This window comes from Triticum aestivum, chromosome 7B, assembly GCF_018294505.1.
Source record: "Triticum aestivum cultivar Chinese Spring chromosome 7B, IWGSC CS RefSeq v2.1, whole genome shotgun sequence".
Taxonomy (NCBI): Eukaryota; Viridiplantae; Streptophyta; class Magnoliopsida; order Poales; family Poaceae; genus Triticum; species Triticum aestivum.
The window spans coordinates 238,548,113-238,620,201 of NC_057813.1; positions in this window are offsets into that span (position 1 = coordinate 238,548,113).

The window sequence follows — 72,089 nt, forward strand, 5'->3', positions numbered from 1 at the left end:
GGAAGTTTACATGCGTCAGCCCCCGGGGTTTGTTGATCCTCCTCGCCCTCATCATCTGTGTCGCCTGGTCAAGGCGCTCTATGGGCTGAAGCAGGCTCCTCGTGCCTGGCATGCCAGATTGGGTTCTGTGCTTTGGTCACTTGGTTTTGTTCCTTCCACTGCTGACACGTCACTCTTCCATCTGCATCGCCCTAAGGTGACGTGTATTTGCTGGTGTATGATGATTATATTATCCTCATTAGCTCCTCTGAGGTTGCTGCTGATCGTCTGATCTCTTCCTTGAGTGGTGACTTTGCGGTGAAGGATTTAGGAATGTTGCATTACTTCCTCGTTTGGAAGTCTCTCGTTCTCCTACTGGCTTGACACTCACACAACATAAGTACTCGATGGACTTGTTGCGAAGGGCGGGTATGCTGAAGTGCAAACATGCCATGACTCCTATGTCTGCTACTGATCATTTGTCTGCTTTTGATGGAGATCCTCTCACTTCTGATGACTCTACTGAGTATCACTATCATTGGTGGTCTGCAGTACCCGACTATCACTCGACCTGACATCTCCTATGCAGTCAATCGTGTTTGTCAGTTTCTTCATGCTCCTTGGACTTCTCATTGGACAGCGTTGAAGTGCATTCTTCGCTATGTTTCTCTGACTGCCTCATATGGTTTACTTCTTCAGCCAGCACCGTCTTTTACGCTTTCTGCTTTTTCAGATGCATACTGGGCTGGTAATCCAGATGACAGGCGATCCACGGGGGGACATGCTGTCTTCTTTGGTCCTAATTTGATTGCCTGGGCTCCTCGTGAACAAGCTACAGTGTCGAGGATTAGCATTGAAGCTGAATACAAAGCAGTTGCAAATTCTACAACCGAGATCATACGGGTACAGTCCTTATTGAGAGAGTTGGGAGTTCCTCAACCTCGGCCACCTGTCCTTTGGTGTGTCAACATTGGTGCTACATATCTGTCATCTAATCCAGTGTTTCATGCTCGGACTAAACGCGTCGAAGTTGACTATCACTTTGTGCGGGAACGTGTTGCACAGAAGCTACTCTATATCAAGTTCATCTCTTCAAAGGATCAACTTGCTGACATCTTCACGAAGCCTCTACCACAACCTCAGTTTGTAGGCTTCAGGCGCAATCTTAATGTACTTTGTACTTCAGGGCATAGTTAAGATTGAGGGAGGGTGTTAGACTATATTCATACGTAGCCTCTGTATAGATCTTGTATATTGTACCGTACACCTTTGTGCACCCATTTATATATATGAGATAGGCACACCTACCAAGGGTGTCGTGCAGTTTCCCAAACCCTAAGTCTTACACCCCATGCCGTTGCCGCTGGCCGCTGCTGCTTGATGTATTACTGTTGCCGCTGCTACTTGTGTGCTGCTGCTGCCGAGTAATGCCGTGGCTCGCGTGCCACACGCGCGCCGCCCTACACCAGTGCTGCCCTCCGACAGCGCCGCCCGTTGCTGGCCCCTCGCGCCGCCTACCTCCGCCGCGGGCCACCGCTGCCACTCACCCTCGCTACCTAGCGCCCCGCCGCTCCTCCCGAATGGCCGTATCCATCCGCCCCTACCCGCTAGCTCGAGCTCATGCGAGGCCTCGCGCCAACAGCCGTCGGCGCCTCGTGCTCGTGGCCTCTGTTCACCGGGCGCGTACAGCCGGCTGGGCTGCTGCATAATGGTGAAGGGGCTAATCCCCCTTTAATACTAACCCCCCTCCTAATTAAAATATGACTGTTGGACCCCACCCTGTTAAATTAAACCTAGTTAAAGAGATTACAATTAAAATAACACATGTGTCACTAACATGCGGGTCCCACCCACACGATTCACCCTGTTGACTGGGTCAACTAGACCACCTGACCCCACCTGTCAGCCTCGGAGGTCCACTGTGGGTGCAATGCAGCTGGTGCACCTAGTGTTTCTACTGTGATTTCTAATTAAACTTAAATCCAGAAATTCTAGAATATTATTAGAACTTTGAAAAATCTTATAAAATAATCCGTAAGTTGGATGAAAATACTTTATACATGAAAGTTGCTTAGAACAATGAGATGAATCCGAATACGCAGTCCGTTCATCCGCCACACGTCCCTAGCATAGTGGACATGCAACCGTTCCCCTGCGGTTTGTTTGTCCGAAAATGCCGGACACTAGGAGGCACGTAGTACTGCGTTAGGAGACACGTAGCACCGTCTATTGGCTTGTTATATTTTGTGTTGCTTTTTTGCCGCATATTTACTATTTCTTCCCCCCTCTTCTTCTCTGGTAGACCCCGAGATCGGCGTTGATGCCACCGAGTACAACTATGTCACCGACAACCCTTTTCCTGTGCAACAGAGCTTCTAGGATCAACCCGATATCGCCTATTCCTTCTCTCGACTGCTTGCATTAGAGTAGTGTAGCATGTTACTGCTTTCGGTTAATCCTATTGTGATGCATAGCCTGTCTTTGCTACTACTGTTGTTACCTTTACCTGCAATCCCAAATGCTTAGTATAGGATGCTAGTATTCCATCAGTGGCCCTACATTCTTGTCCGTCTTCCATGCTATACTACCGGGCCATGATCACTCGAGAGGTGATCATGGGTATATACTTACATACATATTATATATGATACATGTGGTGACTAAAGTCGGGTCGGCTCGTAGAATACCCGTGAGTGATTCATGGATTGGGGGTTGAAAGGACATTTGTCCCGACGGCCCTCTGGGTGGATCTTAATGGCGGAGCGACAGGGCAGGTTGAGACCACCAAGGTGAGAGGTGGGCCTGGCCCCTGGTCGGCATCCGCAGTTACTTAAAAATAACACGCTTAAGAAGATCTTGGTATTGGATCTGAGTCTAGCCACTGACCTATACACACTAACCAACTACACAGGAACAGTTATGGGCACTCGATGTCGTGGTATTAGTCAAAGCCTTCTTGACTTCAGCGGTTGAGAGGCGCGCGCCGAATTGGACTGGAACGCCTGCTCTTGTGTTATGGAGGCTAGGTCTGCTTTCGTCCGCCCTCGCAACATGCAGGTGTGCAATGGGCGATGGGCCCAGACCCCTGCGCGCTTAGGATTTAGACAGGCGTGTTGACCTCTCTGTTGTGCCTAGGTAGGGTTGCGACGTGTCAATCTTTTGAGGCCGGGCATGACCCAGGAAAGTGTGTCCGGCCAGAGGGATCGAGCGTGTTGGGTAATGTGGTGCACCCCTATAGGGAAGTTTATCTATTCGAATAGCCATGTCCCTCGGTAAAAGGACGACCTGAAGTTGTACCTTGACCTTATGACAATTAGAACCGGATACTTAATAAAACACACCCTTTCAAGTGCATGATACAACCCTGTGATCGCTCTCTCACAGGGTGATGAGGAGAGGCTCGCAGGGTAGGATTATGCTATATGATGATACTTGGTGAACTTACTAGCTACTCTCTTCTATATGCTTCAAGATAGAGGCTGCTAGAAGCGTAGTTTTCGATAGGACTAGCTATCCCCCTCTTATTCTAGCATTCTGCAGTTCAGTCCACAAATACTACCCATTTCATTGACACCAGTGCATATGTAGTGTAGATCCTTGCTTGCGAGTACTTTGGATGATTACTCATGGTTGCTTTGCTCCCTCTTTTCCCCCTTTCCATTCTTCTCGGATGCCACAACCAGATGTTGGAGCCCACTGCTATGTCTTGAGCTTGCGTTGGTTTTCCTTGAAGAGGAAAGGGTGATGCAGCAATAGTAGCGTAAGTATTTCCCTCAGTTTTTGAGAACCAAGGTATAAATCCAGTAGCAGGCTCCTCAAAAGTCCCACGCACCTACACAAACAAACAAAGAACTAGCAACCAACGCAATAAAGGGGTTGTCAATCCCTTCACGGCCACTTACGAAAGTGAGATCTAATAAAGACAATATGATAAGATAAATATATTTTTGGTATTTTATAATATAGATGCAAAAAGTAAAGATGCAAATAAAAGTAGATTGGAAGCAAATATGATAAGAGATAGACCCGGGGGCCATAGGTTTCACTAGTGGCTTCTCTCAAGATAGCATAAGTATTACGAGGGGTGAACAAATTACTGTCGAGCAATTAATAGAAAAGCTAATAATTATGAGATTATCTAGGCATGATGATGTATATAGGCATCACGTCCGCAACAAGTAGACCGACTCCTACCTGCATCTACTACTATTACTCCAAACATTGACCGACTCCTGCCTGCATCTAGAGTATTAAGTTCATAAGAACAGAGTAACGCCTTAAGCAAGATAACATGAGGTAGAGGGATAAACTCAAGCAATATGATATAAACCCCATCTTGTTATCCTCGATGGCAACAATACAAGATGTGCCTTGCAACCCTTTCTGTCACTGGGTAAGGACACCGCAAGATTGAACCCAAAGCTAAGCACTTCTTCGATGGCAAGAACGATCAATCTAGTAGGCCAAACCAAACTGATAATTCGAAGAGACTTGCAAAGATAACTCAATCATACATAAAAGAATTCAGAGAAGATTCAAATATTATTCATAGATAAACTTGATCACAAACCCACAATTCATCGGATCTCGACAAACACACCGCAAAAAGAGTTTACATCGAATAGATCTCCACAAGAGAGGGGGAGAACATTATATTGAGATCCAAAAAGAGAGAAGAAGCCATCTAACTAATAACTATGGACCCGTAGGTCTGTGGTAAACTACTCACAACTCATCGGAGGGGCAAGGATGTTGATGTAGAAGCCCTCCGTGGTCAATTCCCCCACCGGCGGAGTGCCGGTGAAGGCTCCAAGATGGGATCTCGCGGATACAGAAGGTTACGGCGGTGGAAATTGTGTTTCGTTGGATCTCTGGATGTTTTCGGGGTACGTAGGCTTATATAGGAGGAAGAAGTACGTTGGTGGACGCCCGAGGGGCCCACGAGACAGGGGGGCGCGCCCTATAGGGGGGCACCCTCCTATCTCGTGGAGGCCTCGGTTGCTTCTTGACTTGCACTCCAAGTCCTCTGGATCACGTTCGTTCGAAAAATCACGCTCCCGAAGGTTTCATTCCGTTTGGACTCCGTTTGATATTCCTTTTCTTCGAAATACTGAAATAGGCTAAAAAACAGCAATACGGGCTGGGCCTCCGGTTAGTAGGTTAGTCCCAAAAATGATATAAATGTGTAAAATAAAGCCCATAAACATCCAAAAAGGTTAATATAATAGCATGGAACAATAAAAAAATTATAGATACGTTGGAGACGTATTAAGCATCCCCAAGCTTAATTCCTGCTCGTCCTCGTGTAGGTAAATGATAAAAAGAGAATTTTTGATGTGGAATGCTACCTAGCATAATTCTCAATGTAATTTTCTTTATTGTGGCATAAATGTTCAGATCCAAATGATACAAAATAAAAGTTCATCTTAACATGAAAATGGTGATACTTCAAGCATACTAATCAAAGTAATCATGTCTTCTCAAAATATCATGGCTAAAGAAAGTTATCCCTACAAAATCATATAGTCTGACTGTTGCTCTATCTTCATCACACAAAGTATTTAATCAAGAACAACTCCGATGACAAGCCAAGAAATTGTTTCATACTTTAATAATCTCAAACTCTTTCAACTTTCACGCAATACATGAGCGTGAGCCATGGACATAGCACTATATGTGGAATAGAATGGTGGTTGTGGAGAAGACAAAAAAGGAGAAGATAGTCTCACATCAACTAGGCGTATCAACGGGCTATGGAGATGCCCATTAATAGATATCAATGTGAGTGAGTAGGGATTGCCATGCAACGGATGCACTAGAGCTATAAATATATGAAAGCTCAACAAAAGAAACTAAGTGGGTGTGCATCCAACTTGCTTGCTCACGAGACCTAGGGCACTTTGAGGAAGCCCATCATTGGAATATACAAACCAAGTTCTATAATGAAAAATTCCCACTAGTATATGAAAGTGACAACATATGAGACTCTCTATCATGAAGATCATGGTGCTATTTTTAAAGCACAAGTGTGGAAAAAGAGATAGTAGCATTGTCCCTTCCCTCTTTTTCTCTCATTTTATTTTTTTCCTTTTTATTTTTTTTCTTTCTCTTTTTTTTCTTTGGCCTTTCCTTTTTTTTTCTTTTTGGCCTTTCCTTTTTTTCCTTCTTTTTTTTCTTTTTGTAAAGTCCAAAGTCTCATCCCGACTTGTGGGGGAATCATAGTCTTCATCATCCTTTCCTCACTAGGACAATGCTCTAATAATGGAAATCATCACACTTTATGGATTTACAACTCAAGAATTACAACTCAAAGCTAGAACAAGATATGACTCTATATGAATGCCTCCGGCGATGTACTGGGATATGCAATGAATCAAGAGCGACATGTATGAAAATTATGAAGGTGGCCTTGCCACAAATACGATGTCAACTACATGATCATGCAAAAGCAATATGACAAAAGTAACGCGTGTCATATGAACGGAACGATGGAAAGTTGCATGGCAACATATCTCAGAATGGCTATGGAAATGCCATAATAGGTAGGTATGGTGGCTGTTTTGAGGAAGGTAATGGTGGGTGTATGGCATCGGCGAAAGTTGCGTGACACAAGAGAAGCTAGCAATGATGGAAGGGTGAAAGGGTGCGTATAATCCATGGTCTCAACATTAGTCAAAATAACTCATGTACTTGTTGCAAAAATCTAGAAGTCATCAAAAACAAAAGCACTACGCGCATGCTCCTAGGGGGATAGATTGGTAGGAAATGACCATCGCTCCTCCCCGACCGCCACTTATAAGGAAGACAATCAATAAATAAAATTGTGCTCCAACTTCATCACAAAGCGGTTCACCATACGTGCATGCTACGGGAATCACAACCCTTAACACAAGTATTTTTCATAATCACCTCAACTAGCATGACTCTAATATCACTGCCTCCATATCTCAAAACAATTATCAAGCATCATATTGACCATAACATCCAATTCTTTTCTATGATAGTTTTTATTATACCCAACTTGGATGCTCATCATTCTAGGACCAAATTTGTAACCATAGCAAATACCATGCTGTTCTAAAAGACTCTCAAAATAATATAAGTGAAGCATGAGAGACTAGCAATTTCTTCAGAGCAAAAACTATCACGCTCAAAAGATATAAGTGAAGCACATAGAGTATTCTAGCAAATTCTAATCAAATAGGATTCTCCCAAAAGGTGTGTACAGCAAGGATGATTGTGGTAAACTAACAAGAAAAGACTAATATAATACACAACGCTCCAAGCAAAACACATATCATGTGGCGAATAAAAATATAGCTCCAAGTAAAGTTACCAATGAATGAAGACGAAAGAGGGGATGCCTTCCCGGGGCATCCCCAAGCTTAGGCTTTTGGCTATTCTTGAATATCTTGGGGTGCCTTGGGCATCCCCAAGCTTAGGCTCTTGCCACCCTTTATTCCATAGTCCATAAAAGCTTTACCCAAAACTTGAAAACTTCACAACACAAAACTCAACAGGAAATCTTATAAGCTCTGTTAGTGAAAGAAAACAAAACCACCACATAAGGTACTGTAATGAACTCATTCTTTATTTTTTTGGTGTTAAACCTACTGTAATACAACATCTCTATGGTTTATAAACTATTTTACTAGCCATAGATGTATCGAAATAAGCTAACAACACACGAAAAACATAATCTGTCAAAAACAGAACAGTCTGTAGCAATCTGTAGCTAACGCAAACTTCTGGAACTCCACAAATCCTACAAAAATAGGAAGTCCTGTAAAATTTGTTTATTGATCAGCAGCAAAAAGAATCAATGCAAAAGCACGTTTCTGTGATTTAACAAAATTATTTTCATGCGCGCAAAGTTTCTGTTTTTCAGCAGAATCAAATAACCTATCATCATAGGTTATCCTATAGGTTCTACTTGGCACAAACACTAATTAAAAGATAAAAACACATCTAAACAGAAGGTACATGCAAGATTTATTACTAAACAGGAACAAAAACAAAAAACACAAAGAAAATTGGGTTGCCTCCCAACTAGCGCTATCGTTTAACGCCCCTAGCTAGGCATAAAAGCGAAGATAGATCTAACGGGTGCCATCTTTGGCACTAAATTCATAAGTAGCCCGCATGATAGATTCATAAGGTAATTTGACTTTCTTTCTTGGAAAGTGCTCCATGCCTTTCTTTAATGGAAATTGGAATCTAATATTCCCTTCCTTCATATCAATAATCGCGCCAATTGTTCTAAGGAAAGGTCTACCAAGAATAATAGGGCAAGAAAGATTGCATTCTATATCAAGAACGATAAAATCTACGGGCATCAAATTTCTATTAGCAACAATGAGAACATCATTGATCCTTCCCATTGGCTTTTTAATGGTGGAATCCACAAGGTGCAAATTTAAAGAGCAATCATCAAGATCATGGAAACCTAGAATATCACATAAAGTTTTCGGAATCGTGGAAACACTAGCACCCAAATCACACAAAGCAAAACACTCATGATCTTTAATTCTAATCTTTATAGTAGGTTCCCACTCATCATTAAGTTTTCTAGGTATAGAAACTTCCAAATTAAGTTTTTCATCATAAGATTGCATCAAGGCATCAACAATATGTTTGGTAAAATCTTTATTTTGACTATAAGCATGAGGAGAATTAACAACGGATTGCAACAAGGAAATACAACCTTCTAAAGAACAATTATCATAATCAAATTCCTTGAAATTCGAGATAACGGGTTCAATAGTATTTAAAGTTGTGACCTCTCTAATCTCACTTTTACCAAATTTAGCATCAAGATCTAAAAATTCCGAATTCTTGGGACGCCTTCTAGGTAAAGTTGACTCATCATCAGTCCCATAATTATCAAGATTCATATTGCAAAACATAGATCTAATAGGAGATGCATCAATAACTTTAAGATCCTCATCATTATTTTCATGGAAACTAGAAGAACACGCTTTTATAAAGCAATCTTTCTTTGCAGGCAATCTAGCGGTTCTTTCCTTGCACTCATCAATGGAAATTCTCATTGCTTTGAGAGACTCATTGATATCATGCTTAGGAGGAGAAGATCTAAGTTTAAGAGAATCAACATCAAGCGAAAGTCTATCAACGTTCCTAGCCAAATCATCAACTTTGAGCAATTTTTCTTCAAGGAAAGCATTAAAATTCTTTTGAGAAATCATAAATTATTTCACACTATTCTCAAAATCAGAGGGCATCTTATTAAAATTACCATAAGAATTATTGTAGGAATTTCCATAATTATTGTAGGAATTACTAGGGAACGGTCTAGCATTAAAGTTTCCTCTATAAGCATTGTTTCCAAAACTATTCCTACCAACAAAATTCACATCCATAGATTCATTACTATTCTCAATCAAAGAGACAAAGGCATATCATTGGGATCAAGAGGAGTATTTTTAGTAGCAAACAACTTCATAAGTTCATCCATCTTTCCACTCAAAACATTGATTTCTTCTATAGCATGCACTTTTTTACTAGAAGACCTTTCGGTGTGCCATTGAGAATAATTAGCCATAATATTATCAAGAAGTTTTGTAGCATCTCCTAACGTGATTTCCATAAACGTGCCTCCCGCGGCCGAATCTAAGAGATTTCTAGAAGCAAAGTTCAAACCGGCATACAAATTTTGTATGATCATCCATAAATTCAAACCATGAGTAGGGAAATTGCGAAGCATCAATTTCATTCTTTCCCAAGATTGGGCAACATGCTCATGATCAAGTTGTTTAAAATTCATAATATCGTTCCTAAGAGTGATAATCTTAGTGGGAGGGAAATACTTAGAGATAAAAGCATCTTTGCACTGATAAAAGCATCTTTGCACTTGTTCCAAGAATCAATACTATTTTTAGGCAAAGACGAAAACCAAACTTTAGCACGATCTCTAAGTGAAAACAGAAATAACTTCAATTTAACAATATTGTTATCCGTATCTTTCTTCTTTTGCATATCACACAAATCAACAAAGTTGTTTAGATGAGTAGCGGCATCTTCACTAGGAAGGCCGGCAAATTGATCTTTTATATCATGATTTAGCAAAGCAGTATTGATTTCACAAGACTCAACATCATTAAGAGGGGCAATCAGAGTACTAAGGAAATCGTTATTATTGGTATTCGAGAAATCACACAATTTGGTATTATCTTGCGCCATGGCAACAAGTAATCCAACACACAAGCAAACAGAAAAGGCAAGCGAAAATAGAGAGGAGATTGGGAAGGAGAGGGCGAATAAAACGGCAAGGGTGAAGTGGGGGAGAGGAAAACGAGAGGCCAATAGCAAAAAATGTAAATGCGAGGGAGATGGGTTTGTGATGGGTACTTGGTATGTCTTGACTTGAGCGAAGACCTCCTCGACAACGGCGCCATAAATCCTTCTTTCTACGTCTTGAGCTTGCGTTGGTTTTCCTTGAAGAGGAAAGGGTGATGCAGCAATAGTAGCGTAAGCATTTCCCTCAGTTTTTGAGAACCAAGGTATCAATCCAGTAGGAGGCTCCTCAAAAGTTCCATGCACCTACACAAACAAACAAAGAACTCGCAACCAACGCAATAAAGGGGTTGTCAATCCCTTCACGGACACTTGCGAAAGTGAGATCTAATAAAGATAGTATGATAAAATAAATATATTTTTGGTATTTTATAATATAGATGCAAAAAGTAAAGATGCAAATAAAAGTAGATTGGAAGCAAATATGATAAGAGATAGACCCGGGGGCCATAGGTTTCACTAGTGGCTTATCTCAAGATAGCATAAGTATTACGGTGGGTGAACAAATTACTGTCGAGCAATTGATAGAAAAACGAATAATTATGAGATTATATAGGCATGATCATGTATATAGGCATCACGTCCGCAACAAGTAGACCGACTCCTGCCTGCATCTACTACTATTACTCCACACATCGACCGACTCCTGCCTGCATCTAGAGTATTAAGTTCATAAGAACAGAGTAACGCCTTAAGCAAGATGACATGAGGTAGAGGGATAAACTCAAGCAATATGATATAAACCCCATCTTGTTATCCTCGATGGCAACCATACAATACGTGCCTTGCAACCCTTTCTGGCACTGGGTAAGGACACCGCAAGATTGAACCCAAAGCTAAGCACTTCTCCCATGGCAAGAAAAATCAATCTAGTAGGCCAAACCCAAAGCTAAGCACTTCTCACAAGACTCAATCGTACATAAAAGAATTCAGAGAAGATTCAAATATTATTCATAGATAAACTTGATCATAAACCCACAATTCATCGGATCTCGACAAACACACTGTAAAAAGAGTTTACATCGAATAGATCTCCACAAGAGAGGGGGAGAACATTGTATTGAGATCCAAAAAGAGAGAAGAAGCCATCTAGATAATAACTATGGACCCGTAGGTCTGTGGTAAACTACTCACAACTCATCGGGGGGGGGCAAGGATGTTGATGTAGAAGCCCTCCGTGATCGATTCCCCCTCCGACAGAGTGCCGACAAAGGCTCCAAGATGGGATCTCGTGGATACAGAAGGTTACGGTGGTGGAAATTGTGTTTCATTGGCTCCCTGGATATTTTCGGGGTATGTAGGCTTATATAGGAGGAAGAAGTACGTCGGTGGACGCCCGAGGGGCCCACGAGATAGGGGGCGCGCCCTATAGGGGGGAGGCGCACCCTCCTATCTCGTGGAGGCCTCGGTTGCTTCTTGACTTGAACTCCAAGTCCTCTGGATCACGTTCGTTCCAAAAATCATGCTCCCGAAGGTTTCATTCCGGTTGGACTCTGTTTGATATTCCTTTTCTTCGAAATACTGAAATAGGCAAAAAACAACAATAGGGCTGGGCCTCCGGTTAGTAGGTTAGTCCCAAAAATGATATAAATGTGTAAAATAAAGCCCATAAACATCCAAAAGGGGTAATATAATAGTATGGAACCATCAAAAATTATAGATACGTTGGAGACGTATCACCCAGGAGCCAGGCGCCACCGTCGACGATGACTCCTACTACACCGTGGGTGTCTACTACTACGTTCAGGACGCCGACGACGAGCAGTAATTTAGGAGGATCCCAGGTAGGAGGCCTGCGCCTCTTTCGATCTGTATCCCAGTTTGTTCTAGCCATCTTATGGCAACTTACTTAACTTATGTCTATACTCAGATATTGTTGCTTTCGCTGACGCTTGTGTCTCGAGCTTTTGTATTCGAGCCCTCGAGTCCCCTGGCTTGTAATATAAAGTTTGTATTATTTTGATTTCTGTCTAGAGTTGTGTTGTGATATCTTCCCGTGAGTCCCTGATATTGATCGTACACATTTGCGTGTATGATTAGTGTACAGTCGAATCGGGGGCATCACAAGTTTGTATCAGAGCCGACTGCCTGTAGGAATCCCCCATCCAACTCCTTGGCCGAAGTTGAGTCTAGTCATTGCTAAAATTTACTAACATGGCTGTGTGGCTTACGGGCCCATGTCGCCATTGGGTGGTATTAGAATCTTTTATTCTCGTCTATACTCTGGGATTCCTATCTCTCTTCTAATCAGGTTAAATGATTTTACTAACTTTGACTCTAGGTTCTCGTAATTACTTCCTCCCGGAGAGCCCCTCACTCAAGATGATTACTTAGTGCACTAGAAGATTCCGAAGATACTCTCCGATGTTCTCTCGAGGCTTTGTGACCACCGCTTTTGCTATTCCTGACCACCGATAAATCCTTAAGGATAACTACTTACACTTGTCGTTCATACCTTTGTACCCAGTTGCTCTTGTTACTACTTGATACCCTGAAAAATTCTCCAATATTTCGAGAATCCTTTGTGTCTACTGCTTTGTAGCTCTTTTCCGCATTAATACCCCTACGAATAATTCCTCACCCTTACTGAGTGTTTGCTCATTCCCAGTTGTTTATGTGTTTCACAAAAGTCTTTGAAATACCATTCGATCTTCCAAAAATCCTGAGTAGCCTATTGCACTTAAAATTCTTGCTTGGTTGCATCAAGGTTAATCCCATAAGTCTCGTAATCATTATTGGCATCCCTTGTCATTATCATTTTGAGTCCGTTGATTCAATATGTCGCGAATGCTCGCAATCCTCAATCAAATCCTAGGATTCATCCTTCCAGTGCAGACGTTATTTTAAACATGAGCTGGTTCTCGACCAATCAATTGCCATTGATTGTACCCCTAAGCCTAGTCCACTTATCCATCCTTGATGAGAGCGTTTGCTTCTGATCTCTTGATTTGGAAAACATAATTCCTTTGCATTTGATTGAATTAGTTAGTTGTTTATATAATCTGATCTCCTTGCATTCTTTCTTCCTCTGGTTGAGTACTGATGCTCACGTCAGACCCCTTGAGGACCACCAGATCCTTTGTTGGATTTTATCCGTCAGCGTCCTTCATATTCAATCACTTTGGAAGTTCTTTCCCTGATACATAATGCTATTAGTAAATCCTATTCTCCAGTTTGGCCAACCATGCTCTGCTTTCAAGATGGTGACTTTTACTCTAGAAGCTTGTGGTATCTGTTTCTAAGATACCCCGATGGGTTGAATCTATGCCTTCCTTAATCTGTGTGAACCCGAAAGGTTTTCACGGGCCATATTTATCTGGTATTGCACCAGGTAAAACTTTCAACAACTAATGTCATTTTAGAAAAAAACGAGAAGTGAATGGAAGGTTATTCATCGAAGAAGTGGGAGTCGACCTTGAACTTTGTGTTCATGCCCACGGACACGATGTAGATCTTATCATGGAATCTTCCTGTAAAATTAATTATCCCCTTGGTGTAAGTTCATCTTATATCTGGGAATTGGTCCTTTGCAATCGTGGTTCCAACCATAATGTTCCTATTTGATCCCATTTCTCAGACAAGTTGAAGTACTTGTCTTCTGTAGATCAATACACCTATCCAACCTCTATTCTACCCTGCCTTTGGGTATTACCCTCTGGTATCTCGAGAAAATATCACGGAACTACATAACTTCTTATGAGTTCTTCATCAACTACTATTCTTGCCGATTCCAATTTTCCACGGGTTCTCAGTGGTTAAACACTCAAGGACACCGATAACTGAATCATTTCCGTACTACAATTCAACAACTCTTAGTAATCTTCTTTACTTACGAGTTTGTACCCGATCACGCCATTCCTTGCCTGTTTGGCTATGATTTTAACTGTACTACCTGGTCCTTCTTCACGGAGCATAATTTTCTACGATGAGCTAACCTTACGTCGATCTTCCTCATCATATCATTTTGCCTTGAACAACAAGCTTGATTTCGAGTATGTGACCTATCCTTGGTTCCAATAACCTTTCCCTTCATCATTCCTTTGACTTGATGTCATCTTCGATCGATTACATCTTCATGAAACCTCTCGAGAAATGAGTCGTGATCATCATCAAAATTTTGAGTCCTTCCTGGATATCAATTGTATTCATGATGAGAAATACCATCCTTGCCCCTCGACGATTTGTGTTATCATCGACAACATCCTTACCTTCCTTTCAACAGAAACTTGTTCATGTTATGGATGCAACTTGCTATCCAGCTTGTATTATGTTCTACCTTGAAGTGTTACTGTCTCATATGTAAGGATGTTGGAGGATGGCTCCACCTCTTAAGAATTCTTGGAGTAGTGATACTTCTCACCATCACCATTATTTCTTGGTTCCTGTGTTGATTCTAACTGGGATACCGACAAGTGAACTATGCTGCTTGGATTCTGTACTTCTAGCAACCCTATTGCTTTGAATTTAATGGTTGATAGTTCATTCTTAGACTATTGGTTATTGAATCACCATTCTAACCTTGATCATGCTACCTAAGCCCATATTTCGGGTGCACCTTTCAACCAATGTTTAATTGTGTATGTTTTCCTCGAGCATACATCATTATATCCTTTGATCTGAAAAATTATCTCCTTGTTCACATAATTGTGGAAATCCATCTTGTTGGAAATCTCAATGAATTGCCGCTGAGTCCATCAGCCTCCTCCTTACCCTCTCTTTGATTAAACATTGAACTCTTGTTTCGGAACTTGCTTCTATAGTTCATTTCCCGAGAATCTTACAAAGTCATCTCGTCAATTTGTGTTGCACCTTTTCTTCTTAGGAATCCTGGGTCTGAGGTATCCTGACAGTAATCAGATCTGAATCTCCATCAGATATAATGGTTGGGACATATTTCCAAGAGTTATAACATTCGTCTTTATATGAACCAATAAGGTGATGTCATGTAACGTCCCCAGCATCACACTACAGTAATCCCTTATGATCAATGCCAAGTCATCTTGATTTACAAAGCTTAATCATATTGGATTAACATCTCATTTCAAATTCCTTCTCTGAATTCTATCCAAATTCAAAGTGAAATTTGAAGTTGCAAAAACTTGCTGGAAAAATGTTCATTATTTAGCAAATATTCCAAAACAATTGATGCTAAGAAAAAGAACATCACTATGTTGCTAAAATGAGCAGTAGCAATTAATCCAGTGCAATTCTAGCATTTTAAAATGCTACTCCAATTATGAAAATTCCAAATGGATTCAAATAAATCCCAAGCTTATGGTGGCAGTGCACCACTGCCCCTAGTATTTGTTTTCACCAGTGGCATGTTTTTGCAAAAGATAATTAGTGCAAAAGAAAATGCAAAAGGCTACTGTTAAATGAAATCAGAAAAGTTATAAAAGAAAAAGAAAAGAGGAAAGGAAGCCCCTGCCTCCCTGGGCCTTGGCCCATCTGGACCAGCCGGCCCAACCTAGACAGCCCACCTCCCCGGTCGCTCTCCCCTACCCCTGTTCAACCGACCGAGGGCGCGCGCCCGCGCTTCGCCGCCGGACCATCTCGCCGTCGACGAGGAGGATAAGGCCGCCAGCGCCCCGACGCCTCAGGCCTCCTCCCCACCTACCTCCATCCACTTGCCCGCTCCCTGCCTCACTCGCTCGCCTCTCCCTCTCCTCTCGTCCCGATCTGGACCTCCCGCGCGCCGTCGTCGCCGCTGTCTACCACCACCGCGGCCACCGCCCATCCCGCGCCTTGCCAACACGTCCACGAGACGCATCGTCGACCTCTACCTCGACTACGCCTCGCCATCGAGCTTGGGAATGACCGCACGGTCGGGATCGAGCTCGTCCCCATCTTCTCTGTCGCCGGTGACCGCCGTCGTCTCCGGCCACCTCTTCGCTTCTAAGCTGTCGCAGGCTTTTCGTAGCCGCTCGGTGAGCTCCTCCCTCCCCCATTCTTCTCCTCGCACCGCGTGGTTCTCCCTAGCTAGCTCGTCGCCGTTGCCGTGAGGTCACCGCCGAAGATCACCTCACCGTCGTGGCCACCGAGGCTCGAGCTCACGTCCGAGCTCATAGCCGAGCTCCTGGGGTTCCTAGGAGCCCAACGCACACACGCACGATCTCTCCTGTGCCTCCTAGCGTCATCCCCGATGAGTGCCCGAACGCATCTCCGCGGAGCTCGCCGCCGGCAAGACTCCGATGACCAAATGGTCACGGGCCAGTGCCTAGCCCACTCACCGCACTGCGTAGGCCTCGTCTAGCCGCGTGGTTATGCCCGCAAACGCACCCCACCCCCGATCCCGACGATGACCGAAGTCCGGCGTCCGCCTCGCTCGACGTCGTCGTCGTTGCAGCCCGCCCCTGCCCGAGCTAAGGTCACAGTTGGATGCGTCGCTCCTCCCGCGTCCGAACGAGCCCGGCCGCACTCGAAACGGCCCCCTATGGCGTTTTTCCGGCGAAGTCCGGCGAGCCCCGCCGCTGTTTTGGTCGCCGGCGGCGAAACCCCGACGCCGCCGACATGGCACACCTGGGGCCCACCTCTGGGTCACTGCCCGTGGGCCCCCTGGCCCCAGTTGACCACGTTGACCGTGGTCAACTGTGCTGACTGGGCACACAGTGTCACTGACATGCGGGCCCCACTGCATATTTTGTTAAATAAACATTTTTACAAATAAAAATAATTAGTTAAGCTAAATAGTCACTGACATGTGGGGCCTAGCAGCTAATTAACCATGTTCAATTAAAATAACCCGCTGTTAGCCCTCTGTGTATGACAGGTAGGACCCACTAGTCAGTTTGACCAGTCAGCCAATCTGTTGACCTATTGATGTCATGTTCACACTCTGCTGACGTCATAATTCATTTTCTGTTAATTTAAATAATTCCAGAAAATGGTTTAATCTTTGAATAATAATAGAAAATAAACCGTAACTCGGATGGAAATGTTTTCTACATGAAAGTTGCTCAGAAAAACGTGACGAATCCGAATACGCGGTCCGTTCATCTGTCACATGCCTCTAGCATGCTGAACATGGAACCTTCCCCCTCCGGTCATCTGTCTGACACAGGTCCGGGACCGGGAAAACATTCCCGGTTGACTTTCCCCCTCGCTGGTATCGTGTAGCACCGCGTTAGAACACTTCTAGCTCTGCCTGTTGTCCTGTTATGCTATGTTTGCTTTATATTTACTATTCCTTCCCCTTCTTCTCTCCGGTAGACCCCGAGACCGATGCCGCCCCTGTGATCGACTACGTCAACGACGACCCCTCCTTGCCAGAGCAACCAGGCAAGCCCCCCCCCCTTTGATCATCCCGATATCGCCCATTCCATTCTCTCATGCTTGCATTAGATTTTGCTATTGTTATTGTTTGCTCCTATTCTGATGCATAGCCTGCTTTTGTAACCTGCTTATTGTTACCTTACCGGCTTATCCTAAACTGCTTAGTATAGGTTGGTTAGTGATCCATCAGTGACCCCCACCTTGTCCTTGTTGCCCCTGCTTCATCATCGAAGACCCGATCAACGGGATCGAAGACCAGGCCCCGGCACCGCACATCACTTTCCCTTTAGTTGCTCGACACTGCTGGGTTACTATCGAGTGCCGAGGGTGAGACCTCTACAGCACTTCTGATGTTAACCCTGTAGTGTAGCTATTCGGTTGTGGTCATCGAGGGTGATTCCGCCTTAACCACTTTCGATACGACTCTGTCGTGCAACCCCTCAAGTGTGAACCTCGGGGGTGATTCCTCTTACGTTCACCTTGATGATTACATTGAGTGGAGTTCACCGGGGGTGATTCCTCGGGTTTTCCCCTTGATGTTTAGACACACAGTTACCATGATTACTATGACTTTACACTGAACCATGTTACTAAAGATGGGTCCACCCTGAGGGGTACCTGCGCGAGCATAATTGCGAGTGATGTGGAGTCGGGTTGACCTGGAAGGTGCCCGAGAGATAATTACGAGGCGTGGCTGGGCATTCTTAGCCCTTGCCGCAAGTCCTCGAGACGGGGCAACGGGGTCACATCTTTCATGAGTCTCTGCTTGTTACCGCGTGTTCCTAATCCACTACGATTTGGATATTTGATCCGACGGGCCTCTAGCCTGATAGGACTAACCATCACGTGGGCATAGTATGGGCGTTCTGCGTTGTATGCATCAGCCGAAGCTTATTAGACGTCAGCAACTGAGCGGCGCGCGCCGGGTTGGACTGGTAAGCTCCTACCTTTTTTAAGGAGGTAGCTAGGTTTGCTCACCGGCCGCCCATGCAACGTGCAGGAGTTCCCGGGGAGATGGCCCATGACCCCTGGGGGCATAGGTTTAGTCCGGCGTGCTGGCCTCTCTATTAAGCCTAGGTCGGGTTGCGGCGTATTGTTTGGCCGAGGCCGGGCATGACCCAGGAAAGTGTGTCTGGCCGGAGTTAATCGAGCGTGGTGGGTAAGTTGGTGCACCCCTGCAGGGAAGAACTAATCTATGCATAGCCTGTCCTACGGTAACAGACACTTGGAGTTGTATCCCGATCGATACAACTAGAACTGGATACTTGTGATGAGAATTGAATTGTGATGAGGTGATAACTGGATAGTATGGCTCTGGGATTGCTTTCTCGCAGGGAGTCGAGAAAGGATCTCCGGCCGAGGTTGATAACACTACTACTACTTTACTTTATGCTATTCTACTCCCTCCTTTTTGCTGCAAGATGATGGTTTCCAGAAGATGCTAGTCTTCGATAGGACTAGGCTTTCTCTCTATTCTGGCATTTCTACAGCCCAGTCCACATATACACCCCCTCTTTGATAATGTTGCATATGTAGTGTAGATCCTTGCTTGCGAGTACTTTGGATGAGTAGTCACGGTTGCTTTGCTTCCCCCCTTCCCCCTTTTCTTCTTCTTTCTGGTTGATGTAACCAGATGTCGGAGCCCAGGATCCAGACGCCACCTTTGACGACGGCTGCTACTACCACGAGGGCGCCTACTACTACGTGAAAACCGCCGACGACCAGGAGTAGTTAGGAGGTCCCAGGCAGGAGGCCTTGCCTCTTCGATCGTGTTGCTTTTGTGCTAGCCTTCTTAAGGCAAAACTTGTTCAACTTATGTCTGTACTCTGATATTGTTGTTTCCGCTGACTCTTGTGTATCGAGCTTGTATTCGAGCCCTCGAGGCCCCTGGCTTGTAATATAAAGCTTGTATTATTTTAATTTGTGTCTAGAGTTGTGTTGTGATATCTTCCCGTGAGTCCCTGATCTTGATCGGTCACATTTGCCTGTATGATCAGTGTATGGCCGAATTGGGGACGTCACATGTCATGCCTAGCACACCTGGCCGGAGGACCTCTTGTTATAGTTTCATTTTTAAACAAGGTTATCCATTCTTCCATGAGGAAATTCTAAGACTTATTCTATAAGTTGTTCCTGATGGATCCCTTTGTGTATCCAACGTCTAACCTTTACTTGATGACCATGTCAATGCTATCTCGAAGCATGTCTGTGGTACTCCAATTTTCAATAAGAACATTTGAAGCACAATGCTAAATTTTCTTTATCAAGTATCCAAACATCATTGTATGGGTAATGTCATGAAATTCCTTTTCCCCATACCTAAGTGGTTTTCTACTTTCTATCCTGTCATGGATATCATGCTCTGCTTTTCTTTGGGAAAGATATACCCTTGAGACTCGGTTATAAACGCATTTTCCTTTCCATTGATTTGATTACTATACCAATCACATTTTCCTTTCCATTGTTTTGTTTAACCTTCCTTGTACACCTCAGCATGTAATTATTAACAAAGGGATGGTGGGGTTTAACTACAGCAAGCCAGCTTTGACTCGGTGGCTATCCTAAACTACGACTGCAAGTAACTCTTTTGAGGTGGCGCACATGAGTCCACATATTCACCATATCAATACACCACTATCGATCCGCTCCCGTCTCCCTACGAGAACGCCATCCATAGCAGTCACGCTTATTTTGCGCATTTTACAGTATCCACTTTCAATTGTCTATGAACTGTATAGGCAACCTAGAAGTCCTTTACCGCGGACACGGCTATTCGAATAGATCATATTAACCCTGCAGGGGTGTATTTCTTCACACACGCTCTCACCAATTATCGCCGTTTACATGAGATGTACTCGACAACCTTCAAGCGGAAGCCCAGCGAGGGTCTCGGCCACGACCTGACTAACCACACAACTCTCTCGTCCAGGTTTATCGCCTATTCGGGTTCCATCCGCAAGGAGACCCGACTGGGGTGTCGCTCACGGCCCCAAACAATGTGAGTAGGGTTCCCAAGCCCACCATCCGGGTGCCACTTGGTACACCGTGCCACTGTGCCTAGTCTGTCCCATGTCCACCTGTACCGGGTGCCACTTGGTAGACTACTAACACTACCTACAAACACCAGAAACTAGTTGCAACTCATGGAAAGAGATCGAGTTGATTAATAATTCGAGAGGGGCACTTAAGCATTCCAATGTGTGGTAGTAGCGGTTCATGGATCACAAACACAGAACTCAGTTCCTGAGGACGGTTTCAATGAGACAACCAACCATGTACTCCTACATGGCCTCTCACCGCTACCTTTACCAAATCGTGTTCACACACTTAGCTCACACACAGTAGGACATGTTCATCACCATTCCAATTCATCCTCGATGAATCAGACCTGACTCAACTCTAAGCAGTAGCAGGCATGACAAACAAGCATAAATGAGTAGGCACATCAGGGCTCAAACAACTCCTACTCATGCTAGTGGGTTTCATCTATTTATTGTGGCAATGACAGGTCATGCAGAGGAAAGGGGTTCAGCTACCGCAGCAAGTAACAATTATGTCGTTGTTGTCCTAATGCAGTAAAAGAGAGCAGGAGCGAGAGAGTGTGATTGTATCGGAATGAACAAGGGGGTTTTGCTTGCCTGGCACTTTTGAAAATAGTATAGCTCTTCATCAGTGTCATCAATCACATCGTCGGAACACGTCTAATGAGAGGGGACAAACACCGGCAACAGAGAAGGAACACAATCAATGCAATGCAACAATATGATGCATGAGTGTGACATGGCAATATGCTGTGGTTTGAGCTAATGCAACTAGAAACCAGATTAAATGAAGTTGGTTTGAATCGAAGATTTAAATTCAAACTCCATATGTGGATATTTAAATGCCATTTATATGATTGGTGCTAAACAACAGCTATAAGTTGTTCTAACATGCATGAAAATGCTATATATGGATACATTGGATTTTTCTGATCATTTTTCATATATAAATTATTTCATTCTGAGTTGCCGTTGAATTTATAAGAATTTTTGAAGTTTTGGATATTTTCTGGAATTTCCTAAATTAAAATTAATCCAGAAAATGAGTTATGGCGCCAGCACTACGTCACTGTGACGTCAGCAGGTCAACTGACCCTGTCCAGGTCAAACATGACCAGTGGGGTCGACACGTCAGTGACACAATTAACTAACAGGGTTAATTAAATCTACCTAATCAAATTAACAGCCACTGGGCCCACTGTCAGTGTTAGCAGGGGTATTAGTCCTAAACTAATCTAGTGAGGGGCGGGGCCCACGTGTGTTGACCCCAGGGAGGTAAAACCCTGGGTCGAACAGGTCAAACCTGCCGGCGACTCGACGCCGGCGAGGCCAGACACGGTGGCAAGGCTCGGACATCTTCCTCCGGCGACCAAATCAATGGCGAAGCCCATCTACGAGTAGCTGGAGCTCGCGCGCGTTGAGTGGTGCTCTCAGCTTCGCCAGAAATGACCCAGAACAACGGCAGCGATGGCAAGCACGGCGGCCGGCATTCGAGCATCGAACGGATCGATGGTGCAGGGCATGGCAGGAGCCGCGGGTGGGCACGTTAGACCCGTGGGGGTGCAGTGAGTTCAGCGGTGGGCTCGGACGCGTGCTTGTAGGGCCGTAGCCGCGGTGGCCACATGGCCGGCGGCGAGGACCTGTCGGCTCCGATGGCCACGATGGTTTATAGGGCACGGACGAGCACGGGGAGAGAGGGGAAAGGTAAAGGGGCTCACAGCGACTCCAGCAGAGGCGACGGCAAGGCCGGGGAGAGGCTGGAGCTCGCGAATCACCAACGAGTCTGCCGGTGGTTAGAGGTTGAAGACGAGGTTGGGGACGATGCTGCAGGGCTTCCGGAGGGGCGTGGCTCGGTGGGGAGGAAGAGATGGTCGAGGCAGAGCTCCTGAGCTCAGCAGAAGGGCGAGGGGTGGCCGGTGGCTGCAGGAACGGTGAGCGACGGCGACGGGCTCCGTTCGGGAAGAGAGCAGAGGAGGGGGAAAGCACTTGAGAGAGTGAGAGGGCCTGGGGGGGGGGTTGCATGGCATCAAGGAGGGAGTCCAGGGCGACGAGGGGGCAGCCAGGCAGGCAGCTGCCAGCGTGGCACGCCGTGGCGCCGTGGCTGTCTTCTCCTCTGCCTTCTAGCAGGAGGAAGAAGACGCCCCTGCCCTCGGTGGGTCGGCCAGGTGGCTGGGCTGCCAGGTGGGCTGGGACTCTGCTACACGAGCAGGCCACGTGAGGTAAGCCCAGGTTAGTTTCATTTCTCTCTGTTTTATATTTTCTGTTTTGTTTTCTTTGTTTATTTCTTTTGCCACTGTTTTCAAATAGAACAAATTCAAACGAGTGACAAAATTCCTCTGAATATTTTTATGTTGCTTAATGGACTTTTCCAAAAGCAAATAAAATGTTTCAGGGTATTTGGAAATATATTCTATACAAGTTATGAATATAATTCCAAATGCAAATAAAATAATGATTTAAATTCAGTGCCCAAAAATTCCTCAAAAATGCTCATTATTTTTGGTTTGGTGCAAAAACCTTTGCCAAATATAACCAACATTATTTAAGGCCATTTTGGAAACACTGAATGCAATTTCCAGGGTTCTTTGCCCTGCTTTTAATTAAAGTTTTGAGGCTTCAACAATCCTCGATTCAAGTTTCAGAAATTTAAATATGATGCCTGGATGAAGATGCAACTATTTACAAACAATATTCTAGGGATGTGACAACTCACCCCCACTAAACAAGAATCTCATCCCGAGATTCAAGACGTGAGGTAAGAAGAAGATAGGTCACAAAACTATTAGAATCTTCATGATCCAATTGCCCTTCTTGAAGATGTTGACTCATTGCTTCAAATTGATCTTGACGTCTTTGCTTTCGAGATCTTCATCCAACTCAATGAAGTCAGAAGGAAACTCTATCGGAAAGGACCATTGAAACTCTCCATACCAGGCTAAGGCAATTCTCAAACGATCGTTTGGCAGAGTGCGAATGAATGGCATACCCAGACTAGAATGGATGATGTGGATTACCTTGTTGAAGACAACACAAGGGATGATTTTGCTTGCGCGTGATCTCAAGAACTTGAGCATTTCCATATTCATCAAGGTTTTACCAATATCCGAGCCAAGGATCATGGCAACACATCCTACTACCATGATGAACAGTGGTGGAGGATGTAGATGCAAAGGAAGATAACACCTTCTCATATGTCACCTTAGCAATGCCAAGGAAACAAAATCTGGATGATCGACCAAGAAACATTTAGCACTCGCTTCTGATGTTCTCCTTGATGTTCTAGGTACCATGATCATGCTTGAAAGCATCAACATGGCCATCAAGTAAAGGTCGGACTTCGGAATACAAAGGATCCATAAGGAACAACTTTTATAATAAGCCACTCAAAATCCTCATGGAGAAGATGGTCGACTTGCTTAATCAAGACACTACAATGATAGATCTTTTGGCTAGGTGTGTAGGACCAGAACATCAACCTTGTCGGGACCTACATCATAGATCTTGGAAAGGTTCCAACCATCCTATCTGCCTGAGATTCAGATCTTGTTGCTATCTGAATATTTTAGACAACATGTCTGGAAAAGAAAGTTTTCAACACAAACCGACGAGATGACGTTGCGAGATTCTCGGGATAAGAACTACGATAGAAAGCTCCAAAACATGAGTTGGTTCTGCTACATACATGTGAACATGCTGTCCTAGACAAGCATGACCACGTAGTAGTCTTATAGTAAAACACTACTGAGTTCAGGTTGGGAACCATCATTGAAGATAATGATGTCATGTGCATCACCTAGGAATAGCACATGAGACTCCCTTTTCTTGAACAAATCAATCAGTGGCTTGGTGTTCTAGGGCATACAATGGAGTGGAGGTAATTAATCTACCAAACCATAGAATACATTCACACATGCATGACTGACTTGCAATGATTCCAGAGGAAACAAAACAATCTTTCTCGAACTCACGGCGGCAACTTGCACCAAATGCACATGAATTCGAGGAAGTCACTTCTTCCACCCAAGCATAAGCTTCATGAACAGAACACAAAGGCATTGCTTACAAAGTTTTCAACACTAGGTTGATGTTCAATATGAATCATGGGGAAGACAAAATACTGCTGATGGGCTCAACAGCAACTCATCGGAATTTCCATATCATTGGACTTCCACCATCATATGAACATGGTGATAGCATTGGTCAGACCAAGAGATGTAATGGTGTATGCTCGAGGGATCAACCACGAGTAAGACAACATTATGAACATCGTTGGTTCTGATTTGACTTGATGATAGCCCATACTCAAGACAAAGTTTTAACAAGGCAATAGATCCAACAACTGATCATGAGGACCAATCGATGGAGATATCATCTCTCTTCAACACACACACACAAAAAGACATCCCTTAACATGAACTAAGTGAGACAAGCTTTTATCTTCCAACTCTCCAAGTTGTTGTTTGGCTTAACCAACTAGCTCAAGGGTATCCCACACGGATTCCTGGAGAAGGGGTGGTTACAGAAAACCAACTTTCTCACAAACTCAACATAGCGGTCAGGTGACGACCTGGTGATACTTCTGAGAAGGTATTCAGAGAATCACGAACCACCGATATGCTACTATGCTTGAGGAAAATCTTGCTTTTCAGAGCAAGACGATATGATCAAATAAGCAAGGGATTGAATAATCCTAACTCATTGATCGAAGAGTGCACCGAATTAAGGACTAGGTAGCACAATCTATCTTAGAATGATGATTCAATAACCAACATGCTAAGAATGAGAATTATTGTCCATTTACTACCAAGCAACAAGTTGCTCGGAGTATTGATTTCACACATCACAATTCACTTGTCGGCATTCCGGTTACAATAATACGAGGATAGAGGAATGAATGATGATGGTGAGAAGTATCACTGCATCAAGAATTCATAAAAGATGGTGCAATTCCTATGATATTCTTGACATAAAGATGGTAACACTCCAAGGTAGAGCCGAGCAGAAGCTGGATTGGCATTTTGATCTGCGAGGTACAACTACTTTGACCCAATCCTGGATATGAATGATGTACTGGAGTTTGTTTCTCCTAGTCATTCCGAATAGAATGGCTTGACGAACCACAAGAGTAATAGGCATCGATGAACGAATGCATACATACTCTTGACTATCAATTGATAGATGAGGGTCGGAATACAACTAAGGAGGGACCACCCAAGAGGACATATGATTTTCTGAGTTGTGGATGCATGGACTAGCATGTCGAACGAGTTCAACATATTTCTTCCGGATAACCCATGCAGAAAGGTTGAACTGGAAGAGTCACAATATAGAGAGAAGAACTCATCAAGAGAACTCTGGTTGTGATCTTTTGGTTCAACGAGGAACTGCTGCCATAAGTAGTTCATGGTACTTGGAAGAACGATATACCACGAACCTCGAGGCTATCACAAGGTTACTAATATCCTGAAGGGACTAGCAAACACTATCAACATGGAGTAGGTGGAGTGAATCTCGGGTTCAAGAACCCAGGAGTAGAATACCTACTAATTAAATTGCATCACGGGATGCTTTCGGGAATGATGGCCAGAATCATCACACTGGGAACACTAAGCATGGCTAACTTACTAGGTGATACTCTAGACACCTAGGGTCATAATAATAGCTCCAACATAAATGTTGAGGCAATGAAATACCTCAACACACTGGTTAGTGTGGTTGACCTGGCACAAAGGATCTTCAGAATGGTAAGAAGGAATTTGCAAATGCATCAGACTATTTAGAAACTTGGGATGACTCGGACAGCATGACGGCTGTAAATGCTCAAAAGAATTTGAGACATGCTACAAAAATAGTGGTATAACCACTCAGAAGCACAATATCAAGGTTTCGAGACCAATTGTCAACACATGGAGATATTGGGAATGGAACTGATACTTAAATCCGTCAATCCTATAAGCCTATGGATTAGTAACACGTGATCCTGATAGAAAGAAGAGAAAGCCTAGTTCCTTAACCCCATAGAAAAAATAAGATGACTCGGATCAGAAGGCATAAGGTATAAGGAGTAAAAAGAGCCTTACATTCCATCCCACAATCAATTCCCTTATATAACTAAAGAATTTGTAGACTCAACTTCGAGCAGTTTGGCTTGGTAACCTACAGGCAGTCAGGCTCTAATACCAAAGCTGTCAGGACACCGATCCTAAGCCACACCGATCTAGCATGTAACACCTCATATCACTTTGTGGCCTCACGCACGGTATTCCCACGGGTGTCGCCTTACCAGGCCCGGGACCGTTTGCGCCTTTTGGTTCACGTATATGATAGTGTTGCTAGCATCCATATGACAAAGAATCCGGGCTGACATGGCTAGTCGTGAACCCAAAGTGGCGCTAACTTACAGGGACGGGCATACATGACCCAACAACGAATGTGTCGGTCATCAGCAAGTGAATCCGGGTTGTAGCAGCTGGGCTAGCAGGACTTCGGTAGACACCGCGTGACATTTCCCCAAAGGGACAGACACAAGAACGAAGAAGGACACATGCCGACCAGCCTAAGTGTTCCGGAGCAGTAGCAAGCTACCAAGGCTCAGTGGAAGCACTAGGAGACATTTCCCAGTAAGAGAGGCTACCAAGGATAAACAACTAGATAGTCAGATCCCACACATACCAAGCATTTCAATAACATACACACAATATGCTCGATATGTGCAAATACAACATGGCATCACAACATGACTCTACAACTCAAGTATTTTGTTCAATAGGCTCTGAGGAGCGAGATATTACAAACATGGGTCTCATGACCCAACACTCAAAGCATACAAGTCAAAGCACAAGAGGAAGCTTAAGATGTCTGAGTACAGACATCTACAAGTGAAAAAGGCTGAGAAGCCTGACTAACTACCAGATCCTGCCAAGGCACAAGATCGTAACTGAGGTAACAAGCTAAATGTCGAAGTCCACGCGGAACTACTAGCGAGACGGAAGTCTCTGCAAAAACGTAAAATAGGCAAACGTGAGTACAAATGTACCCAGCAAGACCTACATCAGAACTAACTACATACGCATCATTATTAACAGAGGGATGGTGGGGTTTAACTGCAGCAAGCCAGCTTTGACTCGGTGGCTATCCTAAACTACGACTACAAGTAACTCTTTTGAGGTGGCGCACACGAGTACACATATTCACCATATCAATACAACACTATGGATCCGCTCCCGTCTCCCTACGAGAACGCCATCCATAGCACTCACGCTTATCTTGTGCATTTTAGAGTATCCACTTTCACTTGTCTATGAACTGTATAGCCAACCCAGAAGTCCTTTACCGCGGACATGGCTATTCGAATAAATCATATTAACCCTACAGGGGTGTACTTCTTCACACACGCTCTCACCACTTATCGCCATTTACACGACATGTACTCGGCAACCTTCAAGCGGAAGCCCAGCGAGGGTGTTGGCCACGACCTAACTAACCACACAAGTCTCTCTTCCAGGTTTATCGCCTATTCGGTTTCCATCCGCAAGGAGATCTGGCCGGGGTGTCGCTCACGGCCCCAAATGATGTGAGAAGGGTTCCCAAGCCCACCATCCGGGTGCCACTTGGTACACCGTGCCACTGTGCCTAGTCTGTCCCAATGCCACCTTTACCGGGTGCCACTTGGTAGACTACTAACACTACCTACAAACACCAGAAACTAGTTGCAACTCCTGGACTGAGATCGAGTTGATTAATAAGTCGAGAGGGGCACTTAAGCATTCCAATGTGTGGTAGTAGCTGCTCATGGATCACAAACACAGAACTCAGTTCCTGAGGACAGTTTCAATGAGACAACCCACTATGTACTCCTACATGGCCTCTCACCGCTACCTTTACCAAATCGTGTTCACACACTTCGCTCACACACAGTAGGACATGTTCATCACCATTCCAATTCATCCCCGATGAATCAGACCTGACTCAACTCTAAGCAGTAGCAGGCATGACAAACAAGCATAAATGAGTAGGCACATTAGGGCTCAAACAACTCCTACTCATGCTATTGGGTTTCATCTATTTACTGTGGCAATGACAGGTCATGTAGAGGAAAGGGGTTCAGCTACCGCAGCAAGTAACAAATATGTCATTGTTGTCCTAATGCAGTAAAAGAGAGCAGGAGCGAGAGAGTGGGATTGTATCGGAATGAACAAGGGGGTTTTGCTTGCCTGGCACTTCTGAAAATAGTATAGCTCTTCATCGGTGTAATCGATCACATCGTCGGAACACGTCTACTGAGAGGGGACAAACACCGGCAACAAAGAAGGAACACAATCTATGCAATGCAACAATATGATGCATGAGTGTGACATGGCAATATGTTGTGGTTTGAGGTAATGCAACTAGCAACCAGATTAAATGAAGTTGGTTTGAATCCAAGATTCAAATTCAAACTCCATATGTGGATATTTAAATGCCATTTATATGATTGGAGCTAAACAGCAGCTATAAGTTGTTCTAACATGCATGAAAATGGTATAGATGGATAGATTGGATTTTTCTGATCATTTTTCATATATAAATTATTTCATTCTGAGTTACCGTTGAATTTAGATGAATTTTTGAAGTTTTGGATATTTTTTGGAATTTCCTGAATTAAAATTAATCCAGAAAATGAGTTATGGCGTCAACACTACGTCTCTGTGATGTCAACAGGTCAACTGACACTGTCGAGGTCAAACCTGACCAGTGGAGTCGACACGTCAGGGACACAATTAAGTAACAAGGTTAATTAAATCTAACTAATCAAATTAACAGCCACTGGGCCAACTATCAGTGTCAGCAGGGGTAATTAGTTCTAAACTAATCTAGTCAGGGGCGGGGCCCACGTGTGTTGACCGCAGGGAGGTCAAACCCCGGGTCGAACAGGTGAAACCTGCCAGCGACTCGACACCGACGAGGCCAGACACGGCGGCGAGGCTCAGAAATCTTCCTTCGGCGACCAAATCAACGGCGGAGCCCATCTACGAGTAGCTGGAGCTCGCGCGCGTCGAGTGGTGCTCTCAGCTTCGCTGGAGATGGCCAAGAACAACGGCGGTGATGGCAAGCGTGGCGGTCGGCGTTGGAGCGTCGAACGGATCGACGGTGCAGGGCATGGCAGGAGCCGCGGGTGGGCGCGTTAGACCCGTGGGGGTGCAGTGATTTCAGCGGTGGGCTCGGACGTGTGCTTGTAGGGCTATAGCCGCGGTGGCGACATGGCCAGTGGCGAGGAGCTGTCGGCTCCGATAGCAATGATGGTTTAGAGGGCGTGGACGAGCACGAGGAGAGAGGGGAAAGGGAAAGGGGCTCACGGCGAATCCAGCAGAGGCGACGGCAAGGCCGAGGAGAGGCTGGACCTCGCGAATGCCCGACGAGTCCGCCGGTGGTCAGAGGTTGAAGTGGAGGTTGGGGACGATGTTGCAGGGCTTCCGAAGGGGCGTGGCTCGGTGGGGAGGAAGAGGGGGTCGAGGCAGAGCTCCTGAGCTCAGCGGCATGGCGAGGGGTGGCCGGTGGCCGCAGGAACGGCGAGCGGCGATGACGGGCTCCGTTCGGCTAGAGAGCAAAGGAGGGGGGGAAAGCGCTTGAGGGAGTGAGAGGGCCTGGGGGGGGTGCGTGGCATCGCGGAGGGAGTCCAGGGCGACGAGGGGGCAGCCAGGCAGGCAGCTGCCGGCGTGGTACGTCGCGGCGCCGTGGCTGTCTTCTCCTCTGCCTTCTCGCAGGAGGAAGAAGACGCCCCTGCCCTCAGTGGGCCGGCTAGGTGGCTGGGCTGCCAGGTGGGCTGGGCCTCTGCTACAGGAGCAGGCCACGTGAAGTAAGCCCAGGTTAGTTTCATTTCTCTCTGTTTTATATTTCCTGTTTTGTTTTCTTTGTTCATTTCCTTTGCCACTGTTTTCAAATAGAACAAATCCAAACCAGTGACAAAATTCCTCTGAATATTTTTATGTTGCTTAATGGACTTTTCCAAAAGCACATAAAATGTTTCAGGGTATTTGTAAATATATTCTATACAAGTTATGAATATAATTCCAAATGCAAATAAAATAATGATTTAAATTCAGTGCACAAAATATTCCTCAAAAATGCTCATTATTTTTGGTTTGGTGCAAAAACCTTTGCCAAATATAACCAACATTATTTAAGGCCATTTTGGAAACACTGAATGCAATTTCCAAGGTTCTTTACCCGACTTTTAATTAATGTTTTGAGGCTTCAACAATCCTCAATTGAAGTTTCAGATATTTCAATATGATGCCTGGATGAAGATGCAACTATTTACAAGCAATATTCTAGGGATGTGACATTGGGAGTCCAGCGACTCTCTCGAGCTCTTTGTGACTCCGGAGACGAGCGACGACAGCTACGTGCCCCCGAGCTCGCGTCGTGCCCGGAGCAAGGTGGCTGCGTCAGGCCGCCGGCGCAGCTGACCTGGATGGGGTTGGCGCCGGCCTCTCGTGGCCCACTATTGATGATGGTGTTGGCCATGGAGGCGCGTGTAGTTAGGCCTCCTTAAGATTTGTCTCTTTTGTTCCCTGCGAGGAATCGAGAAAACACCTCGTGGGGGCATGCAAAGGGTCCGCAATTTCTTTTGTTGATACTATCCTTATTATGAAGTGGTGCAGATGCTTGTCCTGTCCCGGCTTGGTTCCCGCTTTCTAATCTCACGACGACTTCGTGCTCTACGCTGACAGGTCCCGATCCGCAGGCAGGCTTCAGCCATCGCTGGTATGCCAGGTCGCGATGCCATGGTCAAGGCCAGGAGGTGAGCGGCCCGAGGTCCAGTAAGAGCCCCTGAGGCGCGATGCTCAGGAGGCCCCCCTTAGCGCATAAGCAGCCGCCGAAAGGTGAGAAAGGAAAGCAACGCCTCTGTTACAGAGCCACGTTAAGTGGAGATTCAGGGCCGTGTCGATTAGCTGTTCCAGGCGCGGAACTTATCTCGAAAGCATGGAGTCACTCCTTCGTGAGGCGCCGGACTTCCACATCGGCAGCTGGGATGTAGCTGGGTTAGGCCCTCGCGAGGTCCCCCCCCCTCTTCCCCACACTCTCCTTAGTGCTCTATGGCCCCAGGTCCCGGCCCTCGAGCGAGCTCAGCCGCCGCTGGAATGCCAGGTTGCGATGTCGTGGACAAGGCCAGGAGGTGAGGGCTGGAGAGCCAGTAAGAGCTCCTGAGTCGTGATGCTCAGGAGCCCCCTTTTAACGTGCAAGCATATCATGCAGGAAAGAAAGAGAGAGCTCGTGGTGCCACCCATTGTAGACCTCAGGAGGTTCCTGCAATCCAACACGAGAAGAGCAGGGGTTGCCATTATGATTGCCGGTCGGCCATTGGTTGCTCCAATAGAGAGTGGTGAGGGCACTGAGGGCCTGGTGACGTGACGCTTGCGTGGCTGTTGTGGGTCAGAGCTCGGACACTCAGATTTGTTGACGTTGCAGGGACAGACCCATGCGCAAGCGCCGTGCCAGCGCGAGCGGCTCCAAAGGTAGGTGTCAATCAAGAAGGCGATTATCACAGGTGGTTTAAGCATGAAGGGCAAATCAACTTAGGTAAATGCAGGAGGGATACATGCCACTAGGTCTGGCCCGAGCGGCTTGGGGACGATGCAGCCCGAGGGGCGCCCCCAACAAGGTGAACTAAAGACATAAGCAAAAGGGATACACGCCGCAGGAACGGACCCGTGCGGCCTGGGAATGAAGCAGCCCTGAGGGCACTCCCAGCTGAAATGAACTTCGAAAGATGTCACCTGGTACCATTCTAGAGGGCGTGTTGGAGTAGCTGAAGGTGCACAGTGAAGAGGCCGATCCTCACGAGCTACCGGAGCCCTAAGCCTCGGGAGGCTCTAGGGTCCCAGGCGGTTCCTCGAGGACCATCTCCATGTTCGACAGGACTGCGTGATGCCTGGCCTCCTGAGCCGCCAGAATGCTCTGCAGATGGCGCTGGTGAGTAGCAGCCGCGTTCGGCAGGCCGAAAGGCATGCAAACATAGATGTGCGGTGGACCCTCGCAACGTCCCACGCGCTAAGACCAGAGGCGCTCCTGAGACGCGGCTCAACTGAGCCCTTGGTAGTCGATGCAGACGCGCATCCCGCCATCCTCGCCTAGATAGGGGGCTACGCCAGGCAGGCAGCGGCCGCCGCATATGACTCTTGATTCCTAAAGCTCCTGAGTAGCCTTGGTGATGAACTCCTGAGGGTTGGGCCTTCCTTGCCCCATGCCTTCCTAAGGGAAACGTGCTGAGAAGCACGCCTTCATGTGGTGCCCGAGCGCCTCCCTCGTGATCTTGGCAAAGTCTGAGGCCCTCCAGAAGAGAGCCCCCGAGCCCTGCCCGAGGAGGGCGCCTGGCGCGCCTTCCTCTGTTAAGGAGGGAGGCGCCCCTTGCGCGAGCACGGATCCTGATGCGACACCTCCTGAGATGCCAACCTCCTGAGGCCTTGAGCTGGGCGATGTCTTCTTCTTCTTGGGAAGTGCCTCAGGAGGGTTCTCGCTCTTGCTGTCTGGGTCCTCGATTGATGCAGCTTGGAAGGCATGCTCGAGGGAGCACACCGCATCCTTCTCTTCACAGGGTACTGTGATGATTCTGCCGCTTCTTGGCATATTGAGGACGTTGTAACCATGCTGGGTCACTGCCATGAACTTGGCCAGGGCTGGATACCCGAGGATGGCATTGTATGGCAGGCGAATGTGGGCGACGTCGAAGTCGATGAGCTTGGTACGGTAGTTGTTGCGCTGCCCGAAAGTGACAGGGAGGCGGACCTACCCTATCGGGGTAGTGGAGCCGTCAGTGACTCCTGAGAAAGGCTTGGTAGGCTGAAGTTGATCATATGGCACTTGAAGGTTGTTGAACGTCTCAATGGACAGAACGTTGAGCCCTGCGCCACCATCGACGAGGGTCTTGGTAACTTGCACGTTGCTGATGACTAGGAAACAAAGCATTGGGAGGACACTAGCTGTAGCTACACAGTTGAGTTGATCTGCTGAGGTGAAAGTTATGGCGCACGTGGACCATCTAAGCAGGCGCATGGCCTCGAGCTTGGGGAGGACTGTATTCACCTCGCGAGCAAACTGTTTGAAGATGCGCTGAGAGGCTGGGGCCTAGGCGCCGCCCAAGATGCAAGCGATAGCATGCGGCTCCTGGAAGCCCCCAGCCCCCTCGTCCTGGTGGTGGTCATCATTCCTCCTTCATGGCGGCGGCAGAGGAGGAAGGCCTGCGTTGCTGTCGGCTTTCTGGGAACGGGGGTCCCCAGACTTGCCTGCCTGCGGCGTGGCTCAAAGGAGGCCCAGCACAGCCCATCTTCATCGACACCAAGCTCAAGACCCCCGCGAGGGGACAAGCCTCACGGGGAGGACGACAAGGAGCTTCCTCAGGCACGGCCTCGTCAAGCTGGCTCACGAGGAGGCGGAGAGTTCAAGGCAGGGTACCTCGCGAGGTGCCCATGACGCAAGCCATGACGACCAAGGGTGCCAGTCGGGCGCCGGCCCGCGCAGTGTCCTCCTTTCCTCTTTGGTGCAAAGGGAGCAAGCGCAGGCGAGAGCATCAAGCAAATGCGTCCATTTCGGTGCAACAAGACAAAGACCAGCCCAACGGCCGGAAGGAAGTCATTGTGGAGCCCAAGCCGGCGTCATCACCAGAGCCTTTGACAGGCGAGGACCAACTTTAGTCAGGATAAGTGTACCCGCTGTTCCCCTTCAAAATGGCCAATTGTTGGCGCCCTTCCCGCTTAATATTTGGGAAGAGGCCTAGGGCCTTTGCCTATAAATCGGACTAGCCACCCGCAAGGTAGAGGCATCGAGAAAACAAGGATAGAGAGACACGGAAAGAGAGAGAGAGGCGACTGAACTCCCCCTAGCAGTTGATCGCGCCAGCCAAGAACAGACCCTCGCGAGGCTATTCTCCCTTTGTATTGTTCATCGTCGAGCCCAAGAGGCAATCCACCACACCACACACTGGAGTAGGGTATTACACCACAATGGTGGCCTGAACCAGTATAAATCTTGTGTCTCTTGTGCTGTTCAGTTTGGTAGTTTAGGTCCTAGCGATTCGGCGAGGAGAGAGCCGGTAGAGGGTTGAATCTCTGCGCGCACCCCAGTGTTCGAACCTCAAGGGTCTGCCGAACCCGAAATCCGACATCTTGCGCGCCAGGTAGGGGTGTGCCGGAATCTGCCTTTTGCCGCCTCGCGCCCCGTCACATCGTCATCACCATGTCCGGCGACCAGGCGGGCAACCCAGATCCTTGGGCGGCTTGGCCTGCCAGCGCAGAGCCGCTCGCCCCAGGCGACCCCATTCCTCAGGCAGCTCACGGTCCGCAGGGCGCTGCGGGCCGTGGGCGACGCGGACAGACCTCGACGGCTCTAACACCGTGGTAGACGCGGTCGGCAGCGAGGGCCTCCAACCACGCCACGGCAACGACGCCGTACACCCACCGGGAGCAGGCGAACTCAAGGGCCGCGCTCACGGTGGCCCGAGAGCTGCTGCAGTGCAGACTGATGGAAGGCGGCCACGACGTGCTGCTAGAGTGGGTGGTGGAGCTCCTAGGCTTCGCTGCCTCGGGGGCCCCTTCTGCACCTTGCTCCCGCCTCAGGCCCAGGGCGGCCCGCGCGGGGGCCCCACGTACAACCGCGGGCTCCAAAGCTACTCCAACACCAGCGAAGCCGTCAGCACAGGGCCGGCGGCGGCACCGGCTCTACTCCCTGTCAGTGAAGAAGGACTCGTCGCGACCCACGGCCCCCGTGGGCCACCGTGCTGCCATCACCAGGCCGACACGTCAAGCAGAGCTGCATGGCACGCGGAGCCCTACGGCGCAGCCTTCGGGGTGACAGCCGCGGAAGAGTACGTGCCCCACATGATGGATCAAGGGCGCCCGCGCGAGGGCGAACAAGGCTCGCTCCTTAGCCCAAGTTGGGGGGACGAGGCACCAGAAGCTGAGCTCTTCCAGGAACCCCGGGACGGCCCCGCGCGGCCATGCTAGGAGCGACGATTATCGGGTACCACTAATCCCTCAGGAGCAGGCATACACTAATCATGAGTCACAGGAGGTGCAGGTTGCCACAGCGAGCAGCTGCCCTGCTCCAGCAGTCTCTTACCCCTCAGGAGGAGGGCGTCGGGGGCTGTAGGAGAGGGGCCAAGATCCGACATCACCACCACGGCGTTCGGAGCAAGGCGATCCCAGGAGGTAGGCCCTCCGCTGGGGAGGTGCCTCAGGGCCTGCCCCTGGCGGAGGACCCGTGGTCGTCGGGGGAACCGCTGGCGACCGCTCTACCCCATCGGCAGCGTCCTTGTTTCCGGTCGTCGTTGATGGAACTAGAGTGTGGCGCAAGGCGGGGCCCTCGTCTGGAGATATGAAGCATGGCCGGTACCTGTGAAGAAGGCCCAGTGCCTGTGAAGCTCGCCGCCCCGTGACACTCTCACGTAATAATGAGTGGGGCTGTACATGCCCCGGAGTCTCAGGGGTGCCGGCCTCAGGCCCTGGGGCTCCCTCCCATGCCCATTGGCAGCACTTAGCTCTGCGCTGGTGAGAAGACATCCAAGACTAGACTAGGTGCCGGACGCGGCCTTTTGTTTGCTTTCATTGCTTTTCCCTTGGTTGCTGCTTTCCCCCGCTGGATTTAAGTTGAACTCGAATTTGAAATTTGTGTGTGTTGGGGATGGGGTGCTTAGTCTCGTTCGAGCAATCTATCGCGTTTCGGTTACGACCTCACCTCAACTGCCTCCCCTCGCGAGCCCCTCGCGAGCCGGGTCTGGCCTAGCTTGCGTGCAGCCCAGACTGCCGCTGACATACCCTCTCAGGAGGTTTTTTCACTGCAGATCCTACGGATTCAATCAGGAGGCGTTCGAGGCACCACATCCTCCCACAAATTATCTCCGGACCCGCGCAGGACGAAGGTAAAGTAACCAGCCGGCTCGTCACCTAGCGAACCACTTGGCACGGGCCTATGAGCAACGTAGCATTGACTAGTGCACTTAAACATTGGCTTTACATGAGGGGCACCCCCTCCCAAAATGCTCTCACAACCATCGGGACAAAAGCCTGAGTTCTATTCATGCAGGATAAGGAAACAGGAACGGCGTGCCATCAGTCAGATAAATCCCCCAATGCATCCTCAGGAGCGCCGCCCGAGCTGTCGCTGGCGTCGCTGGCCTCGCCATCGCCCTCCGCATTGCCGCCAGCGGCGTCAGGGCCGTTCACCACGCCGCCCTCGTCGGCGGCCGCAATCACGCCGTCGTTGTTTGAAACGAAGGCCCTGACGAGGGCGTCCACGTTGTCTTCCACCCAATACGCCAGGTCGTCTCGGACGGCCTAGGGGCCTGGGGCGATGGCAGCGTCAAAATCAAAGTGAGGATCCATGTTCCGGAGATGGCTGAAGATGCGGGAGAAGGCGCGCCCGAGCAATGCTCGACTCCTCTCCTCCACCAACCTGTTGGCACGAACCGACCGTGCCTCCAGCTGCATCACGATGTCGGTGAAAAACTGAAGGTTGCCGGCGTAGTTAATAGCACGCGGCTCGCCAACGGCCGCCTCGGAGATGTTAACCAAGGCCGTGTTGGCCCTCTCTCGAAGCGTGGAGAGCATGGGGGCGTGCTCATGCTCCAAGAGGCGACGCTGAGGCATCTCATCCGCGTTTTGGCGAGCGACAGCCTCAGCCTCAACCACCTGTTGGCGAAGAAGAAGCACCTCGGCATGGGAAGTAGCTGACTCCCCCTGCGCTGCCTCAAGTGAGACCCGCAAGGCATCGGCCTACCGCGTTGCTTCCTCTAATTTGGCCCTGAGGGCGTTGGTCCTACCCTCGGCCTCAGTCCGGACCAACTCCAGCCTCTCCTTGAACTCGCGCTCGAGGTTGAGGCGCGCCGTCGCCACCCGACGTGAGACCTCCTCCGAGACACGGGCTTCCCGCGCAGCTATGTCGTCCTCCGCCCGTGTCACCCAGTGCTCCCTCATCTCCAGGCGCTCGTGCTCGCGCGCGCGATCGGCGTCTTCCAGCGTCAACGCCTCCTCACGCTTCCGGAGCTCCGCTGGGTCGCCGGAGGCCACCTTCATTGATGCAAGGGCCGCCTCGCGCAGCTCCACCTGCTCCTCTAGTGAGTAGCACCAGGTCAAGAGCTCCTGTGCTCGCTCCTCCGTGGCCTCTCGCCGCCGGTCAGCTTCCCGGGCTTCTTTGACGGCCTGGGCACGGGCCTCCCGAGAGGCCGCCAGCGACACCTTGGCCTCCTCATCATCAAGATCGCGCCGACGGTGCGCAAGGGCGGCAGCCGCCTCCAGCTCGCGCCTCTCCGCAATCAGCCGAAGGCCCTCGGCCTCAAGGCACGCGTCCTCATCAGCAAGTTCCTCACCAAGCAGGCTCACCGCGTCAGCCGCCCTCCGGAGGAACCCTTCGCGAAGAGCGCGACGCTCCCGGGCGTGCTCGAGTACATCCTCCACACCATCATCCGCCCCAAGCAAGCGCCGTGGGGCGCGGATCAGCACTCCCCTCTCGGGCAGGGGGCTGGGGGCTGGCACCCTCGAGATGACCGGGCGCGCCCTGCCGAAGGCCCGAGCTAAAGCCAACCCATCTCCAAGTAAAGAGCGCCGGGAGTACCCCAGCCAATCGCGGTCCACAACCAGACGATAAGCCCACGGCAGGCTGGCTATGCCACGGGAAGGTCCGTGAAGGAAGACCGCGGGGAGCGCAGGGCCAAGTTGCGTTTCAAGATGACTCGTCTCGCCAACCGGCCTCACCACGAGGGCCCGACTGCTCGGGATGGTCAAAGACGACGGAAGAGGTGGAGGCGAAGTGGATGGCTCCTCATCCACCCCTGTGAGCTCGGAAGGAAGGGCCCTGCAGAGCAAAGATCAGAACAAGCAACGAAGGAGTCAGGAGCAGGAAAGGGGGAAGGCTTACTCGTCGATGGCATAGTACTTCCTACGCTTTAGCAGGCGGCAAGGGTAGTCGTCGCCCAGGGCCTCCCTCCTCTTCTGTAGGGCCTCAAAGTCCACGCAGAAGCGACCCAAGAGTTGATCGCAGGGGTCCGCTTGCGACAAGGAGGAAGCATCGAGGCGACTCGCGTCGGGGGCGTCCGCCTGATGCGCGCTGCTGGTCGCCTCACCAAGAAGAGCGGCTGGGGCCTCGGGAGCCTCAGCCTCAGGCACTGCGAGCGGCCTCTCGCCACCTTCAACTGCGGCAACATGGGCCTCAGGAGCCGCTCCCTCATGAGCGCCGCCCAGTGTTGTCGCCTTGGCGAGGGCACCCTCGGCCTCCGGAGGCTCATGCCTCCCTGCACCACCACTTGAGGAAGAGTCGCCCCGGGCGGCTGCGAGGGCAACCACCAACACTGGGTTCTCGTGAGGCCCCTGGAGGCCAGCGGGGCGCGGCCCCCATTCGTCGAAGATGGGCATCTGGCTCACAAAGTCGCCTCTGTTCGAGCAGAGGTACAGCAGGGCCCCCCCTTGACGAATGTCGCCGGGGGAAGGATCCCTAGTCAAGACCAAGAGCACCTTCCTCAGAGCTTCAGGTGTCAGGTCCCCTTCCTGGAGCCGCATACGGTCCCTGCGACTGCTGTAGGCCCACATTCGATGAGAGTGGCGCTGGAGAGGGGCGACACGATGTAGCAAGAACTCCTTCACCACCTTGGGCGCCGTCACGCCAAGCTTTCTCAGGAAATCGAAGCGGTGCCAGACGAAGGCGAGTCGGGGGCTCGCGAGTGTCACTTGGCCCCAGCCTGAGTTGGGGACAGCAGGCAAAGATGGCTCCCTCAGCAGGGGGCTGGGCACCCCTACGTCCACATATAGCCATCGCTCGCGAAACCCAGGCGCGGGCGGAGGAAGACTGAAGTCAATCCCAGGAGGCGCTGTCTCAGGCACAGCATTGAAGCTCACACACCCCGAGCATTGGGTGGGGTCGACAAGGCGCAGAGAGAAGAAGTGGCGCAGCAAGGCAACCGAAGGAAGGATGCTTGTCATTGCCTCGCAAACGAAGGCAAATACCGCGAGAAGGGTGATGGATTCAGGACCCAGATGCATCATATGGATCTGATAATGGGAAAGAACGGCATTGAAAAAGTCAGAGAAGGGGGGAACTAGTCCCGCCCACAGGGCGTCGGCGAAATACCGGACCTCGGTGGGAATCCTGTCAACGGAGAAGCGAGACACGGGCCAGGCCTTCGTCCTTCCGCACTCATTGAAGTGTTGGAGAACGTAGCAGAAATTCAAAATTTTCCTACGTGTCACCAAGATCTATCTATGGAGAGACTAGCAACGAGGGGAAGGAGAGTGCATCTACATACCCTTGTAGATCGCTAAGCGGAAGCGTTCAAGTGAACGGGGTTGATGGAGTCGTACTCGTCATGATTCAGATCACCGATGATCCTAGTGCCGAACGGACGGCACCTCCGCGTTCAACACACGTACAACTCGACGATGTCTCCCACGCCTTGATCCAGCAAGGAGAGAGGGAGAGGTTGAGGAAGACTCCATCCAGCAGCAGCACAACGGCGTGGTGGTGATGGAGGAGCGTGGCAATCCTGCAGTGCTTCGCCAAGCACCTACGGGAGAGGAGGAGGTGTCACGGGAGGGAGGGAGGCGCCAAGGGCTCAGGTATGGATGCCCTCCCTCCCCTCCACTATATATAGGGGCAGGGGAGAGGGGGAAGGCGCAGCCTTGCCCCTTCCTCCAAGGAAGGGGTGCGGCTAAGAGGGGGGGAGGAGTCCATCCTCCCCAAGGCACCTCGGAGGTGCCTTCCCCCTTTAGGACTCTCCCCCTTTTCCTATATCTTGGCGCATGGGCCTCTAGGGGCTGGTGCCCTTGGCCCATGTAGGCCAAGGCGCACCCCCTACAGCCCATGTGGCCCCCGGGGCAGGTGGCCCCACCCGGTGGGCCCCCGGGACCCTTCCGGTGGTCCCGGTACAATACCGATGACCCCGAAACTTGTCCCGATGGCCGAAACAGGACTTCCTATATATAAATCTTTACCTCCGGACCATTCCGGAACTCCTCGTGACGTCCGGGATCTCATCCGGGACTCCGAACAACATTCGGTAACCACATACAAACTTCCTTTATAACCCTAGTGTCATCGAACCTTAAGTGTGTAGACCCTACGGGTTCGGGAGACATGTAGTCATGACCGAGATGTTCTCCGGTCAATAACCAACAGCGGGATCTGGATACCCATGTTGGCTCCCACATGTTCCACGATGATCTCATCGGATGAACCACGATGTCAAGGACTCAATCAATCCCGTATACAATTCCCTTTGTCTAGCGGTATGGTACTTGCCTGAGATTCGATCGTCGGTATACCGATACCTTGTTCAATCTCGTTACCGGCAAGTCTCTTTACTCGTTCCGTAACACATCATCCCGTGATCAACCCCTTGGTCACATTGTGCACATTATGATGATGTCCTACCGAGTGGGCCCAGAGATACCTCTCCGTTTACACGGAGTGACAAAATCCCAATCTCGATTCGTGCCAACCCAACAGACACCTTCAGAGATACCCGTAGTGTACCTTTATAGCCACCCAGTTACGTTGTGACGTTTGGCACACCCAAAGCACTCCTACGGTATCCGGGAGTTGCACAATCTCATGGTCTAAGGAAATGATACTTGACATTAGAAAAGCTTTAGCATACGAACTACATGATCTTGTGCTAGGCTTAGGATTGGGTCTTGTCCATCACATCATTCTCCTAATGATGTGATCCCGTTATCAACGACATCCAATGTCCATGGTCAGGAAACCGTAACCATCTATTGATTAACGAGCTAGTCAACTAGAGGCTTACTAGGGACATGGTGTTGTCTATGTATCCACACATGTATCTGAGTTTCCTATCAATACAATTCTAGCATGGATAATAAACGATTATCATGAACAAGGAAATATAATAATAATCAATTTATTATTGCCTCTAGAGCATATTTCCAACAGTCTCCCACTTGCACTAGAGTCAATAATCTAGTTCACATCGATATGTGATTAACACTCAAGGTCACATCCCCATGTGACTAACACCCAAAGAGTTAACTAGAGTCAATAATCTAGTTCACATTTACCATGTGATTAACACTCGATGAGTTCTGGGTTTGATCATGTTATGCTTGTGAGAGAGGTTATAGTCAACGGGTCTGAACCTTTCAGATCCATGTGTGCTTTACAAATCTCTATGTCATCTCCTAGATGCAGCTACCACGTTCTATTTGGAGCTATTCCAAATAACTGTTCTACTTGGAGCTATTCTAAATTGTTGCTCCATTATACGTATCCAGTATCTCTACTCAGAGTTATCCGGATAGGTGTTAAGCTTGCATCGACGTAACCCTTTACGACGAACTCTTTTACCACCTCCATAATTGAGAAAATTCCTTAGTCCACTAGTTACTAAGGATAACTTTGACCGCTGTCCTGTGATCCATTCTTGGATCACTCTTGTACCCCTTGACTGACTCATGGTAAAGCACACTTCAGGTGCGGTACACAGCATAGCATACTATAGAGCCTATGTCTTAAGCATAGGGGACGACCTTCGTTCCTTTCTCTCTATTCTGCCATGGTCGAGCTTTAAGTCTTAACTTCATACCTTACAACTCAGGCAAGAACTCCTTCTTTGACTGATCCATCTTGAACACCTTCAAGATCATGTCAAGGCATGTGCTCATTTGAAAGTACTATTAAGCGTTTTGATCTATCCTTATAGATCTTGATGCTCAATGTTCAAGTAGCTTAATCCCGGTTTTCCATTGAAAACACTTTCCAAATAACCCTATATGCTTTCCAGAAATTCTACGTCATTTCTGATCATTAATATGTCAACAACATATACTCATCAGAAATTCTATAGTGCTCCCACTCACTTCTTTGGAAATACAAGTTTCTCATAAACTTTGTATACACCCAAAATCTTTGATCATCATCAAAGCATACATTCCAACTCCGAGATGCTCACTCCAGTCCTCAGAAGGATTGCTGGAGCTTTGCATACTTATTAGCATATTTCAGGATAGACAAAACCTTCCGGTTGTATCACATAAAACCTTTCCTCAAGAATCGTCGAGGAAACAATGTTTTGACATCCTATCTGCAAGATTTCATAAATAATGCAGTAATTCCTAATATAATTCCAACAGACTCTTAGCATCGCTACGAGTGAGAAAGTCTCATCGTAGTCAACTCCTTGAACTTGTCGAAAAACATCTTAACGACAAGTCGAGCTTTCTCAATGGTGACACTTACCATCATTGTCTGTCTTCCTTTCAAAATCCATATGTACCTAACAGCCTTACGACCATCAAGTAGTTCTTCCAAAGTCTACACTTTGTTTTCATACATGGATCCTCTCTCGGGTTTTATGGCCTTGAGCCATTTATCGGAATCCGGGCCCACCGTCGCTTCTCCATAGCTCGTAGGTTCATTGTTGTCTAGCAACATGACTTCCAAGACAGGATTACGTACCACTCTGAAGTAGTACGCATCCTTGTCATCCCACGAGGTTTGGTAGTGACTTGATCTGAAGTTTCATGATCACTATCATAAGCTTCCACTTCAATTGGTGTAGGCGCCACAGGAACAACTTCCTGTGCCCTGCCACACACTAGTTGAAGAGACGGTTCAATAACCTCATCAAGTCTCCACCATCCTCCCACTCAATTCTTTCGAGAGAAACTTTTCCTCGAGAAAGGACCCGATTCTAGAAACAATCCATATTGCTTTCGGATCTGAATTAGGAGGTATACCCAACTGTTTTGGGTTTCCTATGAAGATGCATTTTATCCGCTTTGGGTTCGAGCTTATCAACCTGAAACTTTTTCATATAAGCGTCGCAGCCCCAAACTTTTAAGAAATGACAACTTAGGTTTCTCTAAACCATAATTCATACGGTGTCATCTCATCGGAATTACGTGGTGCCCTATTTAAATTGAATGTGGTTGTCTCTAATGCCTAACCCATGAACGATAGTGGTAATTCGATAAGAGACATCATGGTATGCATCATATCCAATAGGGTGCAACTATGATGTTCGGACACACCATCACACTATGGTGTTCCAGGCTGTATTAGTTGTGAAACAATTTCCACAATGTCTTAATTCCGTGCCAAACTTGTAATTCAGATATTCATCTCTATGATCATATCATAGATCTTTTATCCTCTTGTCACGATGATCTTTCAACTTCATACTGAAATTACTTGAACCTTTCAATAATTCAGACTCGTGATTCATCAAGTAAATATACTCAACATCTACTCGAATCATCTGTGAAGTAAGAACATAACGATATTCACTGCATGCCTCAGCACTCATTGGACTGCACACATCAAAATGTGTTACTTCCAACAAGTTGCTATCTTGTTCCATTTTACTGAAACCGAGGCTTTTCAGTCATCTTGCCTATGTGGTATGATTTGCATATCTCAAGTGATCCAAAATCAAGTGAGTCCAAACGATCCATCTGCATGGAGTTTCTTCATGCGTATACACCAATAGACATGGTTCGCATGTCTCAAACTTTTCAAAAATGAGTGAGTCCAAAGATCCATCAACATGGAGCTTCTTCATGCGTTTTAAACCAATATGACTTACATGGCAGTGCCACCAGTAAGTGGTACTATCGTTACTATCTTTTGGCATGAAAATGTGTATCACTACGATCGAGATTCAATAAACCATTCAGGTTTAATACTAATCTCTTTGGTAGAGGGAGCGTGCGATGCTTGATCATATCAAGCTTGGAAAAACTTCCAACACATATCGTCGGCTCACCTTTAGCTAGTCTCCGTTTATTCCGTAGCCTTTTGTTTCAAGTTACTAACACTTAGCAACCGAACCGGTATCTAATACCCTGGTGCTACTAGGAGTACTAGTAAAGTACACATCAACACAATGTATATGCAATATACTTCTATTCACCTTGCCAGCCTTCTTATCTACCAAGTATCTAGGGTAATTCTGCTCTAGTGGTTGTTCCCCTTATTACAGAAGCACTTAGTCTCGGGTTTGGGTTTTACCTTGGGTTTCTTCACTAGAGCAGCAGCTGATTTGCCGTTTCATGAAGTATTCCTTCTTGCCCTTGCCCTTCTTGAAACTAGTGGTTTCACCAACCATCAACAATTGATGCTCCTTCTTGATTTCTACTTTCGCGGTGTCAAACATCGCGAATACCTCAAGGATCATCATATCTATCCCTGATATGTTATAGTTCATCACGAAGCTCTAACAGCTTGGTGGCAATGACTTTGGAGAACCATCACTGTCTTATCTGGAAGATCAACTCCCACTCGATTCAAATGATTGTTGTACTCAGACAATCTGAGCACAAGCTCAACAATTGAGCTTTTCTCCTTAGTTTGCAGGTTAAGAAAGTCATCGGAGGTCTTATACCTCTTGACATGGGCACGAGCCTGAAATCCCAATTTCAGCCCTCAAAACATCTCATATGTTTCGCGATGTTTCAAAAATGTCTTTGGTGCCTCAACTCTAAACCGTTTAACTGAACTATCACGTAGTTATCAAAACGTGTATGTCAGATGTTCGCAACAACCACAGACAACGTTCGAGGTTCAGCACACTGAGCGGTGCATTAAGGACATAAGCCTTCTATGAAGCAATGAGTACAATCCTTAGTTTACGGACCTAGTCCGCATAATTGCTACTATCAACTTTCAACTAATTTTTCTCTAGGAACATATCTAAACAGTAGAACTATAGCGTGAGCTACGACATAATTTGCAAAAACCTTTTGACTATGTTCAGGATAATTAAGTTCATCTTATGAACTCCCACTCAGATAGACATCCCTCTAGTCATCTAAGTGATTACATGATCCGAGTCAAACTAGGCCGTGTCCGATCATCACGTGAGACGGACTAGTCATCATCGGTGAACATCTTCATGTTGATCGTATCTTCTATACGACTCATGTTCGACCTTTCGGTCTCCGTGTTCCGAGGCCATGTCTGTACATGCTAGGCTCGTCAAGTTAACCCTAAGTGTTTCGCGTGTGTAAATCTGTCTTACACCCGTTGTATGTGAACGTTAGAATCTAACACCCGATCATCACGTGGTGCTTCGAAAACACGAACTGTCGCAACGGTGCACAGTTAGGGGAGAACACTTCTTGAAATTGTTGTAAGGGATCATCTTATTTACTACCGTCGTTCTAAGCAAATAAGATGTATAAACATGATAAACATCACATGCAATCAAATAGTGACATGATATGGCCATCATCACTTTGCTCCTTTTGATCTCCATCTTCGGGGCTCCATGATCATCATCGTCACCGGCATGACACCATGATCTCCATCATCATGATCTCCATCATCGTGTCTTCATGAAGTTGCCTCGCCAACTATTACTTCTACTACTATGGCTAACGGTTAGCAATAAAGTAAAGTAATTACATGACGTTTAAGTTGACACGCAGGTCACAAATAAATAAAGACAACTCCTATGGCTCCTGCCGGTTGTCATACTCATCGACATGCAAGTCGTGATTCCTATTACAAGAACATGATCAGTCTCATACATCACATATATCATTCATCACATCCTTTTTGGCCATATCACATCACATAGCATACCCTGCAAAAACAAGTTAGACGTCCTCTAATTGTTGTTTGCATGTTTTACGTGGCTGCTATGGGTTTCTAGCAAGAACGTTTCTTACCTACGCATGAACCACAACGTGATATGCCAATTGCTATTTACCCTTCATAAGGACCCTTTTCATCGAATCCGATCCGACTAAAGTGGGAGAGACAGACACCCGCCAGCCACCTTATGCAACTAGTGCATGTTTGTCGGTGGAACCGGTCTCACGTAAGCGTACGTGTAAGGTTGGTCCGGACCGCTTCATCCCACGATGCCGCCAAATCAAGATAAGACTAGTAACGGCAAGCATATTTAACAATATCGACGCCCACAACTACTTTGTGTTCTACTCGTGCAAAGAATCTACGCAATAGACCTAGCTCATGATGCCACTGTTGGAGAACGTAGCAGAAATTCAAAATTTTCCTACGTGTCACCAAGATCTATCTATGGAGAGACTAGCAACGAGGGGAAGGAGAGTGCATCTACATACCCTTGTAGATCGCTAAGCGGAAGCGTTCAAGTGAACGGGGTTGATGGAGTCGTACTCGTCGTGATTCAGATCACCGATGATCCTAGTGCCGAACGGACGGCACCTCCGCGTTCAACACACGTACAGCTCGACGATGTCTCCCACGCCTTGATCCAGCAAGGAGAGAGGGAGAGGTTGAGGAAGACTCCATCCAGCAGCAGCACAACGGCGTGGTGGTGATGGAGGAGCGTGGCAATCCTGCAGTGCTTCGCCAAGCACCTACGGGAGAGGAGGAGGTGTCACGGGAGGGAGGGAGGCGCCAAGGGCTCAGGTATGGATGCCCTCCCTCCCCTCCACTATATATAGGGGCAGGGGAGAGGGGGAAGGCGCAGCCTTGCCCCTTCCTCCAAGGAAGGGGTGCGGCTAAGAGGGGGGGGAGGAGTCCATCCTCCCCAAGGCACCTCGGAGGTGCCTTCCCCCTTTAGGACTCTCCCCCTTTTCCTATATCTTGGCGCATGGGCCTCTAGGGGCTGGTGCCTTTGTACCATGTAGGCCAAGGCGCACCCCCTACAGCCCATGTGGCCCCCGGGGCAGGTGGCCCCACCCGGTGGGCCCCCGGGACCCTTCCGGTGATCCCGGTACAATACCGATGACCCCGAAACTTGTCCCGATGGCTGAAACAGGACTTCCTATATATAAATCTTTACCTCCGGACCATTCCGGAACTCCTCGTGACGTCCGGGATCTCATCCGGGACTCCGAACAACATTCGGTAACCACATACAAACTTCCTTTATAACCCTAGCGTCATCGAACCTTAAGTGTGTAGACCCTACGGGTTCGGGAGACATGTAGTCATGACCGAGATGTTCTCCAGTCAATAACCAACAGCGGGATCTGGATACCCATGTTGGCTCCCACATGTTCCACGATGATCTCATCGGATGAACCACGATGTCAAGGACTCAATCAATCCCGTATACAATTCCCTTTGTCTAGCGGTATGGTACTTGCCCGAGATTCGATCGTCGGTATACCGATACCTTGTTCAATCTCGTTACCGGCAAGTCTCTTTACTCGTTCCGTAACACATCATCCCGTGATCAACCCCTTGGTCACATTGTGCACATTATGATGATGTCCTACCGAGTGGGCCCAGAGATACCTCTCTGTTTACACGGAGTGACAAAATCCCAATCTCGATTCGTGCCAACCCAACAGACACTTTCAGAGATACCCGTAGTGTACCTTTATAGCCACCCAGTTACGTTGTGACGTTTGGCACACCCAAAGCACTCCTACGGTATCCGGGAGTTGCACAATCTCATGGTCTAAGGAAATGATACTTGACATTAGAAAAGCTTTAGCATACAAACTACATGATCTTGTGCTAGGCTTAGGATTGGGTCTTGTCCATCACATCATTCTCCTAATGATGTGATCCCGTTATCAACGACATCCAATGTCCATGGTCAGGAAACGTAACCATCTATTGATTAACGAGCTAGTCAACTAGAGGCTTACTAGGGACATGGTGTTGACTATGTATCCACACATGTATCTGAGTTTCCTATCAATACAATTCTAGCATGGATAATAAACGATTATCATGAACAAGGAAATATAATAATAATCAATTTATTATTGCCTCTAGAGCATATTTCCAACATGAAGATGGTGGCCAGGGCCGAGCGGACCTCGCCCAGGCCTTCTTGATTGATTATGACCGGCCAATCCACGGCGTGGGCCGCCGCCGACGATGAGCGAGGCAGCGGCACAGGATTCTTCCCTTTTCCCTTTCTCGGCGGGGCCATGACGACAGGAAGGGGATGGGGGAAGGTTCGAGGTTGGATTGGATGCGGGAGCTGGAGTTCGAGAGAAGGAAGGACAGGGAGCGCTCAAGCAGTGGAAAGGGGAACAACTGTGTGCAGCAGCGAGTCCGCCTAGCAAGGCACGAAATAAGGAGGCGTGGGGGAATAGTGCCGCCCACGTCCAATCAACCGCCACGCGGCGCCCAAGGCCGCAGGCTGTTAGGGCCCGCGATGCTTCGCACTTGCCCTTTCGCCTCTCTGCTCGGCCAAGTTCGGGAGCGCCGTGGGCCCGGGGGCTACTGTCGGCGTTCTGGGAACAGGGGTCCCCAGACTTGCCTGCCTGCGACCTGCGGCGTGGCTCAAAGGAGGCCCAGCACAGCCCATCTTCATCGACACAAGCTCAAGACCCCTGCGAGGGGCCAAGCCTCACAGGGCGGACGATAAGGAGCTTCCTCAGGCACAGCCTCGTCAGGCTGGCTCACGAGGAGGCGGAGAGTTCAAGGCAGGGTACCTCGCGAGGTGCCCATGACACAAGCCATGACGACCAAGGGTGCCAGTCGGGCGCCAGCTCGCGCAGTGTCCTCCTTTCCTCTTTGGTGCAAAGGGAGCAAGCGCAGGCGAGAGCATCAAGCAAAGGCGTCCATTTCGGTGCAACAAGACCAAGACCAGCCCAACGGCCGGAAGGAAGTCATTGTGGAGCCCAAGCCGGCGTCATCACCAGAGCCTTTGACAGGCGAGGACCAACTTTAGTCAGGATAAGTGTACCCGCTGTTCCCCTTCAAAATTGCCAATTGTTGGCGCCCTTCCCTCTCAATATTTGGGAAGAGGCCCAGGGCCTTTGCCTATAAATAGGACTAGCCACCCGCAAGGTAGAGGCATCGAGAAAACAAGGATAGAGAGACACGGAAAGAGAGAGAGGCGACTGAACTCCCCCTAGCAGTGGATCGCGCCAGCCAAGAACAGACCCTCGCGAGGCTGTTCTCCCTTTGTATTGTTCATCGTCAAGCCCAAGAGGCAATCCACCACACCACACATTGGAGTAGGGTATTACACCACAATGGTGGCCTGAACTAGTATAAATCTTGTGTCTCTTGTGCTATTCAGTTTGGTAGTTTAGGTCCTAGCGATTCAGCAAGGAGCGAGCCGGTAGAGGGTTGAATCTTCGCGCGCACCCCAGTGTTCGAACCTCAAGGGTCTGCCGGAACCCGAAATCCGACAGTTGCCCTGCGGGCGATCCTCGCGAGGCTGATCCCTCCAGGCTCCCTCGCGAGGCTGGTCCTACCAGCGATCCTTGCGAGGTCGGTCACACCACCCTTGGCGAGGGCCTCGGTCATCCCATCGTCCTCCACCTCTTCCTCCTCCTCGGTTGTAGCCCCGGTCGTTGCGCTCGGGGCATCGACCGAAGCATCCTTCTCGAACGGCTCTGAGCTCCCGGCATTCGTTGGTGTTGTGGGTGTAGAGGTTGTGGTAGGTGCAGAATCGGCTACCCTTGGACGACTCTGGCTGGTCCCTGCCGTGCTTCGTGTTCGGTTCTACTGCGAGCATGGCTGCTCCTTTACGCGTCACGTCCTTGGCCTTGGTCTTCTTTTCTTCTGGGTCAGCAGCTGGAAGCTCGAGGAGGGAGAGGCGTCCTTCCTCAGCTCTTGCACACTTGGTCGCCAGGTTGAACAACTCCAGAGATGTGCAGATCCTCGTGGATGGCGAGCTCCTCCTTCATCTTGACGTCACGGACGCCATCAGAGAACGCTGAGATGATGGCCTCCTCAGTCACCTTGGGAATCTTGAGGCGAGCGCTGTTGAACCGCTGGATGTCCTTCTATAGGGTCTCTCCAAGCTGCTGCTAGATGTGGCGCAGGTCACCCACGGCCGGAGGGCGGTCGCGAGTGCCCTGGAAGTTGGCGATGAAATGGTTGTGCATCTCGTCCCAAGAGGAGGTCGAGCCGAGAGGCAGGTTCAGGAGCCAGGTGCGGGCACCGTCCTTGAGCGCCATGGGAAACCAGCTTGCCATGACCTTTTCGTCTCCATTGGCTGCCTCGATGCCCAGCTCGTAGAGCTGCAGGAACTCCGCGGGGTCGACGGTGCCGTTGTAGCGAGGAGGCAGATCCGGCTTGAACTTGCCGGGCCAGGCGACGCTACGCAGCTCGGTGGTGAAGGCACGGCAACCTGCCGTGGCCACCGGAGCTTTTTGCAAATGTGGGGCTTGCTCTTGATGGTTTCCACGTGCCGCTGCCAGGGGCAGCGCGGGGTCTTGGCGTGCTGGCACAGGGATGCGGTCTTGACATGCTGGAGCGGGGAGCACGTGTGCGCCTTCTTGAGGCCGAGGGATTTCTTGGCAGCTTCTTTCTTGCCGCACGGGCACCCGACATCATGGGTCACGTCCAGGGGACGCGCACCTTGGAGCCAGGGCGCCTTCTTGGGGAGGAGGTGGGGGAGGCGCTCCCTGAGCCGCGTCGCCGATGCAGGACAGAGGGCGAGGTGACAAGAGGGACGACGCATGAGAGCCCCCAACGGTGCTGACCAGCTCGGTGATGCGAGCGAGCCACTCCTCGTAGAGGTCGTCGACAGGGCGGTAGTGTAGGAGGTCACATGGCAGGAGTAATGTGGCCTGCGCATCCGTGGGGGCGCGACGAGCATGAGACGACGAAAAAGCTGGAGTCAGCGATGGAGTGGTGGTGCGGCCTTCCCGCTGCCCCGAGGGGTGCAACGAAGATGCTTGCTGCTCGTTCCCCACTGGGCCGGTGCCAGCGTTGGCGGCAGGCAATGGAAAACAACGAGGAGGCCCATCGATGGGAGCCGTCTGGGCGACGCGGGCGGCGAGAGGAGCCCGATGCTCAGCGCGAGCTTGGCGAGCGTCTGCCATGGATGCGACAAAGCGACGGAACGCAGAACATCAGAAGGGGATTCTGGCGCACACCTACCAGGCGCGCCAAATTTCGGATATCAGGTTCCGGCAAAACCCTTAAGGTTCGAACTCTGGGGTGCGCACGAAGATCTTCTCCCTACCGATACAGGCCCCGAAACCTCGCCGCGAATCTAAGCTAACACGATGAACAACACATGAGGCACAAGATTTATACAGGTTCGGGCCACCATTGTGGTGTAATACCCTACTCCTGTGTGTGGTGTGGTGGATTGCCTCTTGGGCTGATGATGAACAGTACAGAGGAAGAAGAGCCTCGTGAGAGGTGTTCTTGTGGTGGTGCGATGCTCTGCTTAGGAAGGGTTCGATCAGCTCTGGATCAGATGGCCTCCTACTGTGGTGGCTATCTCTATTTATAAGGCCCTGGTCCTCTTCCCAAATATCGAGTGGGAAGGGAGCCAACAACGACCTTTTTGAAAGGGGACAGCTAGTACAAGCTATCCTGACTAAAGTTGGTCTTCGACTGCCAAAGGCACTGGTGATGACGCCGTCTTGGGCTCCACGGTGACCTCCGCCCTGCCGCTCTGTTGGTCTTGGTGTCATTGCCCCGATATGGAAAGCTTTGCTTGATGCCTCAGTACTCCGCGTCTGCGCTTGCCCCCTTTGCACCAAAGAGGAAACAAGGACACTACACAGGCTGGCGCCTGCCTGGCGCCCGCCTGGTCTTGATCGTCATGGCTTGCGTCATGAGCACCTCGCGAGGTACCACTTGCCTTGATCTCTCCGCCTCCTCGTGAGCCTGCCTAGTGAGGCCGCCCCTGAGGAGGCCTTGTGTCGTCCGCCTCGCGAGGGTTGGCCCCTCGCGAGGGTCTTGACCTTGGGTTGATGAAGACGGGCCGTACTGGGCCACTAGCTGAGCCACGCTGCAAGTCGCGGGCAGGCAAGTCTGGGGACCCCCGTTCCCAGAACGCCGACAGAGAAAATTCCAAAATGGGGAAAAATGCCAATGACAAATCCCGGAAGAAAACAGCGAATGGAAACCAAGGCGAATAAAAAGTTCCAACATAATTATACATAGTCCCAACATGAAAGTAACATCACAGCGGGTCTACTACCCTTGTACATGAAACTAAACATCATGACAAGTGCGATTACAACAATACATCATGCTCATGACTACAGCGATACTCTAACGGTCTACTGCTCAGTCGGTGCTGCTGCAGGCTCTTCTCCTGAGCCGGACCCTGATCCTGAACTGATAACAAAGACCTCCGGGTCAAGAGGGACGCGACGACACTACCTTGAGGGCTCTCCCACAGGGGCAGGTGGGGGATGGGATCTAAGCATAGGAGCAATAGGAGTAGTGACAAGGGAAGACCGTGCATCAGGATCGCTGCGGGGGTTCACCATCAGAGGGTTAACGGTACCCTGCGAGGTCGTCGATGGAACGGAGGTGGAAGAAACCAGAGCAGAAGTATAGATGACAGCGGGAAGTGGGTTCCTCATATGAGTAGCTGCGAGAGCGGTGCGAGCACGTGAAAGCTCTCGAGCTAACTCGTAGTTTAGGAGATAACTAGCGGTGATGTAGCGAGAAAGGTGGATAGTGGGACGGTCCATGCCGGATTAATCAAAGGAAAACGGAAACGCCCATTCTCGTGCAGAGATGGGTAGAAGAAGAGACCAGGGTGGGTATGCATGCCGACCTCGTTGTAGCGCAAGCCTACAAGAGCCTCGAGAGCAGCATACTGAACCGCCTGGGATGGCATAGAAGCAAGACCACCCTTAGTCGAACAAGTGTAAGCGCCGGAAGGTGAACTTTGGTGTAGAGTGACCTCAGCATAATACTCATACAATGCACTGGCCAGATGCTCGCGATACACCCGATACTCTGGATCAGCACCCTTTGGGTAGAATCGCCGCCACAAGTTCTGAAGCATATGCGGTGATGTGTACGGAGCTGGCACAGGATGGTACAAGATCAGTACTGGTGGCATCTACACCCACAAATCATGTGGTTAGTAATAACAAAGAAACATGCATGCAATGCAACAATCGGCACTCAAATGAAACTATCTACCGTTTCACAAACACACTAACGGTCTAGCATGTCCTACAATCAGCGCGGCTCTGATACCAAGCGTTGTGGCACCCCGGCTCAGAGCAACCAGTTTACCTTGCATTGCCAGCCCAGAGATCAAGTCTTCTGGCAATACACAACAACATGGTACAGAAACAACCGCTTTATTGATGCTAGCGGATTACATAGCTCTAATATTACATCGAGATTCGAGGCCAAGCAGCACACACGGTGCTGCTGGACAGTATGTACATTATCTAATGAACATGACGGGGCCTCGATCACACGAGCTATGCAGCAGCGGAAGAACGACGAAGTGGAACTCCATAGCACAGGGACACCGACGTGAACACGGCCTAGACACGAGATGCGCTCTGATGCGAACTGACTTGCCTGAAAACTGGCATAACACGCCAGGTCAGTACATTGAATGTACTTGCAAGCTCGGAACAAACATAAGCACGATGACAAATAATATCATGATATTTAACCAGATTAATACAATGCAAAACTACTACTGAAGGAAAACAAACGTTTCATGCAATGAGTCCCACGGACCCGCTTACCTGACGGTTACCTCGTAACCAAACGGTGACCATTCCTAGGTCACACCTGAAACCAATCACTCATGAACACCTCAAGTGTTCACGCTTCACAACGAACCAATACATCACAGCCATCACTTAGTTTGCAAGATTTATTAGAAAAGTTGATCCATGGTGTGAGTTACTCCTGAGTTATGCCCATAACTGAGGACGCGACTATCAATAGATTAATTACACTCTGCAGAGGTAGCGCACTTTACCCACACTATGGAACACCTGGCCTAGCATTCCCATTCGTGTGGACCAAAGCATTCCGTCGAAACCCTCCCTTTGTCATGCACTCTCCCTGGCCACTCCGACCAACTCCCCCTCAGGGCTAGGTCTTGGGTGAGCCTGTGTCTACCAAAGACACCAACGGCCACCGTCGTGGCAAAACGGTCCCAAACAGGGACAAGGTACCATAAAAACAAAAATGAGCACACAAGGTTATGTCTGCCTACCGGGCCAGGGTATGCACGCCCATAACCTTCCCTCGCGGGAGGCACCGGTGAGAGCCACAACAAAGGACCGAATCAAGACCTACCCATAAGGTAAATGTGGTCGCACTGAATTAAAACCCGATTCAGTGGCACCATGATGTGATCAACATCATATTCAAGTTGAACTTAATCAAGTTTAGCTTTGATAAAAACTTTTTATCATCAACATGATATACCACTAAAAGAATCATGCAACTATTCGTTACGCAAAGCAAACAACGCATATTCATGGATCAAACTTAACAACATATACATCTTGCAATACTTAGAACCAAACTTCTCTGGTTATAACTCATTTTTATTTATTAAGCAATATTTTTGTTAGTTCTTTATTTAAATGAAACTACAACTAGTAAAATAACTACCATTAATTTCCATAGCAATATGCATAGAGCAAAATATTACTCTACTTAGCCAAACAAGCTCATGCATTCAACCAGTAACTAAAACAAGCATATCAAGCATGGTAAAGTAACTAGAAATTAACCAAAGTTATTTATCAAATTTTAATTGCAAAAAGAACTCATATTCAAGTAGAAAATGATAGATATTGAAATAACACCATCCAAATGCTGGTGTGGCTTGCCTTAGTGTAGAGGAGGATCACACACCTCTTGGTTTGCTTCAAGACAAGCTTCTCCTTCTGAAAAAGAATTTAAACCACAAAAATATTTGTCAAAACACATTCTGAAAATCACCAGAAATTCTAGACAGCAAGGTAAAATCAACCTTTTTGTGTGCTACTAGAGCTTTCAGAAATAGAGACAATGCGAAAAGAATCAAATCATTTGGACGTATAGTTTAGAAATGGTGGCTGGTCAAAGTTCGGTCAAATTTCTGAATAATACTTGTATTAAACAAAAATCCTGGGGGGTGTCGTCGAAAGCGTAAAACAGAAATACGCCTCCACTCGTACCGCTTCAGGCGCGAGTGGTGAGACCGACAAGTGGGTCCCGCATTTCAGGAGAGAGAGGGGGTGTGTGAGATTAGAGAGAGGCGGGGCTTCACCAGAGCTCACGCCGGCGACGAGGGGGTTTGGGGCTAGGCTAGAGGGATAAGATTGAAGCGGGGCTCAAGGCGCACCTGCCCGTACCTGTGGCTTGGCGAGAGGTGGATGGAGATGCTTGCAGTTGAGCTCGCAGGCTACAGTGGCGGACGGGGTTTTGCCGGAGAGGTTGAAGACGACGGCTAGAGGCGGCTCCGAGGGCTCAGTGGTGTCCATGCAGCACTAGCAGATCCCCAATGCCCCGCCCAAGCAGCTGCTTGAGCTCGAGAGGCACCAGAGAGTGGCGGCTAGATTGCAGGGATCATCGGAGTCCTTTGGTCGGGGCGACGGCTAGAGGCCTGTCCGCCCGAGCTTCTCCTTGTCTACGTGTTCGTGGAGGTGGTGTGGAGTGGTGCTTGGCTAGAAATCGAGTAGGGGAGCGCTATATATAGCCGGAGCAAGGGGGGAACGTGTCGCCGCTGGAGCTCTCTGGACACGCGGCGAACGGCGATGAGAAGCTCTAATGCGAGGGGGAAAACTCTTAGCATCAACGCAGGAGCTTGCCCATGCTCGCGGACGAGCACAGGAGGCGGTTGGGGAAGCGGACAAGTGCACGCGTGCACTGTTGCGTTTCGGACGCGACGCGGCCGTGCTTGCTGTGGCGGCTCCGGTATCGGCAAGCGCTAGGGAGCGGTCAAGGGTGATGGGTCGGGGCTTGTGGCGTGGTGCGGCAGTCCATGGCGACCGCTGGAATGAGCATGCGCAAAACAGAGAGCAAGGCGCCAGGCAGAGCGCGTCAAGACACTGCCAGGCGCCATGTCCACGCGTGGTCACCAAGCTGGCATGGTCAAAACGATGCCAGGAGCGGCCAAACCTTGTCTACATGCTCGACTGTGCAGTGTTTAGTCTAGGAGAGGTGATGGTTCATGCCCAGGCCGACCAGACATGACTCCACTAAGCTGACAAGTTTCTGTCTAGAAACTTGGTCGCCAAGTTTGGCCACCTTCTAGAAGGCCATTAGGGCTGATCTCCTGGGGTTTAGGGTTACTTAGGAGGGTGTTTAAGCTCAAGAAAGATCAAGGCTAAAAGCTCAAGGAAAAATGCACTTGCTGCACAAAGTGCATTTCTGGTCCAAAAGTGAAAAGGTTTTCTACAACAAAAATATTACAAAAAGTGATGCAATATTTTTGCATGGGAAGGTGTGCCAAGGTGCTAAGAATATTTAGGAATTACCTCAGATTTTTCTGAGCAAGAAAAATTGAAGTTGCTTTGGAGCACAAGTATCTGAAGTGAGTTTCAAAGAGAGAAATGAATATTTTTCTTTTATGAAAAATATTCATCTGATTATTTTGAGGATTGATCAGAGGAATAAAGAAGATAGGCCACTTGATTGAAAGTCAAGGATATGCCCAAGTGACAAGTCCATTTGAAATGATTCAAACTCCAATTCATATCAGGGCAAAAACCACGATAAAAACCAAGTCTGGAAGAGAGAGAGAAGGCAAGTCCGGAAAAAGAGGGAAGGAAAAATCCAGGCTGTCACATATCTATCAGATATAAATCGAACGACATATATTGCAGGATGGCAGGCACACCATCATCACCAACTCGTCTATACTGTGTTAAAAAAACTATGTTTTTTATAATTATATATGTTATATATATTCCTCTTGATTTTTCCTATGTATAAAGTTGTGATATAAAAGGTTTTTATATTTCTTTACAGAGGGAGTATCTCTCTGTCAAAAATATATTTATGTGTAACTAGTTACTCCTGTCTTTCTACTTCCTTTAGCTGATATGTGGGGCATCCGGCAACGGGGTCCACATGCCATATGCACCAAATTAGAGTGCACAACTGCACGGTAGACACACCCCGGTCGTAGCGTCGCAGTAATGCCTAATGAGCCGTCAAATCACAAAAAAAAACCCCTTTCCAACTTTAGCAATAAGCTGGACGGATGAAGCAACAATATTTCACTGGGCCTGAATCCCCTTCTACCTCATCTTCTTGTTCAGAGAAAACCCCCGCTCGAAGATTGCATAGGGTTTTCTCATGGAGAACCAGGTACGAATTCTTCATCCATCCCTGATAAATCCAAGTCCCTTGGTCGCGGGTAATCCTAGGATGGTAGCCGCCACCGTTGATGCATTTTTCTTGCTACTGAATCTAGTGTGTTTCATTTGTAGTGCCCAAAGTGCAAGGACCCTACAGGTTTCTATGCCCTCGGCGAGACGCCACACTTGTTCCTTCTCATCCTAACACAGGATTTTAAAACGCACCCAGTAAGTTCCTAGAATCCTCTTTTCTATCTGGGAGGGTGGGTTTTTTGAACATGCTGTGGACTAATTTGGAAATTTGGATTCCTATATTTGGATAAAAGGTACTAGTACCATAGTCAACACTGACGTGAAGGAGGAAATTATTTCTAGATTTGGATAGGGAATACATGTGTTCTCATATTATTTTTACTGTACTACATTCCTTGCTCTTCTAGAACACATGTACTCAAGATGCTCGGCCTAGCCATAACTGAATACACCAGTTTAATGGTCATAGTGAAGACAAGCCATGGATATAAGTTCCGAGTTGGGTTCATGAACCAAGAAGACTGCTGCTTTTTTATGACCGAATTTGGATAAACTTTCTCAAGTGTTACAGACTGAAAGTTGGTGCAGGAATGTTGATGGAAATAGAAGAACCTGGTCTCATCTTCACTGCGATCTTCCACCTCGACGTCATTCCAATTGTTTATCTATGTTAGTTTTCTATCTGGTTATTGCTTGTTGCCTCGATTACTTCTTAATCCACCTATTCTGTCTAATTAATCACAATTTAACTTTAGAATTAGCAACGAATCTCTCACGAAGATGCTACTTCTAACTAATATTTTCTTATAATTGGTGGCACGTGTAGGTTTTTTTAGAGTTAAGAAGGCTACTCGTTTGTTATTCTATAAGAACTCGGCTGTTACTGATGGCACTGAATTGACTGGGACGACATCCACAAGTTCCTACACTTTATTGATCGTCTTGACGTCCTTGTGGGGCGTTTCAATGGTGGAAGGCCACATGGGATATGCGTGCCAGTGCTATACTCGTTGAACAGGTCCAACTGTGTTGAGAAACTTATGGTACGAGCTGTTTTCTGTTATATATGTTGTTCATAAACTCTTGCTTATGCACATTTTTATAGTTGTGATCTTCTTGAAACAGAAACTGTACAGTTCAATTGTTCCTATACAGATGCCTGACCATGGTCGGGTCACACTTGCGCTTGGTCACAACATGATGTTTATGTTAACCTACTCCATTCCCCTTGGAGGTGAAAAGATACTTATTCATGGGTGGTCTCAAATAATGAAGGCCCATCCATCTTGGAGAATAGGACAGAAGATTATGTTCCTGCTTTTCCATGGCTCTAAAGCGAATATCCTATTTATTGACCACATTGCGAGATGGAGCCGCTTTCAGAAGGTTGCAGATGCGCGGGGTGGAGCCAGGGCCTTATCCTAGGGCTTGGCGGCCTCACCCTTGGTTAACTGTTTTCAAAGTAGCACTGTTCGAGGCATGCTTTGTACGGTTGAACCTATATAAGTACTCATACTGCTTTCAGCTCTGGTTGTTAAGTGCCCCTGCTGGTTTCAGTTAAGGTTGTCAAGTACTCCTGCTGCTTTTACAGTCTTTCGTGTTTCTTCAGTCCTATCTTCCTCCAGCCGCCAAAACCAAACCAGCACCGACGGGGCTGCCTGCTTCCGCCTCCCACAGCTGGCTGCGCCTCAGCGCACGCATCGCCGCCCCACCATCTCCTAAATCATTAAAGCCGATGTTTGAGGCCTCTCCTCGTCCTCCGTGCACTTTGGTGCGCTCGCCGCGGCACCTCCCTCTCGCGTTGTCAACATGATCAACAAACAATAGAAATCGGCAGAGGACTGTACGTGGAGAGGATGACAGTAGGGGCCCACCATGTCCATGGCTGAACGGAAGGAAGTTCCTCATTTTTGTTATATATACTCCATTGCCAGCGTAAGGAAAAATAAAATGCTTCCTGCTAGTGGTTTCTTGATATCTGGGACCCACGAGATTGCCAGCATATATAGTCAATAGACAAGTGAACATCACAAGATCGGCTGACACCTGGGATGTAGCTGCTCGAGCAGTATTTTTTTGTTATTATTGAGACGGAGCAGGGTTTCAACTGGGTTGTGGCCCGTCTAGCCCAGGCTTATATTTTATGTTCACCACATGACCAGCCCAACTAATTTTTCTTTGTGAAAATGAGCCAAGTTTATTTTTTCTGGAGAATACCCAATCTAGGCTTACTTATTTTTCTACGCCCTGATGGGCTGCAACTCTTGCAAGACGCCTGCAAATCTTGAAAGTAATATGAAATGGGCTTTAAATATAAAAATAGATGACAAATTGGTAATTACTTTATAATTTCTGAATTTTTTCACATTTTCAGATTCCAATTTCACTCATCTTTAACCTAATTTAAATATATCTTCAAAGTACTTTAAATCTGGCTTGACATTTCGGTATTAAAAATGGTTTGGAACCCACAGAAATATGCGAAATTTCGTTTAAATTTTTAACCCTGGCCCTGGCCAAGAAAAAAACGGACTGCAATAAATTGCATATGAAGTTGCAATGAGCTATATATAAATTATTAAAAAAAAAGGAATGGTCTGACTTGTGGGCCTATTAAGTTGACGCGTATGCAAGATTTGTTTACTTATTATATACGACAATAAATGATTCTAGCAGACGAAACCGTTGGACGTTAATCCAACGACCGTCGTGTTTCTTCAATCTCTGATCTTCTTGCTCCAGCCGCCAAATCCAGCGCCAGCGGGACCGCCTGTTCCTGCCTCCCGTGGCCGGCTGTGCTGCCACGCAGGCCTCACCGCCCCCTACTACTCCCACCGCTGGCCAGGCCATCCCTCTGCTCACCCACATCCCTCCACTGTTGTGGCTTCGCCGCCTCCGGGTCATTCCCTTCCTAGGTCTCCCCGTCGTCCATCGCGCTGGTGTTCTCGGCACGGCGTGGTCAATGTTGTCAACAAACAACAACATCGGAAGAGGGATGTACATGGAGAGGCTGACAGTTGGGACCCACATGGTCCATGGCCGCACGCAAGCAAGTACCTCCTTATTATGCCAAAAAGAATGAACACTCTTGCTGAAAGCTCGGACCAACTAGCTATATCCTCGCACGCAAGGAAGTGCCTCGTTATTACGCACAAAAAATGAATACTCCCTTGCTAGCTGGGACCCACCATAGTGGGAGGCTGACTTGTGGGCCTACTAAGTTGCCGCGGACGGAGGGCTTTGTCAACTTAGTCAACAAACGATTCTATCACCAGTGACCGTTGGATTGTTAACATCCAATGGTCGTCCTGCTTCTTCAACCTCTGATTTTCTTGCTCCAGCCGACCAAACCACCACGTGCTCTTGCCTCCCATGGCCGGCTATGTTGCCGCGGAGGCCTCACCGCCCCCTACTACTCCCACTGCTGGCTAGGCCATCCACTCACCCACACCCCCTGTTATTCTACGGCGACGGCAGCCTCACACCATAGCCGAACCAGTGAACCCTTGTACTCCTCTCCGCGTGGGCATCCATTGCCATGTCTTCCCTGGCTCTGCGTCGTCCCCTTCAAAGGCCTCGCCGTCGTCCATTGCCCTGGTTCTCTCGGCGCGGCATGGTCAACGTGGTCAATGAGCGACTTCCATTGGAAGAGTACTATACGTGGAGAGGATGACAGCTGGGTCCACAGCCGCAGCAAGGAAGTGCATCCATATTACACGGAAAATAATGATTCCTCCACCTGACAGCAGGGACCCATCGGAAGGGCCACTGTATTTTGTGAAAAAAACGTTTCCCCTGACTGCTGGGACCCACCAGCTACATCTTCGCACGCAAGGAAGTGCCTGATAATGAGACGCACCTGGTCGAAGCGTATGTGGCGTTGTCATTCTAGTCGCGAACGTGTACGTACATACTGGTTGATCGGTTTGTCTGCAGGCAGCAGCGATGAACTGTGGCCGTGTAAGGAAGGGCACGTGTCGTAGTAGAGGCATGCACGTGTCATAGTAGAGGCACACACGTAGCTTGTACACGTACGTACAACCAGGGTGCAAGAAAGAAAATATGGCCACATACGTACACACGGCAGGGTCTCAAACGCCTACTCGCGCAAACGTATGGCTAGGGCTCGTGTACATGGCTGGGTCAGACCGGAGAAACTGCGTCATCGTCGTGTTCATGGGGCGGCAAAGGTGTTGTGTTCATCGGGAAGCAACGAAATACGTTGTGTTCATGGGGAGCCAACCGGCTTGGACGGAACAGCTGATCGAAACGAGGCCTGGGGTACTGCAGAACGGAGGAAACGGCCTTGTGTTCGACCGGCCACAGTCGAAATGGGATCCTGTTCATCGGGAGGTGTCTGGCATGCCGCAAAACAGAGGAAACAGACTTCCTTGGACCTCCTACAGTCGAAACGGGGTCCTATTGATCGGGAGGGGTGTGGCGTACCGCAAACGGTGGAAACCGACTTGTGTTGGAGTGCTACGGTCAAAACGGGGTTCCTGTGCATCAGGAGGGATGTGGCGTACCGCAGAACAAGACTCCACGGGATAATGTTCATCTCCAACGTCGACCTCCTCCAACCTCTATGGGCTACTGTTCATGCACGGTCGACCTCCTCCAGCCTCCACCTACGACTGTTCATTCACGGGCTCCTGTTCATCCAGCCTCCACCGCTCCTCCACTGGCTACTATTCAACTAGCCCTTTCCATGGGGTGCTTTTCAACCACCCCTCCATAGGCTACTGTTCATCAAGTCCTCCACCGGTTACTATTCAACCAGCCCTCCACGGGGTCGTCCTGTTCATCCAGCCCTTCACGGGCTCCTGTTCATCCACCCCTGACTGGCTCAACCGGGGTCTTGTTCATCTAGCGGCAACAACCTCTACTACCACGGGTCCTGTTCATCCCCCCCACCAGGAACTATTCATCCACCCCCCCAACAACGCTCACCGTTCATCAAGAGGCAGCAGGTTCGATCGGCTTTAGTTAGCAGTAGTACCGCAGGAATCGCTTGACCAGGTTCAGTTAGCAGCCATCGATCGATTTCTCGGGTTCAGTAACGCGTAGCCTTCAATGCAATCGCTCGGGTTTAGTAGGTGAACGCCTCGCTCGGGTTCAGTTAGAGCCCAACACCTCGCACCCACGTGCGTATGTGTATGAGAGAAACGCGCATTGCTCGGCCACCGACCACCCACCATAACAGGGAACTCCAGGATATTTCCCCCGCCCTCCCTTCTACCATGGTTTTTTCCATCATGGACAGCCCAAAGAATGTTATGCAGCTGTGTCTCCAGCCCACCCAAGATGAAAAACCCATTTTCTACCATGATTTTTTGTCATAGAAGTAGGAGCCCACCACATCTATGATGATACCGGGTTTTGTAACAATTATCGTCATAGAAGTGTCATAAGCATGACATAAATTTTTTTCGTTTGGCCCAAAATATCATAGATGTGTCTTCTTTTTTGTAGTGAAGGATGAGGTTCGGGTGGCGGTAGGCGATGTTGCTCAGGACCATGAAAGGGTGTTGCCGGCAAGCTTGCAGGATTCGCTTGCGAAGCGGTCAGCCCTTCCTTCTTCATGTGTCTTCAGCTTCTCGATCAACTCGTTGAAGAAGAGCCCCAGGTTGACACTTGGGACATCATGTTCGCCAACTGAGAAGATCGGCCCCTCCAGGGCGGTGAGTCGTTATGTGATGTTGACCAAGCTTTGATCTAAAGGTTGACCTGCTCAGATTGGTTCGCCTGTTTGTCCTCCGTGTCCTTCCGGTGGATCCTCGCGTTCTCCAAGTCCTTCACCAGCTGCTTCTCACGAACTCCGCTGGACTCGATCGAGCTCTCCAGGGTGCCAACCCTGCCCTTCAAGTCAGCTATGGTGCCATTGGCGGTCTCAAGGTCTTGGCTCTTGGAGGAGAGTTGCGATTGCACCTCCTTCAGAAGGATCTATGTTTTCTGTGCCTACTCCTTCAGAGCTGCGGTTTCCTTGGCACTCCCGGCAAGCTCCTCCGTTATCTTGGCCACCTGCTGATGAAGGTCAGTTTTGGCAGTGGATGCAACGGTAAGGTCGTAGGCCACCTTCTTCAGCTACGTGGCACATTCACTAGAGAGCGCGTCGAGGGCCGCCTTGTGCTTGTCCTCTAGCTCCTTGGTGTGTTGCCAGACGAAGCCCTCAAGTTCTTCGTCCTTATGGCGGAGGGCGGCTGGGAGGTTCTCTTCCCGGGAAGAGATATCCTTCTCCTTGGCATCCAAGAGCACTGTGCACTCCGCCAGGCAGACCTCCTGGGAAATGACATCCTCCCTTGCCATGGAGATTGTCTCCTGCTGCCTCATAAGGACATGTGACTACTTGCCGTGCCACTCGCGCAACTCGCTGCCCTTGTCCCTCATCTTCTGATCTATGCTGTTGGCGGAATCACGTTGCTCCTTGACTGCCTGCCACTTTTGGACGAACCGGTTCTACATCTCCTTGATACCCGCTGCCACGGATTCCAGGAAGGATAGGTCCAGGACTGCATCGATAGAGCCATCTGTCTCTCTGATTTGTTGAGACAGGGGCGCCATGATATGCTAGATCTGTTCGTCTAGTTCTGCGCTTGTTGCTGCTAAAGAACTGGGGTCTCCTGTGTGTCCACGACCGCGTGTTCCTGCCCCTCCACGGCAGCAATTTTGGCGGCTTCCTCAGCAGTATCTTTCCCGATTCTGGCCACCTCCTCCAATAACTCAGTCTCTTCGGCCAATGGTACTGCGAGCAAAGGCGAACAAGAAATCGTGAGTAGGAAGGGAGATTAGAGGACCAAGAGCTTGGAGCAAGATCACAAAGGAAAAACAGATAAAGTACCAGGGGTTGTCTTCCGTTGAGGGTCTTCATTTTTCCCAGCAACATCAGTTGCCGGGACATGTTCACCGCCTTCTTCCCCGATAACTGTGGTGTCGACCTGGGCGGAGCCTTCCGTGGGAGTCTCTGTGAGGGTCCGCTCGGCCCGGCCAACAGGCACAGTGGGCCCCTCCTGGAAGGCCCCACCTTGGGCAGACTCCTCTTCTTCTCTAATTGAAGACGGGGGGTGTTCTTCGGCATCATCCTTGGCGGGAGAAATCAGTACCATGTCTTCGTGTCGAGGGCTGGGCTGGGGGCTTGCCACTGGGTCGTTCTTGCTGCTCCCAGAGGGTGTCCTGGATTAAGGGGTCCTCGGGTGTCCAGGCTACGTAACATGGGTCGGACTGATGGGTCATGAATATACAAGGTAGAATACCTTTCCCCGCGCCCGGATGGGACTCTCCTTTGCGTTTATGGCAAGATTGGCGTCCTGATGTGTAGTTTCCTTCCTCTGTAAACCGACTCTGTATAACCCTAAGCCCCTCCGGTATATATATAAACCAGAGGGTTTAGTCCGTAGAGGCTATCAGAATCCACATAGGCTAGATATAGAGGGTTTAGCCATTACGATCTCGAGGTAGATCAACTCTTGTAACCCATATACTCATCAAAGTCAGTCAAGCAGGAAGTAGGGTTTTACCTCCATTAAGAGGGCCCGAACCTGGGTACACATTGTGTCCCCTTTGTCTCCTGTTACCATCGATCCTCAGACACACAATTCGGACCCCCTACCCGAGATCGGCCGGTTTGGACACCGACGTTGGTGCTTTCATTGAGAGTTCCACTGTGTCGTCGGCAGAAGGTTCGGTGGCCCGTTCGATCATTAACAATGATGTTGTTTCTGGGGAGATCTTCCTCCCCAGTCAAATTTTTGTATTCGGCTGCTTTGCTTTGTGCCAATTGAATTGGTTGCCTTGAACAGATCGACAGCTACGCCCCTGGCCGTCAGATCAGATTCGGGAGCCTGAATTACGTTGCTGATATCCGAGGAGACTTGATTTTTGAAGTGTTCATGGCCTCGACCACTATTCATCATCTCCAAGAAGGAAACCCATCGAATTCATCATCAGGCGCCGCTCAAAGACCAACTATCATTCCTACCATGGCCGTAGATCCAGAGCAGACCACCTCATCCGAAGATGGGAGTTTAAAACCCACCGGATTCACTCCTACTATGGAGCTCTACAGCGGAGACCCGGAGGTAACTATATCTTCAGCAAGCCTAGAATCAAGCAGGACTCTCCCTGTCATCGCAAAGCCGAACTCGCCATTGGAGGCAGGCTCCAAACTCTCGAGGTCTATTTTCATTGAGCATGGCCATGTGTCATGTACCATGCCCAGCTCCATAGGACCTCGGTCCCCCGTCCGACCTTCACTCCAAAGCGAGGACTTCGACCTAATGTGATCCCTCACCATCATGGAGGTATCACCTCTGGATTATGCACATCCCAAACTAGGGGCTGAGTGCGGGGAATTTCATGTCCCACCCACCACCCACTTGGTAGCCACTATCGAAGACTTAACCGACATGCTCGACTACGTCTCCGAAGACATCGACGATATAGACACGATGCCGGAGCCGAATCAGGCCAAAACCCACCTATCACCGGATGTTGGACTGCCACTTCTACATATGACGTGTACATGGTGGATACACCCAAAGAGGATGACGATGGCAATCCGGATACGATTGAGGACAAGACCATCGAGGTACCACCAAAACGTCAATGTCAGCGGCGCCACTCAAAGTCGTGTCGCAAAAAGTAAAGTAACACCGGCACCAGAAACAACGACACTCCAGAGAATGCCGAAGACTCTAACCAGCCCATCGAGCCCGCCATATAGTAGGAGGATTGGGAAGATGGACAAGTCAACCCAGATGAACTTGCCGAGAATGAGGACTCAGAGGATAGTAACTATCTACTGGCCTCCGAAGAGGAAGTCAGCCTCGGCAATGAAGATTTCATCGTACCAGGGGAACCCCTCAAGCAAGAACGCTTAAAGCGACAGCTCATCGCAACTGCGAGGATCCTAAAAAAGAAACAACAACATCTTCAAGCCAAACAGGATACGCTCAACGATAGATGGACCCACATCCTTGCAGCCGATGAATACGGCCTCGAGCACCCAACAAAGAGTTATCCAAAGCGTCGGCTACTACCACAATTCGATGACGAGGCCCTTGAGCCAATACCGTCAAGATATAATCATGCTAATGAACCAGACCGACCACCACGAGGGCGAGACAGATCGGCTGCTTACGCTGAACACCAGCCCCCGCCATCTCGCCGTAGAGGCAAAGAGGTGGCGGATCTCGGATACACCTATGACTTATGCCAGGACCTGGACATTAGAGCCGGTCAGGCTAGATCAATCTATGGATCAAGGGGGCGTGCCCCAACACGAGATGACTGCCATCAAGCTTGGCGCGATAGGCATAACCTCACCCGGGCTAAAAACCGAACATGGATGTCATCTGAACTCCGTCGTGACGTTGCCCGATACAGAGCCGCCGCACACCCCTTATGCTTTACCGATGAGGTAATGCAGCACCAGTTTCCAGAAGGGTTTAAACCCATAAACATCGAATGATATGATGGAACGACAAATCCCGCGGTATGGATTGAAGATTTTCTTCTCCATATTCACATGGCTCGCGGTGATGATCTCCACGTCATCAAATACCTCCCTGTAAAGCTGAAAGGACCAGCACGACACTAGTTAAACAGCCTACCAAAGAACTCCATTGGTAGCTAGGAAGATATGGAGGATGCCTTTAGAAACAATTTCCAAGGTACCTATGACCGTCTCCAGATGCCGATGACCTTAGTCATATAGTCCAGCAACCAGGCGAATCTGCCCACAAACTCTGGAATAGGTCCTTAATTAAAAGAACCAAATCATCGATTGTCCAGACACCGAAGCCCTTGCGGCCTTTAAACATAGCGTCCGCGACGAATGGCCCACCCGACACCTCGGTCAGGAAAAGCCGAAGTCTATGGCAGCTCTTACCGCACTCCTGACCCGCTTCTGTGCAGGAGAGGACAGCTGGTTGGCTCGTAGAAGCAACAGTACCAGCGACCCTGGCACCTATGAAGTCAGGGACGGCAATGGGAGGCCACAACACAACAAACATAAGCGTCGAAACAATAATGAAGAAACTAAAGACACGGTGGTTAACACCGGATTCAGTGGCTCTAAATCCGGTCAGTGGAAGAAGCCATTCAAAGGAAATAAAGATGGTCCATCTAATTTGGACAAAATACTCGATCGGCCAATCATTCCAACAGAAATTGTTGGGTTTTCAAACAGGCCGGTAAGCTAAATACCGAATATAAGGGGAAAGGGCCGCTAAGCGAGGAGAATGATGAGCCCCACCCAACAAACACAGGGGGACAGAAGAAATTGCCCCCTGAGGTGAAAACAGTAAATATGATCTATGTCATGCATATCTCCAAGAGGGAGCGCAAATGCGTGCTAAGGGACGTCTATGCCATAGAGCCTATCGCCCCTAAATTGAACCCGTGGTCGGCTTGTCCGATCACCTTCGATCGCAGGGACCACCTGACCTAGTATCCGTCAAGGAGGTTCGGCAACTCTAGTCCTCAATCCAATCATTGATGGATTCCATCTCACTCGAGTCCTTATGGACGGCGGCAGCAGTCTTAACCTGATCTATCAAGACACTGTCCGTAAAATGGGTATTGACCCGTCAAGAATTAAGCCTAGTAACACCACCTTAAAACGAGTGATACCCGGCGTCGAGGCCTGCTGCGTGGGTTCATTAACATTAGAGGTAGTCTTCGGTTCGCCGTACAACTTCTGAAGCGAAGACTTGATCTTTGACATAGTCCCCTTCCGCAGTGGTTATCACGCACTGCTCGGACGAACCACCTTCACCTGCTTCAATGTAGTCCCGCATTATGCTTACTTAAAGCTCAAAATGCCTGGACCTCGCGGTGTTATCAGAGTCAATGGAAATATGGAGCGCTCCCTGCATACTGAGGAGCACACCGCGGCCCTTGCAGCCGAGGTACAGAGGGGCCTTGTCAAGCCGAACACTTCTTCACCCATCAAGCCTCTGGACACTGTCAAACGAGTCCGGCCTACCCTGTAGAACGACAACTCAGTCAATCCAGAGCTGGACTAGCAGTTCTGCCTCCATCAATCGCCCCATCTAATAGCGGCATATGTATCGTGCGTGCATAACTACACACTCAAAATACCTTGGGCGACGATGGAGGCACACTGAGGACGAGGTCCATAACGCGGCTCGACCCTATTCGGACCTTAACCTTCTTTTTCCTCTTCTCCTTTTTTCTCTTTCCTCTCATGTTACAGCTTCTTTAAAACCTAAATCACTTTATGGTTGTACAAGGGCCCTTTCCCAGGCCCCTTTTATATACACGATCGTCGATTGCTCCTCTCAAAGGATCTTCACCAATGTGAAAGCGGCGCGGACGTGCGGCAGGATGTCCAAGGGATCTTCGAGACTATCTTCTCTTTTTTTAGGACCTATATACAACTTTCCCTTGTTTACTAATTCTCGGCATGTAAAATAGCCTTGATGTTTATGGCATTATCTGTACGAGCATGTTTTGACGTATAAATCAGACTCTAATGGAAACAGTTTTTACCAACTCCTATTGAATATTGGTTTATTTCATCATCTGTATTCCCTCTTCACGTCAGATTGACATACACACTTCGGTATGGCTTACAATGCCAGGGGCTCTATTCGGCCACACATATATTTTCAGAAAGTCTGAACACTCCTAGAGTATACTTCAGCGTCCCGAATATTGCATTATATGCATCAGCTCCGAATCATATCTTTGATCAATAGTTGGGTTGCCCGGATCCTGTGATCCTTACGTTCCGCTTGTTCGGCTAGGGTAGTAATGGGAGAACTACTGCGATTGTGTTTCTAGTTTGTCCGATCAAACACCTCAGTAGAGAAAGTCCAAAACTAACTGTCATGATACTGCGAGAGCTGGTCGGCGATTCGGTGACTTGCTATAAATCTCTTGCGATTTCGTCCGTATTATACAAAGGACTGGCCTCCGTCCAGTCAGGTGCCTAAGGCATCCCAGTTCGGATAACCGAATACGCACAAGTGGCTAGTACTTAGCCCTACCGTCAAACTCCTATGGCTAAGTGAAAGTGATAAAGCCACATAGTTTGATTGCCTGGTTCACTGCGCAGACACCTCCTTCACGGACCAAGACGTTGGGTCAAGTGTGATCGTGTGCTACTCCGAACACCCCCGTAGAATCTAAGTGGGGGCTGAAGCCGACGACAGACAAACTATCAGGATTAATAAAACGGCCACACAGGAGGAAAGTAATTTCAAATAAAGGCAAAAATATATTACAAAGCCTTGGTTCATAAAACAACATCTGGGCAGCTCGGATATATTCACTCAAACATGATATCCTTTGAGCATTGACCCTCTACTAATCGGGCACCCTCCAGGACGTCATCAAAATACCGCTCCGGCTTGCGGTGGTCCTTGCCTTTGGGTGGGCCCTAAATTGCCACGACGGCGGCCTTCATCTTTGCCCAGTGCATCTTGACACGGGCAAAGGCCATCCGCGCACCTTCTATGCATGCCGAGCACTTGACAACTTCAACTCGGGGTAGCGCCTCGACGAGTCGCTTCACCAGGCTGAAGTAGCTGCTAGGAATTGGTTCGGTTGGCCATAGCCAGACTATGACGTCCTTCATTGCCAATTCGGACATCCTGTGCAGCTCCGCAAGTTGCTTCATCTGGTTATTCAAAAGCACCGATTGTTCCGGTGCCAGGAACTGCGACCATAAGAGCTTCTCCATTGAACTCCCCTCCTGGGCTCTGAAGAATTGTGCCGCGTCAGTGGCACTCCTCGGAAGATCCGCAAAGGCATCTGGAGAACTCCATAGGTGAGTGAGCAAGGCATTTCTCTGACCCCCCCCCCCAATATACTCTGCAAGAGAAAGGGATTACCAGCCGCTATCTGTTTGGCCTGCCGAATCTCCTCCCGAGAACCCCGGGCATCGGTCTGTGCTTCTTTGGCCTCCTAAAGGACCTTGGCGAGATCGGCCGCTTGGGTCGTATTCTTCTCCTCCAAGGCCTCACTCTTGCCAGCGGTGTCCTTGAGCTCTTGCTTCACCTCGGTCACCCTCTCCTCGTTCTGGCGGCGGGTGACCTGTTCAGTCTTTATATCCGCAACCGCTTTATCAGCGGCCGCTTTGCTCGCATTCGCCTGCTCCCGGGCCTGGGCCAGGGCACTCTTGATGGTCTCGACCTCGGTCGCGCTGCCTGCAATCATGAACATAGCAGCACATGAGCTTAAACCCAGAATTTGCATATCAATTCAGGCATGTACGCGATCTTTTAAAGATACCTTGTGCTTCATCGAACCGCTTGTTCATGCGGTCAATGTGATCGTCAGCCGGCTGCACCTTCTGCTTGAGTTCAGAAACTTCAGCGGCCTGGGCGATCGCCGCCAACAGAGAAGCCTGCTATACAATAGACAAGTACATCACCTCCTGCAATTATTACTTGATCCTCTGTTCGGCCTTTTTCAAAACCGAACAGAGTCTTAGGGGCCTTTTTCTATATACAGACATATTTTTTCATATGAAAAGTGACTAAGAATATTATCTCGCATATCTTGAAGCCTGTTAGCAGGCTGGTGAAGGCTTTGTTCCGCCCGCTCTTGGCAGACTGAACCTTCTCAACCACCACACCCATCGGGGTGCGGTGCTCCTCCACGATGGAAGCACGTCGTAGTGCCTCCACCAGAGTGTTCGGCACCTCCGGATGAGTGGAGGTTGCCGCTGGAGTTGGTGCTCCCCCCTCCTTCGAAGGGGGTTGCTCGCTCGATTCTGGAGCCATATGGGTCTCCAGAATAGTGTTCAGCTAGGAGCTGGACTAGTCAAAGCCCCCGCCGTCGGTCTCCATGGGGGTTGCACCCCCCATGTTCTCGGCAGCCAAGGCCTCGCACTCAAGCGTTGTGTTCGCAGCCTCCCTCGCCTCTCCATGGCCCGAAGAGGCTCTTCGGGACAACACCTCAGTGTCATATGCGATTGTTGGCGGAGAGGCTTGTGGAGGCATCTCGCTCTCCACCATCCCTGGTGCCAGAGAGTTCCCCTCAGATAGCGATGGTTGGGGGATGTCGCAGGCCGGACTGAAACACACAACATAATTTGTTATATTACAATCTTAAAAGACCAAATATCTTCAAAGCATCCTTTGGCACTTATGATGTGGCCAGGGGATTGCCCTTGGGGCGCCTCTTGGGGGTATGTTCGTCATCCGTGTCCGGACAGTCCGAGATGGTTATCTTCTCCTCTTGGAAGCCCCCTCCTCTGGGTCTGCAGAGGTTGTCGTCTTCTTTTTTATCCCATTGAGGGGAGAGTCACTTTCTGCCTCCTCCTCCTCTTCGTCTTCATCTCCCTTGTGGGAGGAGGGGACTTCGGTTTCTCCGGGCACTACGTCCGAAGTACCTTTATGGCGGAGGCCGCCCTTGGCCTCCTTGCTCTTCTTCTTGGCCTTCTTCTCTAGTGCCTGATACGGCACTGGAACCAGCATCCTCGTTAGCAGAGGAGTGCCTAGGTCTTCAGCTAGCGGAGCCGGACACTTGATCCGCTCCACCTTCGCTGTCCAGC